The sequence below is a fragment of the Lissotriton vulgaris genome, chromosome 6 (genome assembly GCF_964263255.1).
Source record: "Lissotriton vulgaris chromosome 6, aLisVul1.2, whole genome shotgun sequence".
NCBI lineage: Eukaryota > Metazoa > Chordata > Amphibia > Caudata > Salamandridae > Lissotriton > Lissotriton vulgaris.
The window spans coordinates 1,374,359,458-1,374,431,546 of NC_141694.1; positions in this window are offsets into that span (position 1 = coordinate 1,374,359,458).

A 72,089-nucleotide genomic window follows, 5' to 3' on the forward strand; every position below is an offset into this window, starting at 1 on the left:
CTATGAGGGCCTGTGTAAGTGGCTGAGTGGGTCTGTGAGTGTTAAGAGTATATCTATAAATAGGAGTGTGAGTCTCTAAGTGGGTCTGTGAGTAGGTGTGAGAGTTTCTGAGTGGGTCTGTGTATGGGTATGTGTAGGTTGTTCTGTGAGTGGGTGTGTACAGATCTGGGTGGGTCTGTGAGTAAATGCATGAGTAAATATGCGAGTGTCTCAGTGGGTGTGTGAGTGGGTAGATGAGTATGTAATTGGATAAGCTAGTACCTGAGTGAGTGTCTGAATAGGTCAGTGGGTGGGTATGTGAGGGTCTGAGTAGGAGTGGAAGTGTCTGAGTAGGTCTGTGAGTGGGTATGTGAGTATCTGAGTAGGTCTGTTAGTAGATGTATGAGTGTCTCAGTGAGTCTGTGACTGGGTGTGAAAGAATCAGAGTCGGCCAGTCAATCAGTGTATGAGTGTCTGAGTATGTCTATGAGTGGGTGTGTGACTGCCCCAGTAGATGTAAAAGTGGTGTATAAGTGTCTACTGTGGTCTGTAATTAGGTATATATGTGTGAGTTGGTCTGTGAGTGGATGTGAATGTATCTCACTGGTTGTGTGTGTGTCTGAGTGGATCCGTAAGTGGGTGTGTGAGTATCTGAATATATCTAAAAATAGGGGTGTGAGTATCCGAATGCCTCTGTGAGTAGATGGGTGAGTGTCTGTGTGGATCTGTGAGTGGCTCTGTGAGTGTCTAAGTGGAACAGTTAGAGGATGAGTGAGTATCTGAGTAGGTCTGTGAGTAGGTATGAGAGTATCTGAGTGGGTCTGTGAGTGGATGTGTTAGTGAATGAGTGAGTCTGAGAGTGGGTGTGTGACTACCTGGATGGGTGTGTGTCTTAGTAGTTGTATGAATAGGTAGGTGATTGTCTGAGTAGATCTCTGAGTAGATGTGTGAGTAACTGAGTGGGTCTGTGAGTAGATCTGTGAGCGTCTGAGTAGGTCTGTGACTGGGTGTAAAACTATCTGAGTGGGCCAGTCACTGGATGTGTGAGTGTGTGGTAGGTCTGTGAGTAGGTATGTGATTGTTTGAGTGGGTCTGAGAGTGGGTATGTGATTGTGTGGGTCTGTGAGTGGGTATAAACGTTTCTGAGTGGGTCTGTGAGGGTGTGTGTGAGTGGCCGAGTAGATCTATGAGTGGGTGTATGAGTCTCTAAGTGGGTGTGAGAGTACATGAGTAGATATGTGAGTATCTGAGTGGGTCACTGAGTAGGTATCTGAGTGTCTGAATTGGTGTGTGAGTATTTGAGTGGGTCTGTGAGTAGGTATATAAGTGCCTGTGAGGGTCTGTGAGTGTGTGTGTGTGTATCTGAGTGGGTCTGTGAATGAGTGTGAATATATCTGAGGGGGTCAATCACTGGGTATATGAAAGTCTGAGTACACCTGTGAGGGGATGTGTGTGTGTCTGAGTCAGTCTGTGAGAAGGTACCTGAGTGTCTGAAGTGATCTGTGTGTGGGTGCATGTAAAAAGGTCAGTGAGTGGGTATATGAAAGTCTGGGTGGGTCTGTGAGTAAACATGACAGTGAATGTATAAGTGTCTGAGTGGGTGTTTGAGTGTCAGAGTGGGTATGTGAGTGGGAGTGTGAATATCTGAGTAGGGCTTTGAATGGGTGTGAAAGCAGCTGAATAGATCCATCACTGGATATGTAAGTGTCTGAGTGGATCTGTAAGTGATTGAGAGAGTGTCTGAATGGGTCTGTGAGTAGGTATGTAGCTATCTAAGTGGGTCTATGAGTGGGTGTGTGAGTGCCTGAGTTGGTCCATAAATGAGTGTGAATGTAACTTGAGTATTATGGCATTGGGCCCACTGGGGCAGGATATATGCAAGAAAATAACCAGCTTACATGTGATATTTAGCCCACTACGGCGTGATACCTGAAGTTAATAGCCGAGAAACGTTTTTTAGCATTAGAGATTCACTTGTCAAGTTCCATGAATTTGAGAGAAAGAGAGAAATTTTTTAATAGAATTGCAAACTGAGTGTAATTGCAGCAGGCAGCTGCTGGATAAAGTTTTGTTGAAGGAATGTTTTAAAAAAACATCCGTAAAACGCCAAATGAATATGAATGCTTAAAATTAAGTTTAAAAAAAGCAATAGAAAGAATTAGTGTATATAATTCAACAACATGTATGAAGTACTATGTAATCATTTAATTTTGAAATTTCTCTGTTGTCCGTTTGAGTTACTCACAGTATGATGTAGCAGTGCAAGTCTGCTTTTTATTTTTGTTTTGTTAAAAAAACGTCACATGTTTATTTAAAACCTATCAGCAATGATACACTGTTACTCGTGAGCAAGGGAGGAGAGTTCCCGAAACGCGTCGAGTTTTGTTGCCTTTACACTGAAATAAAGGCTACTTTTCCACAAAGAAGTTGTTTGTGTGTTTCTGGAAGATAAAGACGTCAGAAATTTGAATATATATATATACTGGTGGGCTGCATATTCACAATAAACTGCACTGAATTTGGAAAAACGCGCTTATCTGGTGGCTTTATTCTTCTTTTCCGAGTTGGCTCCTTTGGATTGCTTTTTGAACTCTGGAAACTCGTAGGAAATACTTTGTGCCTGGTGGCCTCCAAGGCACGAATAGAGCCCCTCCTCCTAAAGTGGCGAGAAGCGGCAGGAAGCTGAAGGTTCTGTTATCCGGGACCGGACATCGTACTCCGGTGTGGAGGAAGCCGCGAGAAGCCCCTGCGAGTCTGCACACGCCCGAGTTGATTGAGGAGCCGAGTGTCTAAACGAAACTGGGACACGCCGGCAGCCGAGTCAAGGTAGGGCTGCTTGTGATTATCGCAGTGGGGAGTTCGCGTAGTATCGCTTTCAGGAACTTTCCGTTTGAGAGCGTTACAGTCCTTTCAGTGCGGATTAATTGGCCTAATTCACCATGTCGGCTGCCGTGATAAGGAACAGGGAACAGGCAGCAGAGTCAGTATTTGTCACCCCGGCTGGGGGGGCAACGGCATCAACATCAGCAACTACCAATATGGTCAATACTAACCCTAATGCAAGAGAGCTCTTCCGCAAAATTGAAAAATTATCCAAAAAAGAGATGTCCAAGTGGTGGGAAAATAAATCCCTTTCCATGTACCTGGAGGTGGGACGAGTTCCACGCGGCCTCCGGATCACCCTTGCACCCAGCTACGAAACGCCTGATCCCCGCATGCTGGAAGAATGGGCCAGAACTAACCTGGAATCGTCAGCTAAGCTAATGGCCATTTTAATTAAGTATGCGGAAAGTGACAGAATAAAAATTCAGGCAGAGATAGAAAGTGCTGAAGCCGATGTATTAACACTGGGTGAAGATGAAGCTATAATTAAAAGAATGAGAGAGGAAATGGAAACAAGATTAAACAAAGAGGAGGAAATTATAAAGAAACGTAAGGCTTTTAAGTTTGAGAGGGACAGGCTTGACTATTTAAACGGACATATTTTTACATTTGCACGGAGGTTCGAGAAAAATAAAAACCAACAGAAAACTGCAAATGAAACCCCTTCAACTATGCGAGGAGGTGCTAGTTCGGCTTCATCCATCAGCCTGAGCTCGGCAGAAGGCAGTGATCAGGATCAAAGCAATACTCCATTGGGGTTTACAGCGCTCACGCCAGCCCAGGAAGTAAGCCGCCTGTGCGAGGATCGACGAGACACATTGAGGCCAAGAGTCAAATTTGCACAAGCAAACAACATGCAAATCGGAAACGCCGTGAACGGCGCCGCTGCCACAAAATCAACTGGCTCAAACAAAACCAAACCGAAAAAATGGAACAAAAAACGGGGACAACAATAGGGGCTCCCTCTGTGATCAACTTAACGGATACCCCATTAACTGCAAATGAAACAAAGATACTGAGCCTAGGCCTTTCGTTCTGCCCACCAAGGAATTTTGACTATGTGGGCACTCGGATGGATACCTACCGCTTTGTTAGAAAATTAAAATTAACAAAGCATTTTCGCCTACAGCCTTGTCGGAAGGATGTTGAACCCATCTTGGCAAGCCCCTCCCTCTTAACACCCTCCTTTGAGGAGATTTGGGAACTACAGAATGAAGGACAAGTCCTTGATGATAATGATTTGGTTGGTCCAACCAGGATGACCCCGTTCAAACCCAAATCCACCTTTAACCCTCTCTCGCTTCACGACAACTTGGACATATATCAGGAATTAATTGTGGAAGATCTTAAAAAACTATACACCAAGACAAATAAAAAAAGTCAAGTGATTGCGCGCCAAAATCAACGATACAATATCCTGATCAAAAAACTCAAATCAGATGAAAATTTAATAGTGAAACAAGCGGACAAGGGTGGGAACATTGTCCTATGGAGACGTGAACAATATATTACTGAAGCAGAAAAACAATTGGGAGATAAAGCCTGCTATCGCAGATCTAACATTGTGACTATCAAATTGGCCTGGAAAGACATGAATGAGAAACTTATGGCCTGGCGAAGCAGTGGACTATTATCTATGGATGAATTTAAGTTCCTCAAAACAGATTTCCCAATAATTCCAACATTCTATCTGCTACCAAAAGTCCACAAGGACCCGATTAACCCCCCTGGAAGACCCATAATATCTGCGATTGGCAGTGCAACAGAGAATGTATCACGGTATATAGATTTCTTCTTGCAGGAATGGGTAAAGAGTTTGGACTCGTATATCAGGGATACAACTGATTTTATTTGTAAATTGTCTCAATTGGAATGGCAAAGTGAGTACCTGTTGGTGACATTAGACATTTGCTCCCTGTACACTTCTATTAGACATTCTGATGGGTTGAAAGCTGTACAATTTTATCTAGACAAACGTCCCCTGCAACATGCAAATCACTCTAAAATGCTCATAGGGATGCTGATCACCTGCCTAGAGCAGAACTTCTTCACATTTGATGGTCAGATTTACCAGCAACTAAGGGGTGTGGCCATGGGATCCTGCTTCTCCCCCAGCTTCGCATGTCTACACATGGGGCTGTGGGAGGAGCAGATTCTCATGGGGCAACACAGAAATGTGGCCGAGCAACACATTGTTCTCTATCTGAGATACATTGACGATCTCTTCCTTGTATGGAAGGGATCTCAAGAGAGTGCAATGGCTTTTATTGAGAGTCTAAATGTGAATGATTTAAACCTACAATTTACTTCATCCATTAGTGATGTTTCTGTAAACTTCCTTGATGTTGAGGTGTATGTTGAGCAGGGTAGTATTCAAACTAAACTACATAGAAAAATCACAGCAGGTAACACCGTGCTGCATGCCTCCAGTAACCACCCCTGTCACCTTATCCGCAGCATCCCCTATGGGGAAATGCTGCGCCTCAAAAGAATTTGCAGCACTGAAAAAGAATGCATTCTTGCTCAGACCCTAAGCAAGAAACGATTCCTAGAGAGGGGATATGGAAAAAACATTATTGATGAGGCAATCAAAAAAACTGCGAAACTCACTAGACAGCAGACTCTGGAGCACCATACTATCTCCACCACAGAGCAAGAAGAGACACAATGCAGGGCCATTATCACCTACAGCCAACAACATGCCGAAATCCGCAGAATATTTACAAGAAATTGGAATTTAATACAGGGGGATCCTGTTATAGGCGGGTTGGTAAAGGGGAAACCTGAAATTACCTTTAGAAGATCACCTTCACTAGGCAGTGCCCTGGTCAGTAACACCCTTGAGGTCCCAAAGAAATGGTGGGAGAAAATTACAGGCTTTAAGAAATGTCAAACTTGTAAGGCCTGTAAACATGCAATAAATAAAACTCACTACCAAAGTCCTTTTCAGGAAAAACCAACTGCGATAAAACAAAAACTAGGATGTAAAACGGAATTCGTAGTCTACGTTTTGGTATGTCCATGTGGTCTACAGTATGTTGGCAGCACTCGGCTGCCAGCACACAAACGCATCCTGCAACACCTAAGAGCCATCACGGGGAAAGACCAATCCTATCCTGTTGCAAGACACTTTGAAAGTTTACACAACAGCAATCCAGACCTTTTACAGTATTACCTGATAGACTCAATCCTACCTCTCAAACGAGGGGGAGACAGAGATGGCAAGTTGCGCCTCCTGGAAACGCGCTATATATTAGAACTTAATAGCAAGCAGCCAGGAGGGCTCAACAATAGTGAGGATCTCTATACTTGCTTATGAAACAACATCTAGAGCCCACTATTAGCTGTGAGACATTTATGCACATCGTGAATACTGATTCTTAAACCTGAGAAACCAATATTTTTTCTATTAAGACTTTGTTGATTTTTGTCACTAGCACTTTACATATTATTTTCTATCACAACCCTTTAGGAGGTCTCATATTGTGCATTATTCATACTTCTTATTATGGATGGTCAACTAACATCTTTTCGCTCACTATGGGCAAGATAACAATTTAGAGTATAATGTTTACATTCAGATTTTCCCTGACCTATGTGCAATACAAACGTATTTATAAATCCCATACTGACTTTTAGACAATATAATTTTATTGTTGCAAATGAAATGGTTTTTATAGTAATTTTCCCTTTTTAATATTTTTTAGGAAAAATATTTATGCTATATGTGTATATATATTAACTTCATATTTATGACGTATGTATACGTATTTATGTCTTTTAAGAAAAACGACTTTTTCTAGACACAGATTATACCATGTTTATGTATTTGCGTATTTTTGCACATTAACAAAATTTTCACACTAATATTGAGTGTGAGAAACAGGGATTAATTTGATTGTATATAATTAGGGCACTATGCCCAACATTACCTTGTGTATTGCTACTGTGACTTTAAGAAAGTTTGATTTTGCACTGGTCACATGACCACTCTAACTATATATGTCACCTCCTATTTTCCTTGCATGACATGTGATCAAGCCTCGGCTGAGGCGAAACGCGTCATGACGACTGGTGGGCTGCATATTCACAATAAACTGCACTGAATTTGGAAAAACGCGCTTATCTGGTGGCTTTATTCTTCTTTTCCGAGTTGGCTCCTTTGGATTGCTTTTTGAACTCTGGAAACTCGTAGGAAATATATATATATATATATATATATATATATATATATATATATTCAGTTCCACACTTGTCCAAAAGGCGAAGCGCACTCGATACTGGCTCTTTAGCATACAATCAGCTGGCAAACAAAGTTCTGGCAAGATCCGTTAAATCTAAGGCCCTATTTGAGTTTGAAACGCGTTGGGCCCTAGATTTAACGGATCTTGCCAGAACTTTGTTTGCCAGCTGATTGTATGCTAAAGAGCCAGTATCGAGTGCGCTTCGCCTTTTGGACAAGTGTGGAACTGAATATTGAACGGCGGTCCTGCCGTAGAAGCGCACCCCTGCCTTGAATGTAAGGGCGGTTCCCTGGTCTTACGACGGTGAGGCGATTGGGGAGACACTGTCTCAAGTTATTTGCAAGCAAGAAATGACAATGAACTGAATGCTTATTTGTGGCGATATTTTTTAATATTTGAGTGGCAATGCAAAGGATATTATAACTTTGGACTACTTGTCCCATGGTGCAACTTGATGTATTTTACAACTCACCTGAGGATTATTAAGCCAATAAAAGCAACAACCATCATACCTGCTGTGGATGTTTGTACTGCCGCTTGCCCGTGAACAAGAACTATTTGAGTTTGAAACGCGTTGGGCCTTAGATTTAACAGGTCTTGCCAGAACTTTGTTTGCCAGCTGATTGTATGCTAAAGAGCCAGTATCGAGTGCGCTTCGCCTTTTGGACAAGTGTGGAACTGAATATTGAACGGCGGTCCTGCCGTAGAAGCGCACCCCTGCCTTGAATGTAAGGGCGGTTCCCTGGTCTTACGACGGTGAGGCGATTGGGGAGACACTGTCTCAAGTTATTTGCAAGCAAGGAATGACAATGAACTGAATGCTTATTTGTGGCGATATTTTTTAATATTTGAGTGGCAATGCAAAGGATATTATAACTTTGGACTACTTGTCCCATGGTGCAACTTGATGTATTTTACAACTCACCTGAGGATTATTAAGCCAATAAAAGCAACAACCATCATACCTGCTGTGGATGTTTGTACTGCCGCTTGCCCGTGAACAAGAACTATTTGAGTTTGAAACGCGTTGGTCTTAGATTTAACGGATCTTGCCAGAACTTTGTTTGCCAGCTGATTGTATGCTAAAGAGCCAGTATCGAGTGCGCTTCGCCTTTTGGACAAGTGTGGAACTGAATATTGAACGGCGGTCCGGCCGTAGAAGCGCACCCCTGCCTTGAATATAAGGGCGGTTCCCTGGTCTTACGACGGTGAGGCGATTGGGGAGACACTGTCTCAAGTTATTTGCAAGCAAGGAATGACAATGAACTGAATGCTTATTTGTGGCGATATTTTTTAATATTTGAGTGGCAATGCAAAGGATATTATAACTTTGGACTACTTGTCCCATGGTGCAACTTGATGTATTTTACAACTCACCTGAGGATTATTAAGCCAATAAAAGCAACAACCATCATACCTGCTGTGGATGTTTGTACTGCCGCTTGCCCGTGAACAAGAACTATTTGAGTTTGAAACGCGTTGGGCCTTAGATTTAACGGATCTTGCCAGAACTTTGTTTGCCAGCTGATTGTATGCTAAAGAGCCAGTATCGAGTGCGCTTCGCCTTTTGGACAAGTGTGGAACTGAATATTGAACGGCGGTCCTGCCGTAGAAGCGCACCCCTGCCTTGAATGTAAGGGTGGTTCCCTGGTCTTACGACGGTGAGGCGATTGGGGAGACACTGTCTCAAGTTATTTGCAAGCAAGGAATGACAATGAACTGAATGCTTATTTGTGGCGATATTTTTTAATATTTGAGTGGCAATGCAAAGGATATTATAACTTTGGACTACTTGTCCCATGGTGCAACTTGATGTATTTTACAACTCACCTGAGGATTATTAAGCCAATAAAAGCAACAACCATCATACCTGCTGTGGATGTTTGTACTGCTGCTTGCCCGTGAACAAGAACTATTTGAGTTTGAAACGCGTTGGGCCTTAGATTTAACGGATCTTGCCAGAACTTTGTTTGCCAGCTGATTGTATGCTAAAGAGCCAGTATCGATTGCGCTTCGCCTTTTGGACAAGTGTGGAACTGAATATTGAACGGCGGTCCTGCCGTAGAAGCGCACCCCTGCCTTGAATGTAAGGGCGGTTCCCTGGTCTTACGACGGTGAGGCGATTGGGGAGACACTGTCTCAAGTTATTTGCAAGCAAGGAATGACAATGAACTGAATGCTTATTTGTGGCGATATTTTTTAATATTTGAGTGGCAATGCAAAGGATATTATAACTTTGGACTACTTGTCCCATGGTGCAACTTGATGTATTTTACAACTCACCTGAGGATTATTAAGCCAATAAAAGCAACAACCATCATACCTGCTGTGGATGTTTGTACTGCCGCTTGCCCGTGAACAAGAACTATTTGAGTTTGAAACGCGTTGGGCCTTAGATTTAACGGATCTTGCCAGAACTTTGTTTGCCAGCTGATTGTATGCTAAAGAGCCAGTATCGAGTGCGCTTCGCCTTTTGGACAAGTGTGGAACTGAATATTGAACGGCGGTCCTGCCGTAGAAGCGCACCCCTGCCTTGAATGTAAGAGCGGTTCCCTGGTCTTACGACGGTGAGGCGATTGGGGAGACACTGTCTCAAGTTATTTGCAAGCAAGGAATGACAATGAACTGAATGCTTATTTGTGGCGATATTTTTTAATATTTGAGTGGCAATGCAAAGGATATTATAACTTTGGACTACTTGTCCCATGGTGCAACTTGATGTATTTTGCAACTCACCTGAGGATTATTAAGCCAATAAAAGCAACAACCATCATACCTGCTGTGGATGTTTGTACTGCCGCTTGCCCGTGAACAAGAACTATTTGAGTTTGAAACGCGTTGGGCCTTAGTTTTAACGGATCTTGCCAGAACTTTGTTTGCCAGCTGATTGTATGCTAAAGAGCCAGTATCGAGTGCGCTTCGCCTTTTGGACAAGTGTGGAACTGAATATTGAACGGCGGTCCTGCCGTAGAAGCGCACCCCTGCCTTGAATGTAAGGGCGGTTCCCTGGTCTTACGACGGTGAGGCGATTGGGGAGACACTGTCTCAAGTTATTTGCAAGCAAGGAATGACAATGAACTGAATGCTTATTTGTGGCGATATTTTTTAATATTTGAGTGGCAATGCAAAGGATATTATAACTTTGGACTACTTGTCCCATGGTGCAACTTGATGTATTTTACAACTCACCTGAGGATTATTAAGCCAATAAAAGCAACAACCATCATACCTGCTGTGGATGTTTGTACTGCCGCTTGCCCGTGAACAAGAACTATTTGAGTTTGAAACGCGTTGGGCCTTAGATTTAACAGATCTTGCCAGAACTTTGTTTGCCAGCTGATTGTATGCTAAAGAGCCAGTATCGAGTGCGCTTCGCCTTTTGGACAAGTGTGGAACTGAATATTGAACGGCGGTCCTGCCGTAGAAGCGCACCCCTGCCTTGAATGTAAGAGCGGTTCCCTGGTCTTACGACGGTGAGGCGATTGGGGAGACACTGTCTCAAGTTATTTGCAAGCAAGGAATGACAATGAACTGAATGCTTATTTGTGGCGATATTTTTTAATATTTGAGTGGCAATGCAAAGGATAATATAACTTTGGACTACTTGTCCCATGGTGCAACTTGATGTATTTTACAACTCACCTGAGGATTATTAAGCCAATAAAAGCAACAACCATCATACCTGCTGTGGATGTTTGTACTGCCGCTTGCCCGTGAACAAGAACTATTTGAGTTTGAAACGCTTTGGGCCTTAGATTTAATGGATCTTGCCAGAACTTTGTTTGCCAGCTGATTGTATGCTAAAGAGCCAGTATCGAGTGCGCTTCGCCTTTTGGACAAGTGTGGAACTGAATATATATACAAAATATGCTGAAAACTCATGACAACGGTAATAAGCTGCCAAACGTTAGCTATTTTTCACTTTACACGAGGAGTCTATTTTCTATGTCCATAGTTGTAACACATGGTGGACTCACAATGAAAAAAACAAAAAAACTTGAGTGGGTGCTCTATTTAAAGTGATGACAACTGCATTTCCGTTATGTGATCAAGGGCAGTTCCTGCCCGAAACGCGTCATGCCTGCTGAAAATTGCAAGAATGGATAATAAAAGCACGTTTTAAACTCTCACGAAGTTGCATGGTGGTCCTTCCTGTCTGTGGTCTTAAGCGACGAGCAGAATTGTACCTTGCATATATATATATATATATATATATATATATACATATATATACATATATATATATATATATATATATATATATATATATATATATATATATATATATACATATATATATATATATATATATTTATGTTTATGTTTATGTTTATGTTTACAGATTTATAGAGCGCATGGCTGCCCGTAAGTATATATTTATATATATATATATATAACCTACGTTCCATAGGAAATCCACAACATTCTATTTGGAATAACTTTGGCGTCGGTGGACGAATCTTCGCGAAATTCTTCAAGAAAATGGCCTGCTTGGCTCCGCTCCTTCCCTGAAAGTTTGGGGGTGATTCGTCAAGTGGGGGCTGAGAAAAAAGGGGGTCCCAAAAGGTGTTTTCCCCATGCAATTTTCCATAGGGACCTTTAGCCAGGGCTACAGCCCGAACGGCTGAACGGAATTACACCAAATTTGGCAGAGAGGTAGAGTTTGGTTCGCAGATTGTGCTTTTTGTTAAATGGTGTAAATCCGTTCAATAGTTCCTTAGAAAATTACAAGTAAAATCATAGCGATATCTAGAGACGGAATACAGCACGCGTATGGAAATCCGTACCATTACGTGCACAAGCTGCATGCTGATTGGCTGTCAACTGTGCGTCAACACTCCAAACCAGGAAGTGTTGGCAGCCATCTTGTTGGTCGCTAGAAGAGACTCACAAGAAAACAGTAAAACAAAGTTGAGAAACAAGGAAAGGGGGCAGGGTAGAAACATGCTGACCCTTAGGCTTGCTCAGGGGGTCGTACATGGATCTTTGGGCTCAATTTTTTTTTTTTTTAAATAAAAAATCAGGGGGTATGCTGATGGTATAGGTACGCAGTGGAAAAGGGAAATAAAAAATAGAAGTCCGTTTTATTCATTAGGTCCCGGGGGGCAAAATTCGGGGGCACTTTTTTCATAGTGGGGGGCTTGTAAGGTGCCCGAGCACCGGGGAACCGACCCCTCTGTGGTTTTATTTTGAAGTATGTGGGGGGGTTACCGTCCTCTTCCCCTTAGTCTTGGGGACCGTCACCCCGACAAGGCTTTTTGAAAAATATATATATTTTTTAAAAGTGTGTTTTCAGCTTTCCCTTTCTCTCTCCCCGTACATGTCGCGGGGACCGCCACTTCAGTAATATGTAAAATTACCTACCAGCCCCGGGTACCTGCACTACTGGGGTTTTATACTGTTGGCAGGGGGTCGCGCTGCTTCCCTCCTGGAACCCTTGGAGGCCCTGGGGTCCACCATCTCCCAGGGTCGGTTCTTGCAGTGTCTCGGGGTGCGTACTTCCGGGACACTGCTGTTTGGTATGGTAGGGTGGTATCGTCGGCGCTTTCACTTTACCACAGGAAACCGCTTTCCTATTTGAAAAAGAGAGCAAGTTAATCTGTTCTCTCTTTCAAGAAAGCTGATCGAAAGAGAGAGCAGCATATAAGGTGATATCTCTGGTTAAACAATGCGGGCTCACGAAGGACGCGGGGAGCCGTCTGCGATCGTGGGGGCATTGGGGCTAAAAAAAGCCCTTTTTAAGAACTAACTGTACTGGTCAAAAAAAGAGCTATATTTCTATGATAGTATGTAAAACTATCCGTTTCTTTTTTGTGTACCAGTTGTACTCTTTACGCATTCGCAGCCTCTTTTCCAAGCCCACGTTTTTTTCTTTTTCTTCAAGTTCGCCAAGCAAACGTCTCCTCATTTCAGGTATTACATTTGCCGCTTTCTTTTCCTGCCCATGTGTGTTATCCGCTGCTATACATTTGTAATATATTAATAAACATATTGTATCTATGTTTATTTGAAATGTAGTGTTGAGGCGCCAAACATTGAATACATACTCCGTCCACCGCCATTTTAGTTGTTTTTCTCCATTATTTTTATTATACCTGTTACTTTCCTTTTAATCTCCGCTTATCTTCTCTAAGATTCATGAGATTTCCTGGCACAGACACCACGTGTTTGTCCTTGGCCGCTGATCTTAGGACTTGGTCACACGTATACCTAAAAAATGATTTGAAGGTCGTAAGCCAGAGCCATTACAACGTGTGTTCGTCAACAGAAAGATATTATTAAGATTATGCGTTTATCATGCTTGGTAAATGTTTACTAGTTGTAAAAAGATTCATGGTAAAGGCATGCGTGGTAAAGCCATATGCGTGCTAATGGCTTCGTGGTGACGATCACGCGTGGTTATGACCACATTGTAATGGCTGTTTCCCTCCAGGACACTGCAGGAACCGGGTCTGGGCGTGGTGGAATTCAGGGCACCAGGCGGAGGGCACGCAGCCCCTCTCATACAATATAGAAATAGTTGTGGGGTGATTGTTTCCGTGGTTTGAGGGGGGTCATTGAGGTCCACACTTAATTTTGTAGGGTGGTAGGTTTGCATGGGAAAATGTCAGAAGAGGTTTGTAAATGTGGTACACATTGTTTCGTATTAGTTTGATTTATTTACCAGGTTGTAGTGTACCCAGAGAAAATATAAGTCAGTGCTTTTCAATCTTACTCTTGAACATTTACTATAGTACTTCAACATTATAAATATTATTTTTATTGTGGACCGTCAAAGCCCCTACAAAAAAAAAGAAGTATGCAGTTTTTTTTATTAACTTTTATTAAAAGAATAACTGTAAACAAAACTTAATGATAACTATATTATTAAGAACTAGAAAAATAACTTTAAAAAAAAATATTATAAACAAATTGTGAAGTGGACTCCAAAGGACGTTAGATTGGTAATCTGCAAAATAAAAAAGAATATTAGAGTTTAGAATTATGTACATGTGAGTAAATGAGATGAAGCATTACAAGTCAAGGTAACAATACGATTTTACGTGTGCAGTGTGCCTGGTACATTTTACTTCTGTTATAGTGCCGTGTTCAAGTGGTGTCTTTATGGAAGTGCCTATTGCGTCAGTGACACAAAAGTGGCACAACGGGATTGTAAATACGCCGACTTATTTCTAATGCATTGTAATGAAGGCATTGTATATCTAGGCCTCTGTGCTTACCGTTGTATAAACACTGCGGCCAGTGGAATTCAAAACTTAAAGACTTCTTTGCTTTTACAGAAAGCAGACAGCATTTTCTATAACTTTAAAAGAGAAAGAGAAATGATGTCATGGAGAGTGAGAGAGAGAGAGAGAAAACAACATTAAAATTGTTTCGCAGAGTCTGGAGTTGAGATTTGTTCTTAAAAAATTAGACGTAGATTTACAAGCTGCTTGCGTCCCTTTTTCCCATGTTAAAAGTGACACAAAAGTGGCGTAATAAGCTTGTAGATCTGTTTGTCAGACTGTTGTAACCTATCTGTTGTCACTGCTGGGAGGTAATTATATATTTTACACAGTGAAGCTGGTGTACACTACCCACTCACTCCTTTCATAGATAATTTGTTGTTTCAGAAGCAAAATTCTTTGTCACCTAGTGCCATTAGCGTTATCGAAAGATGGTGCTCTACATGTGGAAGAAGCCTTCACTGTAATCAAGAGAGTTAATCATTTCAATTCAGATATGGTTGTATACAGCAGAGTGGAGATAGCAGCGTCCACATCTTTAAAAAAGAAAGAGAAATGATGTGAGAGAGTAAGAAAGAGAAAGGGAAAAAAGGACATTAAAACGTGAGAGAGACACACACGACAGGGGAGGGGTACGTGAAGCCAGAGGCGCAACCACAGTCAAAACTATCGGGGGTGGGGGGGCTAGAAAAAATTTGTTGTGGGGCTTTAGTTCAAGCAAAAAGAAGAGTGGATCTGCAGGGGCTATAAGCGGGGGGGATTATCAAAGCCTCATTAACAAGCAAAATCTCTTTAAAAGATCTGTGACGTACTCAAGTGCGACTGTGTGTGGGCTCAGGAAGTTCTCATCCTAGCTGAAGCCCCATTACCCCAATGTTTTTTTTGCGCCTGCTGCATACTACATATTCTCTCCTTTGACAGATAACTTGTCAAATGTTTCAGAAATAAGCTTATTTGCTGACCTTGTGCAATTGCCGTTGTCCGTGTTACATAATCCATCCTTAAGCTGTACATCTAAAAGATATTAAAAGAAAGATGTTATGATTGGTAATTTTTGGTATATTAATTTGGAGTTAGATAATATCGCGCTTTTATAGACGTTGATTGTCAGATTTCTACAAACTGTTTGTATTGTGAATATATTCCGGACATTTCAGCGATTATAAAAACGTTACTGCTATTGGGAAAAAAATGGAAACATGTAAATTAATACATTATGTAGAAGTGCGGTCGTGTAAAATACTAAGTCGCATTTTTGTATTTAGTCAGCTACAACCCTTTGACTCCTTCCGATGCATACTCAAACCTCAATGCTCACCTTTTCGTGGAAAAGACTAACCCTGGGCAAAGTACTACGCTACGCTCGTGCAGTTTGCGAAGTTTGCGCAACTTCGCACTACGCGAGCTGCACGTAGCACAGTGTGAACACACGTAGTGCTGCGTAGCGTAGTGCAGCGGTCATTTTTTGCTTGTACGCGGTCCTCAACGTCATGTTCGCGACCGCGAGCAAGCAAAATGACATCCCAGCAAGATTCTCAATGCGGGGAGTTCAGGTTTCTCATTGCAAGTGGTTGTGCATGCTTGCGACCGCTCGCAATGAGAAACTACAAGTTCGCATTGAGAAAGCCGCCGCTCGAGTAAAAATCTACTTGAGCAGCAGAAAACGACAGCTCGCACTGTGCAAGATGCCGTTTTCAATGATTGCACAGTGCCGGATGCTTGACCGCACTGTGCAATCATTGAAAATGCATCTTGCACAATGCGAACATGCTACTACGCAACTCACGTAGTGCTACGTGAAGTTTGCGTAGTGCGAAGTGCACTTCGCGTAGCGCTACTTTGCAAAATATGCCCACCCTTAGAAAAGACACCTTCTTCATGAGGTAGTTCCGATCTCCAACAAAGAAGTCTCATATATGGTGCAGAGTCTTGATCTCTATGGCTAACAACATATTTGTGCTCCCATCATCATCATCGCAGGTTCTTCACCCGCTCAGTGCTTCGGGCACCACTAACTCAGTGATCAAAGAGGCCACGCATGTGGTAGTGGGCCCCTTGTTTGGTGCTTTGGGAATAACTATAAAATGGCGCACAACACATGCTCTCATCTTTTTTTATACATAGGGTCACAGGTGTAGTGACGGATACGCTGAATGGGTGTGGTGTGGGTGTATACCAGTCATGAGATCCGACAACTAGACTTGCAACTAAGAAATCACTGCAATAGAAATTTGAGCTTTATAGTGTTTTTGTGTTTTCCTGGTAGGGTAAGAGTGGCTTTCTTTTTTGTATGTGACGTTACAATACAGTCACCATGTATGTAGCCTATTTTGTGATGCATTTTAATTTATAATGCGTTTCAAAAACTAGTTGTGGTAGCGTGCATTTAAATTAAACTTTGAAGTCTGCTTACGAGTTTGTTGAGTGTGGAAGTATTTTTTTTCTATTTTCTATTCTATTATAATTGTGCTGACTTTTCTCCATTAGCGTGCAATACTATAATATTTTATAAAATGTATAAGTGTTGAAATCATCTTTGAACGTAGAATGTAAGCATGTAAGCTGCTGTTTTTGACGAAAAGCAATACCGGTTCCCGCAGGAAGAGGGGAGCCGGCTGGGACCGAGGAGGCCTTGGGGTCTTCCCACGGTCCCGAACGTTACACTTGAGCACCGGGGGATGGGGTTCATTGAGGATTATTAAAAATTTGTGTTAAAGGCTATTTTTTATATGGTTGATTTATGGTACGCGTACCAAGCACGTATGGACGACGGTCCGAAGATTGGAAGTCGTCCAATAAGCATACTGAAGGAAGAAAAAGAAGAATATTTTTCAGATATTTATGAAGTGTATGTGTTTAGATGTTGGGTGGCTCTTAAAAGAGCCCTTGTGTTGATTGGGAGATTTTAGTACCTACAAGTAAGCACCAATGCAGAGTCTAAAGTTCAAGAGGAATACTCTGTTTTCCTCATTTGTAAAATGTACACTGTCTCTCCTATAGATGCCATCCATATTGAAACGTAGATTGTTGTGGTAGATGGACCCCATTCTATAGTCTCGGAAAAAGGCAGAAAAAGATTTATTCACATGTTTCCTAGCTTTTTCAATCTGTGGACAATAGTGGTCGGACCACTTCCATTTCTGCCTTTGGCATACATTAGAATATACAAAGCCAGTTTTGGGGAACAGTGTCATTAGTTGTTGAAATGTGTCCTTCATAAGCATTTCCAGACCTACCCCTGTCAAAGTGCCTAGGTCATTGCCACCACAGTGCACAATTATGAGGTCAGGGTGTTGGAGATGTAAAAAGGACATTAATCCTCTCTGTCCAATCCATTCAATGTCTACATTTGGTAAACATAGGTCTTTGTGAATTCTTTTCTGTTGTGCATACCTTTGGCTACAGAAAATATAGCTGTGTTCCACATTCCACACTGTAAACATCTTGAAGAGAGATCTGGATGCACTCTGAAGATCTCTGTAAATGAAATGGCAGTTTGAAAAGTAAGATTTTTCTAAAATGGTGGACAACATGCAGTGTTTGTTCAACAATAGTCTACACTAAGCTAGGATGCATGTTTCTGTTTTTTAAAAGCCTGATTTTTATTGGTTAAGAAAAACTGATAGAAAAGAATGTTACATAAGATAAGCTGGTATAGTCTCAAGTCAAGCACACTTGTTGTTTTAATTTGCAACAATGTATGATGAACTTTTCACCTGTGTGCTGAGTTAGATGTTTTCTGAAGTGTTTCTATGGTAACTGGCAAATTGTGGAATGGGGGAAGGGTTGAAAGTTTTGTCAGTTGGAAAGGGTGCCAAAGTTCAAGCAATATAAAAGTGTGTTTCATTTTGATTTAATATGGGAATACATGTGATTTTTTATTTATTTGTATATGTGTGTAGATTGAGTGTGTAGATTGACAGGAAAAGTTTGTTATTTGCTATAGGACTTCCTGTCCCCCTAGGACTGCTTAGGGAAGTTTACAATGATCTGCAAGGTCACAGTCTTTGATGGGCTTTGTTGAGACTTTGATGGCCGTGGGGACCACCACCTAACAGGACCGGCTCTTGTAGTGTTATGGGGTGCCTATCCCTGGGACACTGCTGTTTGCTATGGTAGGGCGAGAGTTCTCTTTCAAGTAGAAAAGCAGATTGTTTTTCGTCTGAGAGAGCAGCATGTAAGCTGGTCTCTCTGACAAAAAGGAATGCTGGCTCCTAAAGGACGTAGGGAGTTGGCTGGGACTGTGGGAGTTTTGGGGCTGAACGTTATATTTGAGCACCGGGGGATGCGGTCCCCGGGGAAAACAATTAGTGATAGATGCTACTTTTTTTTTTCCGTATATTTAGTGTATGTGTACTGTGCGAATTCTGAAAGTCGTTTCACATAAGCGTACGTAAGCAAGAAAAAATCAATAAAAAATATTTTTTTTTCAGATATCTATCTAGTTTATGTGTTTATATGTTGGTTGCTTGTAATGAGACCTTTTCTCTTTATTGGTATTTCTAAGTAAGTGCTTATGCATAGTCTAAAATTTTTGAGGAGCAGTGTTTTATACAGTGCTGAACTTTTGAACTCTGTTGACAGTTGACTTTTGCATGATCTGTTGGGGGTAGGGTAAAAAGTTATGTCAGTTGGTAAGGTTTGCAATGTTAAAGCAGTAGAAATGTGTGTTTTGTTTTGAATTAATGTGTGAAGGATGGTAATGGGTTTTTTATATGTATGTATGTGTAAAATGAGAGGGAAAATAATCCATTTCATGGTTTTGATGGAAACACTGAACTAGAGAGATTCTGTATAAGAGCATCTACTGTGTGAGTGGTAATCTTCTTAATCTGGAAATCAACTTGAAAGGTGAGTTGATAAATTGTATTGGAATGTGTCTGGTGCATCTTTGTACATTAAGGAATTATGAGGCATATTATCAAGATAGGTGATAACATTTTTGCCGCTTTATTGGCAGAAAACTGTCGCTAAAGCAGCAATAATGGACTTGATAATATGCTCTATGGAATTCCAATCGAAGACCATGTTAGATGTCCTTCACATCTAACATGGGCTTCGATTGGTATTCCATAGAGCATATTCTCAAGGCCATTATTGCCGCTTTAGCAGCAGTTTTCTGCAGATAAAGCGGTGATAATTTTATCGCCTGTCTTGATAATATGCCCCTATATTCGTCCCTTGTTAAACATTTTATAGTCGTAAATGCGTTTTGCTATAATGCATGCTGTTATGTTTTTTTGTTTAACCCCTCCTGTGCTCATGACGAGGTCAGCTCGCCATGAGCCACGGCGCTCATGTAGAGCTGAATTCGTCATGACCACTCTCGTTAAATGCAACGCTCGCATGAGGGCTGATTCCCCTGCTGTGCTGAGTGTTCCATTGGAACAGGCGTGGGAGCACCGGAGCGCCGTGGCTCATGACGAGCTGACCTCGTCGGAAGCACGGGGGCGCTGTGCACGCCCCACCCCCCAGCACAGCGGGGGGAAACAGCCCCGCAGTGAAGGGGTTAATATCACATGTGTACATTAAGGAATTATGGGCGATATTATCAAGAAAGGGCGATAGATTATCTCCGCTTTTATCGGCAGGAAACTGCTGCTAAAGCGGCGATAATGGGTTTGATAATATGCCCTTGTGAATCCTGATGGAAGCCCAGGTTATGGTGTTAAAACACTGTTGTTTGCTAGTATTTGGTTTTTGTTCTTATAGTTGCGGGTCTTTTCACATATTCCTTCTTTTTTCTTTAGAGTCTTTCGCTGTCTTATTATAGTGCCCCCTCTGTCTTCATAGTTTTGTTTTTTCTTTTTATACTCTTTCTTCTCATATTTCCATCTTTCTCTTCATAGTCTCCCTTACCTATTGATACTTTCCAGTTTATTCATACTTCCTTTATACTCTTATATTGCAGTGTCTGTTTATACTCCCCTTGTTTCATACTTCTTCCTCTCTTGTTGTAAGCACTTTCATTTTCATAGTCTCACATTTCTCATCATAATCCTCCCTCTGTTCTTAGAAGTAATATTATAGAATATTTCATATATTTATTTTTGTAATGTTATATATATATATATTTATAATAGTTTCTATTTATCAATCCTGAAAAAACTGTATCATGCCTACCAAATGTCAAAAGAAGAAACAACGAAAGAAAGGTGTTTATTTGAAGAGAAGTCATCCACAAGATTTACATGAAGAACCATGTGTTAAGAAAAAGAAAAAAAAGTCCTGGTAAAAGAAGGAACACATTTCTGAGGAAAATATTAAAGACTAAGAGTAGTGTGCACAAAGGAAAGAATGGTATTAGTGTGTCTTCAACGAAAAAGAAAAAGAATAAAGAGAACAATCATGGAAAGTCAACTGCAGAAAAAATAGTGTATAGTAAATGGAGGAAAAACCAATTTATGGAAATTAGGAAAAAAATGTTTTTTAATAGAGTTCTGTTAAATTTAATTAAAGAAATTAAGGGATGTAAAAAAACAGTTTTTTATAAGAAAAAGAAAGGTATAGAAAATGTAGTTGAGAAAGCTTTCGAATTGAAAACAAAATAGTTTATTTTAGTAATCAATAGAATTCGATCACTAGATAAACCAATCCATTTAATGAAGGCCAAAAGTAAGTGGAGAAGAGTAATTAACATAAGTCATTTTTGTGAGGTTTTTTTGGGTGAAAGGAAACATAGTTCAAGTTCTGAGCCTTTTTTTATTGTAGAAAGTTATCTTCAGAGTAATGATTTGTTGCATGCAGTTTACACTAGTGGTCGTGCTTATGAGGTTAGAAATGGTTGTCCTATTGAGAAAGAGAAAATTGTTCCTAGAAATGCAGAAGAGGTGTTAGCTGATGAAGTTTTAGGGAGACGTCCTAAAGCTCCAGTGTACACTTGGAATTGTAGTAGTATTTGTAGTGTATGGCAAGAATCTATTGATTTTTTACGCAATTTCTTACGTAACTATACTAAGAAAAGTGTGAATCAAAAGATCAAGATGTTGCAAGGACTAGACCCTTGCAGAGTAAGAGAAAATACTGGTTTGCAAGGTCATTCTCTGGCTTGTGTTTCTCAAAAAGTATGTCAAAGTGTTTTTCACCATTTCAGGATGTTAGCAGTACATCATTCTGAAATGAGGAAATTAGTCAGAATATTGTATCATGCAAAAAGTCAGCTCTACTGTTAAAAAAGTTGAACAGTGCTCTTTTGCATGGATCTGTATCAAATGTAAAGAAAGTTTGTGATGACATTGAGGTTAGTTATTTTGGTCCTGAGGAAGACAGTGCAGAAATTGAGATATTAATAGAAAGAAATGTAGAAGAGAATGTACAACATTGTAGTACAGATAATTTTGAGCAAGAAATTACAAAGTTTAAGGTGATTTCAGGTGAAAGGCCAAATAATTGTTGTGTCTGTTGTCGACGAACTCATTATAAAAATCAGACCAGGAGTGTTGATTTGTATTTAAAGAGTGAAAAGGAAAATAATAATGAGTGGAAGGATTTTGAAACTTATTTGTTGGTAGAGAATTGTTTCAATTTGGGTTCTGATCGGCGTATATGTAAATATTGTTATAACAAATTAGACGAGAACAAAATGCCTGCTAGGGCTGTACATAATAATCTTGAGTTGGTAAATATTCCTTCTGAACTGATGGATTTATACCTATGAGTCTATTCTTATTCAATGTGTGCATCCATTTCAGGCTATTGTTCGTATGGAAAAACCACAGAATGCAGAACAATGTCATACATTCACCCCAGTACATAGATCTGGGCCTAAATCCATCATTTTTTTGCACTCCACACCACCCCAGTTCAGACATGGCCATAAGCAAATCAGCCTTGACCCTGTGCCTCATGGGAACAGTCCAGCCCGAACTGCCAAGCCATGTCTTTCCTGGACCGGAATCAAGCATCCTAGGACCGGTTTCTGGCTAACAGCCGTCTTCAGCCAGGATAGCTTGACTCCAGTGGGGTGGAGAGCATGGGACTCATGTCTGAGCATACCCATCCCAATCGGGGTGACAAATACAAAAACAACAGTTGATGGACAGAATGCAGAACAATGTCATACATTCACCCCAGTACAGAGATCTGGACCTAAATCCATAGTTTATTTTGCACTCCACACCACCCCAGTTCAGACAAGGCCATAAGCAAATCAGCCTTGACCCTGTGCCTCATGTGAACAGTCCAGCCCTTTCCTGAACCGGAATCAAGCATCCTAGGACCGGTTTCTGGCTATCAGCCGTCTTCAGCCAGTATAGCTTGACTCCAGTGGTGTGGAGAGCATGGGACTCAGGTCTGAGCATACCCATCCCACTCGAGGTGACAAATGCAAAAACCACAGTTGATGGACAGAATGCAGAACAATGTCATACATTCACCCCAGTACAGAGATCTGGGGCTAAATCCATTGTTTTTTTGCACTCCACACCACCCCAGTTCAGACATGGCCATAAGCAAAATCAGCCTTGAACCTGTGCCTCATGGGAACAGTCCAGCCCAAACTGCCAAGCCAAGTCTTTCCTGGACTAGAATCAAACATCCTAGAACCGGTTTCTGGCTATCAGCCGTCTTCAGCTAGGATAGCTTGACTCCAGTGGTGTGGAGAACATGGGACTCGAGTCTGAGCATAACCATCCCACTCGGGGTACAAATGCAAAAACCGCAGTTGATGGACAGAATGCAGAACAATGTCAAACATTCACCCCAGTACAGAGATATGGGCCTAAATCCATTGTTTTTTTGCACTCCAAACCACCCCAGTTCAGACATGGCCATAAGCAAATCAACCTTTACCCTGTGCTTCATGGGAACAGTCCAGCCCGAACTGCTAAGCCATGTCTTTCCTGGACCGGAATCAAGCATCCTAGGACCGGTTTATGGCTATCAGCCATCTTTAGCCAGGATAGCTTGACTTCAGTGGTGTGGAGAGCATGGGACTTACGTCTGAACATACCCATCCCACTCGGGGTGACAAATTCAAAAACCACAGTTGATGGGCAGAATGCAGAACAATGTCATACATTGACCCCAGTACAGAGATCTGGGCCTAAATCCATTGTTTTTTTGCACTGCAAAATGTTTCGGCAAAGCAATTTATGGATAAAGTACTACAGAAAGATAATGTTTTGGAATCTCAGCTAATTATTGGCGTGTCAGCATGGTACTAATGAGTACTGGTACCATCGTCATGGACAACTCAAATGTATGCTAAGGAACCAAGGGCCAGATGTAGGAGAGGAAATACCAGACGGTAACGGCCGAATTCGGTTGTTACCGACCGGTATTTAGGAATCGGCATGTAGGGGCCAGTATTTTACAGAATCGGTAAATTTACTGATTCTGTAAATTTACCGATTCTGTAAAATACCGAATTGGTAATTTTACTGATTCGGTAATTCCACATGTAGGTGGCACTCCTGAGAGTGCCACAGGCCCTTTAGAGTCGGTATTTTACCACCCAATCCTATTGGGTGGTAAAATACCGAATGCAGGTGTGCATGCACATCTGTGCATGCACACCTGTGCCATGTGGCACACAGACATGCCCTGAGGGCATGTCTGTGTGTCACATGGCACACATGCCCATATTTGGGGTGCTAGAGGGTGTCAAAGTGACGACACCCCCTGCACCCTTGCAGGATTCGGTATTTACCGATTTGGTAAATACCGAATCGGTATTGCCCATAGATTCCTATGGGCTTCAAGGCCCATAGGAATCCATGGGCAATACCGATTCGGTATTTACCGAATCGGTAAATACCGAATGTTACCGATTCAGTAATTGAAATTGAAATTTTACCTACATCTCCCACCTTCTATTTTACCGATTCATAAATACCGAATCGGTAAAATTCGGTATTTATGAATCGGTAAAATAGAATTACCTACATCTGGCCCTTAGGAACTCCTATATGGTTCCTTACTCTAAGCTGTGCTGAATATGCTTGGGATGATTTACTTCAATTTCTTTGAGAGGCAAATCGAAATATTCTAAATATTGAATATAAGACACCTGGAGAATTGTGCTCTTTGGATCCAGTTAATGTATGCAGGTATTTCAATCATAGATTTGAAGCTATGATGTCTTTTATCACCAATAAAAAAAATCCTCCTCTTGGAGAGGTTTTGGACTTCTTTTGGAGAAAGGAGTATCAAGCAAGAGGTGCTGCTCACAAACACATGCTAATATGGATCAAAGATGCTCCCAAATTTGGTACAAACTAGGCATGAGCGGATTTTGCGGATTGGCAATCCGCGAATTTGCGGATTTGCGAATTTGCGGATTGCGAAAATCCGCAAAATCCGCAAATCCGCGCGGATTTTTTTTTTTATGTTCGCACGGGTTTCTGCAAGTTCACGAGGGGTTTGTACAATTTCGCAAATTGCGAAATTGTACAAAACGCATGCGAACTTGCAGAAACCCGTGCGAACACAATGTGCCCAGTAGGGTATGTGCCTCTTGTGTGAATAAAAGGTCAGAGAAAGATCAGTTCAGCAGATGAAGTGAAAGAAGCTCCTGGTCACAGGAACAGCACGGGTATTGCGCTCGTGAAAGTCAAGGATGCAAAGCATATCCAGCATCACAGCTGATTTTTCACAGTAGATTTGGGAAGAAGGCACACCTGTCCAGCCTCGACGACGCTCACGTTTTTGGGCTAATGAATGAGTCACTGAATTTGAGCATCAACTAGTTCGAGCGACCATGTGTGTGTTACTATGCAATCGCCCCGAAGGGCGCAGGGGTCCCTTGAGTGAGCACTTAGATAAAATAAAGCAGCACCTGCTTCGTTTTATCTAGTGGTTCCTGTGCAAGCTAACTTTTTAACTATTTTACAACGGCGCTGGCAGCTTGCTGGCGCCATTGTAAAATAGTTGCATGAGTGGGGGTTCAACTTTTGAACCCGTTACGTTCGCGGATTTTTTTTGCGGATTTTGCGGGAAATCCGCAAAATTCGCGGATTGCGGATTTCCCAAAAATCCGCAAAATACGCGAGCGTAACGGATTTCCCGCTCACACCTAGTACAGACTCAGATGATACTGTGTTGTCTTTTATTGAAGAATATGCTACATGTGATATACCCAAAAGTACACAAGATAAGGACTTAGGACAACAAGTCTTACGATTCCAAAGCCATTGTTGTGGGAAATACTGTCATTGAAAGTACAAATTCTACACCAAATATCGTTTTGCATTTCCATGTCCAGTAATATCGAAAGGAAGAGTGAACACTTTTATGTCATCCTTGTGACATACTATCACAAGAAAGTCTCCAAAAAATGCCTACAACTTAAGAAGAAATGAAGAGTCAAAATACATAAATGACTATCACCCATTCATTTTGTCCATGTGGAATGCTAACATGGATATTCAATATGTTGCAGACAATTCCATTGCTGTTGCTCGATATGTGACATCGTACATAACAAAATCAGAAAAGACGGAATTGAAGGACATGTGGGAAGAGATTTCCCACGAGAAGAGTCTAAGTAAGAAATCATATACTTACAGTTTGAGGTTGTTATCTCATCGAGAAATGTAGGTCTTGCTGCAGCACATAACGGAGTTTTTAAATCTGTACAAGAAATTGAATATTTAGCTGCAAAAGAGCCAGAAAGTACAGATATTGTGAAAACAAATATGTTGGATACATATTATCCAAATAGAAGTCATCATCTTGAGAACATTTGCCTCTATGAAGTGCTGCAAAACTATATTTTTAAACGGAATATTACAGAAAATATCAATAATGGTACATATGCCGTGATTGGTTCCGAAGGATGTCTGGTGAAACAAAGAAAAGGACATTTGATTAATCACCATAAACTGAGTTGCGACACACCTGATAAAAGGGAATTTTACTATTTAGCTCTTTTGCAACTTTTCAAGCCATGGCATTCAGAATTGGAATTATTTGGAGATTTCGAGAGCTATGAAGATTCTTTCAATGCAACTAAACATACTATACAAAGTGCTGTTTTTGCTATTTATGTGAAAATGTTGAATGATGAAATTGAGCAAGAAGCTACAATTGCAGCTGAGATTGCTAGAGACAGTTCTCAAGAGAGTCAAACTTCTGCTCCGTTGAGTCAGGACCCACTAGGAGAACCAATTGTTCAAAATGAAGCAGCAACTGCTATGAAAGAGGTGGAAACAGCAATGTATCAAGGTCAAGAAGATGCTAGAAACTTAGGAAATTTGGAAGAACAACTAAATCTTGAGCAGAAAGAAATATATGAGCAAGTAAGAGAACAAATTGACCATGGGTTGCTTCATGAGAAGAAAGAGTGCTCTTGATCATCATTTGAACCTATCCAAATGTATGTGAGTGGACAAGCTGGAACAGGCAAAAGCTTTTTAATTAAAGTAATCAGAAGTTTTCTACACAAAACAACTGAGTTGCATTTGTCTTGTGTTGTCACTGCTCCAACTGGATTAGCAGCCCACAATATTAAAGGAATTACTTTACATCGTTTATTAATGCTACCTGTAGACCATGAAAACAAATTAGAATACCACAAGCTATCTGGAGAAGCTTGTTGTGAAGTTTCAAGAGTTTTGAGGAAAATGAAACTTCTTATTATTGATGAGGTAAGCATGCTATCAAACTTAATGTTTGCTTTTGTGCATTTAAGAATGTAGCAAATTCTTAAAACAGAGTATGATGTATTATTTGGAGGAAAGCTCGTCATAGTTTTTGGAGATCTTCTACATCTTACTCCTGTAAAAGGACAACCAGTGTTTAAAACACTGCTGCATGAAGATACTAGAAAGTCTTTGGGGAGTATTGGAAATGCAAACATTTGGTCATATTTTGAGTATAAGGAACTTATTAGAAATATGCAACAAGCAAATTATGTTGATTATGGAACTATTCTTCAAGATATAAGAACTGGAAAAATGACTGCACATAGCAAAAAAGCATGGGCAAATTTTGCGAATTCGCGATCCGCGAATTTGCGGTTTTGCGAATTCGCGATCCGCAAAATTTGCGTATTTGTGTGAATTTGCGGATTATTGTTTTTTGCGTGTTAGCGGGGTTTTTTGCGTGTTCGCGGGGATTTTTGCGTCTTTGCGTGCCGCTTGCATAGCGAAGTTACCCATGCAGTCATTTATGGGAGAGGGAGCGAGAGATAGATAGATAGATAGATAGATAGATAGATAGATAGATAGATAGATAGATAGATAGATAGATAGATAGATAGATAGATAGATAGATAGATAGATAGATAGAGAGGGAAAGAGAGAGGGAGAGAGAGAACGAGAGAAAGAAAGAGAGGCCGGATCTCTGAAGGGCCAGATTCCTGAGTTGTCCCTACAGAACATACAGCTTTTTATTTTTAGCAAAATGCATATGAAAATTGTGCTGTAAAGGTCTCTTTTAGTTTAACCCCTCCCGACAACTCAAAATGGGTGTATTTGCCATCCTCTCCCTTCTTCCTGTTTTTATATCTGTAAGTGCTTCCTGATGAGTTTTAATTCCTTGGACAGGTGCCTCGTTGCCTACTTGTAACTATTCTCTGACCCTGCTTAAAGGGTCAGAGCAGGGTCAGAGAATAGTTGCAAGTAGGCAACGAGGCGCCAGGAAGCAATTAGCAGCAGGTGTCCAAGTTGAAGTTAATTTGTTTGTAACCCTTTTGTAAAAGGTTACAAAGAAATTAGGTTCAACTTTTGCACCTGCTGCTGTAACCCTTGCTTGGCTGAAAATTCGTCCCCGCTGATTCGCGAGATTCGCAGATCGCGAAATCGCGGAAAATCCGCAAATTCGCCCGCGAAACGGATTTTACGCCCACCCTTAATGGCAAACAAGCTTTACAGAGACGATTACTTTCCAATTTGTTTCCAAATGAAAATATTGTACCAGAGAAAATATACATGACAATTGCAAAAAATAAATCTGTAACCTGCTTAATGCCAACACTACGCGAATGTTCTAAATTTAATGAAGAAATGTTGAAGTTGGAAAATGAAGACATTTTAAAATTGGAAGCTATTGATAAAATAGAACATGAAGGAATCACTATTATTTTGAGTGAAAAGTTGAAGAGGAAATTGAATTCTTTAGAGAAATCGATAAGTAAAACTGCTGGTTTAGAAAATAATTTGTATGCTTGTGTAAACTGCAGGGTAATTTTACGACGTAATTTGAATGTGGAAAAAGGTTTAGTAAATGGAGCAATGGGTAAAGTTGTTGATTTTGCTAATTACATAAATAGAGATGGTGTTGAATTTTTGAAAATCAAATTTGATCAAATTGAAGAAGTACAACAATTTAGTCGTTGTTCAGCTCGGTTTTTGCTTGTAAAAGATTTGTATGTTCGCAGAAAACAATTTCCTGTTTCTTTGGCGTATGCTGTGACCATTCATAAATCTCAAGGTTTAAGTGTAGATAGTGCTTTAGTGAATATTGGAAGTACTGTGTTTAAAGAGGGTATGGCATATGTTGCTTTGTCTCGAGTCAGAACTTTATCTGGATTGTACTTGATTGATTTTGATGAGACAAAGGTTAGCGCAGATGTAAATTGTGTGAAAGAGTATAATAGGTTAAGAAGAGAATATGCGCCTAATTTAGGTCAATATCCAGTATTTGAAAAGCGTGTGGTAGGTAGAAAAAGAAGATTTGAGAATATCTGTAGTGAAAATGTAGAGAAAGAAAAAAACAAGATGAAGTTGCGCCTGCAAACAAAAAGAAAAAGGACAGTGTTGAAGAGAATGTTGGCTATCGGTTTGAAAATAGTTGAGGTGTCAACTGCTATGCTAATGTAGTTGTTAATGTTGTTTTTGTTCTTGAAAGTTTGCAACAGCAAATTGTTGAAATCGGGACAAAAGATTCTGTTCATTCTTGTAGTCTGTTTATGAGAAATGTAGTAGTGATAAAAGTAAAATACAAAGTGTTTCTGATATTCAAAATGTTTTGGACATATGTACTGGTTCTGGTCAATTTACGCCAAATATTCAGCAAGATTGTCAGGATTTTTTAATGTTTATGCTTGCAGTACTGGAAGATGAAGGTATAGATATTGAAAACCTTTTTGAACTTTTTTATAAATGGCAACATGACTGTGAAAATTGTTTACATGTAGCACTAACATAGACACTGAAAAAATCATATATTTGACTTTACCTGACTGTGAATCAGTGTCTTTTAACAATATAATTAGAGGGGCAAGTCAAAACATGGAGTGTAGCAAATGTAAATCAGAAATGTCATCAACATTATTTATACAAAGATATGGACAGTATGTAATTTTAATGCTGCAACGTTGTAGAGGTGATGGAAAAAAATTGGAAACTTTAATTAAAAAATTTGTAGCTGGTCAAGTTTCAATATCAGGAAGAACTTTTGTAGCTGTTGCAATTGTTTTACATGATGGACATTCTACAACATCTGGAAATTACACTGTTTATTTAAGATGTCTGAAAGGTTGGATACATTGTAATGATAGTCAATTAGTTTTTAAGCAATGTTTGCCTAAAGAGTTACCAAATTCTTACCTAATATTTTTAAAGCCAAATTTTTAAGATCAAAATTAGGCCTTTTGGGATTATTGTTGTTAAGGTAGATTAGTCTGGTGTTGTAGAGTATTTTGTAAGTGAGGTTGAGGAGCTTGAAGGAGATCGCCTTGTTGATATTGAGGCAGTGTAGTTGTATCAGGTGGTGGGTGATGTGTCTGCAGCAGGGGACATTGATGATCACTCAGGTGGAGGTGTTCTGGATTTGCTGTAGTTGTTGCAGGTGTTTGGCTTAAATCGCTGTATAGAGTGTTTTGTCACAGTGTAGTCTGCTTCTGATGAGGGCCTGTGTCACTGTTCTTCTTCTTTTGGTTAGGATCCACTTGTAAATGTTGCGGAGTAGGTGGAGTGTGTTATAGCAGTACAAAGAGATGGTGTAGACTTGCTTACACATGGAGAGGGGGAAGTGGAGGATGAATCCTAGGTTGTGGACATGGTTGGTTTTAACGTAGCAGCCTGCTCTACCCCTGTCATCTTCCCCGTCTCCTGGTCCTACTCCATTATAATCCCCGTATTTAAAAAGGGACAAAGGGGGGACCCAAGATGTTACAGGTCAATTTCTTTAATTGATTCCTCAATTAAAATATTGGGGAAAGTGATTTTTGCCTGGATAACAGCCTGGGCCACTGAAACTGACATCTTAACCCCTTCGCTGCTAGGCCTTTTTCCCTCCTGTGCTAAGCCCTTTTTTGGCGATTTGGGGTAGTGCGCGCTTAGGCCCTTGTAACTTTTTGACCACATAAGGTATCCACGCCAAATTTGCGTCCTTTTCTTCCAACATCATGTGGACTCTAAAGGCGCCCAGGGTTTGTGGATTCCCTTGGAGGGGTCCCAGAAATTAACCAAAATATAGTGAAATGTTTGTTTTTTTCAGAAAAATGGGAAAAACGGGCTGCAAATGAAAGCCGCTGGGTTTTTCCCTAAAAAAGTTATCAAAAAAGGGTTTGTGGGACTGAAATCTCAATTTTTTCAGCTTTTAGGGAATGACAGTCTTTTGTCAGAGAACCGACATTTTTCACACAGTTTTGGCATTTTTCTGGGACATAGCCTATTTTTGCTATTTTTGGAGCTTTCCACCTTCTTCCAGTTAATGGTGGAAATGAGTTTGAAAGCAATAATGAATCCTGGAAAGCTGTACATTTTCGTAAAGTAGACAAAATTCTAAATTTAGAAAGGGGTCATTTGTCTAAATCCATGAAGGTTTCTTTATAGAAACTAACAGTGAAATATTGGAATAATTGAACTTTTGTTGAAAAAAACAGCCTTTTGTCTCAATGTTTTCACCTATAACTTTTTTTAATTTTGACAGCTCTTGGAAAGCAAAATACCGTTACATTAGTTAGACCTTCCTGGTTGTGGGGATATATAGGACTTGTAGTTTCACCAAGAACCCAACGAACCCAGATCCAAAAACTGAGCAGCAACTTGCAATGGTATTTTTTTATTTACTGGGTATAGAGCACTTTGTCTTGGAAAATGTATACATGGAAAAATCTGTATGAAAGACACCTATGTATTTCTGAATTGGGTACAAATTATAGAGTTCAGAAAAAGTATATAATTGCACATTTTCAAACTTGGGAATACTCATACTAGCATGAGAATTATTGGTAATTTTTCAAAAATATTTTTTTTTTACACAATGTCTTTCATTGAAAGGGAGAAATGCATGAAAGCTCATTTGGTAATAACAGTTGATTTACAAATCTGAATTACCCCAAGTCTCCCGATAAAAATGGTACCTCACTTGTGTGGGTCGGCCTTGTGCCTGCGACAGGAAACGGTGCAAAATGCAACGCGGTCACACCTAAATTTTGCAGTTACAAATTGACCCTTTTTTGGCAAAGTGCCTACTGTAGTTTTTGCACCCTAGCTCTGCCGGCACCTAGGGAAACCTAGTAAACCTATACATTTTTGAAAAGTAGACACCCAGGGAAATTCAGGATGGGGTGACTCAACTGCCTACCCCCAGGTTTTGTTACCCAGAATCCCTTGCAAAGCTAAGAATTTGACAAAAAAAACACATTTTCCTCACATTTCTGTGGAGGAAAGTTCTGGAATTTGCGTGGATCAACAAATTTCCACCCACCCAGTGTTCCTCCAGGTCTCCTGAAAAAAATGGTACCTCACTTGCGTGGGTAGGCATAGTGGCTGCGACAAGAAACAGCGCAAAACGCAACGTGGTCGCACCTCAATTTCCCAGTGAAATCTTGCGCTCTTAGGACAAAGAGACTACCTTTTGTTTTTGAGCCCTAGCTCTGCCAGCACCTAGGGAAACCTAGCAAACCTATACATTTTTGAAAAGTAGACAGCCAGGGAAATTCAGGATGGGGTGCCTCGACTGCCTACCACCAGGTTTTGTTACCCAGATTCCCTTGCAAATCTAAGAATTTGACAAAAAAAAACACATTTTCCTCACATGTCTGTGGAGGAAAGTTCTGGAATCTGCGTGGATGAACAAATTTCCACCCATCCAGTGTTCCCCTAGGTCTCCCGAAAAAAATTGGTACCTCACTTGCGTGGGTAGGCATAGTGGCTGCGACATGAAACAGCGCAAAATGCAACGTGGTCGCACCTGAATTTCCCAGTGAAATCTTGCACTCTTTGGACAAAGAGACTACCTTTTGTTTTTGAGCCCTAGCTCTGCAAGCACCTTAGGAAACCTAGCAAACCTATACATTTTTGAAAAGTAGACACCCAGGGAAATTCAGAATGGGGTGACTCCTCTGCCTACCCTCAGGTTTTGTGACCCAGAATCCCTTGCAAAGCTAAGATTTTGACAAAAAAACCACATTTTCCTCACATTTCTGTGGAGTAAAGTTCTGGAATCTGCGTGGATCAACAAATTTCTACCCACCCAGCGTTCCCCCAGGTCTCCCAAAAAAAATGGTACCTCACTTGCGTGGGTAGGCATAGTGGCTGCGACATGAAACAGCGCAAAACGCAACATGGTCGCACCTCAATTTCCCAGTGAAATTTTGCACTTTTTGGACAAAGAGACTGCCTTTTGTTTTTGCGCCCTAGCTCTGCCAGCACCTAGGGAAACCTAGCAAACCTATACATTTTTGAAAACTAGACACCCAGGGAAATTTAGGATGGGGTGACTCCTCTGCCTACCCTCAGGTTTTGTTACCCAGAATCCCTTGCAAATCTAAGATTTTGATTCAAAAAAACACATTTTCCTCACATTTCTGTGGTGGAAAGTTCTGGAATCTGCATGGATCAACAAATTTCCACCCACCCAGCGTTCCCCCAGGTGTCCCCAAAAAATGGTAACTCACTTGCGTGGGTAGGCATAGTAGCTGCGACATGAAACAGCGCAAAACGCAACGTGGTCGCACCTCAATTTCCCAGTGAAATTTTGCGCTTTTTGGACAAAGAGACTACCTTTTGTTTTTGCGCCCTAGCTCTGCCAGCACCTACGGAAACCTAGCAAACCTATACATTTTTGAAAACTAGACACCCTGGGGAATTCAGGATGGGGTGACTCCTTTGCCTACCCCCAGGGTTTGATACCCAGAATCCCTTGCAAAGCTAAGATTCTGACAAAAAAAAACACAATTTCCTGACATTTCTGTGGTGGAAAGTTCTGGAATCTGCGTGGTTTAACAAATTTCCACCTACCCAACGTTCCCCCAGGTCTCCCAAAAACAATGGTACCTCACTTGCATGGGTAGGCATAGTGGCTGCGACATGAAGCAGCGCAAAACGCAACATGGTTGCACCTCAATTTCCCAATGAAATCTTGCATTTTTTGGTCAAAAAGACTAACTTTTGTTTTTGCGCCCTAGCTCTGCCAGCACCTAGGGAAACCTAGCAAACCTATACAGTTTTGAAAACTAGACACGCTGGGGAATTCAGGATGGGGTGACTCCTCTGCCTACCCCCAAGTTTTGTAACCCAGAATCCCTTGCAAAGCTAATATTTTGACAAAAAAAAACATTTTCCTGACATTTCTGTGGTGGAAAGTTCTGGAATCTGCGTGGATCAACGAATTTCCACCCACTCAGCGTTCCCCCAGGTCTCCCGAAAAAAATGGTACCTCACTTGCGTGGGTAGGCATAGTGGCTGCGACATGAAACAGCGCAAAACGCAACGTGGTCGCACCTCAATTTCCCAGTGAAATTTTGCGCTTTTTGGACAAAGAGACTACCTTTTGTTTTTGCGCCCTAGCTCTGCCAGCACCTAGGGAAACCTAGCAAACCTATACATTTTTGAAAACTAAACACCCTGGGGAATTCAGGATGGGGTGACTCCTCTGCCTACCCCCAGGTTTTGTTACCCAGAATCCCTTGCAAAGCTAAGATTTTGACAAAAAAAACACATTTTCCTCACATTTCTGTGGTGGAAAGTTCTGGAATATGCGTGGATCAACAAATTTCCACCCACCCAGAATCCCTTGCAAACATCAATTTTTGCTGAAAAAATCTGTTTTTTCACACTTTTGGTATTGACATTCAATACAACCAGCTTTTGCAAGAGGGGTTACATGAGTTTTTGGCCCCGTGCTAGACGGCCATCTAGGGAAACCTACCAAACCCACACATTTCTGAAAAGTAAACACCCAGGGGCTTCCAAGGAGGTATGGCTTGCGTGGGTCCTCCAACGATCCTTTACCCAGAATCTCTTGCAAACATCAATTTTTGCTGAAAAAATCAGTTTTTTCACACTTTTTTTGTGTAGGAAAGCGTGGCGTCACTGGGCTCACACAAATTTCCTCCCACCCAGCGTTCCCCCAGGTCTCCCGATAAAAATGGTACCTCACTTGCGTGGGTAGGCATAGTGGCTGCAACAGGAAACGGTCCAAATCGTACGGTGGAGAAATTACAATAACCAATAGCAACATTAACTTCTTTTTGCGGGGGGGGACTGAGTTTTTGGACCGGGGCTCAGCGGGCATCTTTGGAAACTACCAAACCCAAACAGTTCTGAAAACTAGACACCCGGGGGAGTCCAGGGAGGTATGGCATGTGTGGGTCCCCCAATGTTTTCCTACCCAGAAATCCCTGCAAACCATAAATTTAGGTTAAAAAAACAGTTTTCCATACATTTTTGCGTGGGATCTCCGTGTCGGCACAAATGTCCTACCACCCAGCGTTCCCCTTGTTCTCCAGAGTAAAATGATACCTCACTTGTGTGGGTGGGCCCAAGGCCTGTGACTAAGTCAGGGGGGCTTAACTTGTAAAACTTAAATACTACTTTTTCAAAATTCATTTTCGGACTATTCTGCTTTGGGCCACCCACACAAGTGAGGTATCCTTTTACTCGGGAGAACAAGGTGAACGCTGGGTGGTAGGGCATTTTTGCCGGCACCGAGATCCCACGCAAAAAAGTTTCGAAAAGTGATATTTTTACCTAATAACAGGTTTGCAAAGAGTTCTGGGTAGGAAAACATTGGGGGACCTATGCATGCCATACCTCCCTGGACTCCCTCGGGTGTCTACTTTTCAGAACTGTTTCGGTTTGGTACTTTCCAAAGAATACCACCGAGCCCCGGGCCAAAAACTCAGGTGCCCCCCACCCCAAATCAAGGTTGTTTTGCAATTGGGTGTTGTAAATTCACCACCGTACGATTTGAACCGTTTCCTGTTGCAGCCACTATGCCTACCCACGCAAGTGAGGTACCAGTTTTATCGGGAGACCTGGGGGAACGCTGGGTGGGAGGAAATTTGTGTGAGCCCAGTGACGCCACGCTTTCCCACACAAAAAAAGTGTGAAAAAACTGATTTTTTCAGCAAAAATTGATGTTTGCAAGGAATTCTGGGTAAAGGAACGTTGGAGGATCCACGCAAGCCATACCTCCTTGGAAGCCCCCGGGTGTCTACTTTTCAGAAATGTGTGGGTTTGGTAGGTTTCCCTAGATGGCTGTCTAGCACGGGGCCCAAAACTCAGGTAACCCCTCTTGCAAAAGCTGGTTGTATTGAATGTCAACACCTCCAGCTTTTGCAAGAGGGGTTACCTGGGTTTTTGGCCCCGTGCTAGACGGCCATCTAGGGAAACCTACCAAACCCACATATTTCTGAAAAGTAGACACCCAGGGGCTTCCAAGGAGGTATGGCTTGCATGGATCCTCCAACGTTCCTTTACCCAGAATCCCTTGCAAACATCAATTTTTGCTGAAAAAATCAGTTTTTTCACACTTTTTTTGTGTGGGAAAGCGTGGCGTCACTGGGCTCACACAAATTTCCTCCCACCCAGCGTTCCCCCAGGTCTCCCGATAAAAATGGTACCTCATTTGCGTGGGTAGGCATAGTGGCTGCAACAGGAAACGGTCCAAATCGTACGGTGGAGAATTAAGTTTTTAATTTGAGAGCGTGTGATTCAAGGAAATTGTGACAGACAATTTCAAGTTTGCTGGAGATTCTGGATAAAAATCAACAATAGAATTCACCAGAAAGACATGACCATATACTTCCATGGTTTAACAATAATAACTAAATTTAGTAAGTTATTTATAGCTATAATGTACACCGTAACAGAGTTACTCAAAAGTCAAACGTTCAAGGCACGGCTAACTATTCCTCAAAGACACACACATACAGGTTCGATTTGGCACGAGGGCGAGTGATGGTTCAGTACATAAAATTTTATTAACAAGATATTTCAAAAAATGAAATGCTCTGTCAATAAATAAATGCATAAAAACCAAACCAGTGACTCGCAACTCGTGAGCTGTAAAGCCACGACAAGGCACCAACCGTTTTACAGGCCATTCACGCACCTTTCATACCTGATACAAACCAGACCATTGACACCATCTGGAAAGAACAGCAACACATTACAACAATCACAATAAGGGACAAGGTACACCCTACTTCAGAAAGAGATAAAAGACAAACATTACTGCACAGCCATCTAATCCGCAAGCACACACACATTCTGGTTGGATTTGGCACGAGGGTGAGTGATGATTCAGTACATACAATTGTATTCGCAAGTAATTTCACAAAAATGAAATATACTGCGTATAATTGAAAGTATGATAAACTGAACCACTGACTCACAGCTCGTGAGCTGTAAAGCCACGTCAAGGCACCAACCTCTTTACAGGCCATTCATACACCTTTCGTACGTGTGACACATACAAAACATTCACACCGCCAGCCGCGGACCCATCACATTTCAACACTCACACCAGCAGACAGTGCCATTCAAGGGCCCATCACTTTCACACGCCCACATTTCTGACATTGCAACAACACAAAATGATGGACTGCGTGGAGTGTAACTCACCTAGCAGTGTGTGTAGTGACCAACAAAAAGTAACTACTCACACACCGCCAGCCGAGCGCCAGTCCACCGACACCACCATCCAAGCACCAGACCATGCACACCACTAGCCAAACACCACTCAGCGCACACCGACAGCCAAGTACCACTCCACACACACCACCAGCCAAGCAACACTCCACGCACACTGCAAGCCAAGCGGCACTCCACACACAACGCCAGCCAAGCACCACTCCGTGCACAGACAGCCAAGTACCACTCCACACACACCGCCAGCCAAGCGCCACTCCACGTGCACCACCATCCAAGCACCGTACCATGCACACCGCCAGCCAAACACCACTCAGCGCACACCGACAGCCAAGTACCACTCCACACACACCACCAGCCAAGCACCACTCCACGCACACCGCAAGCCAAGTGCCACTCCACAAACACCGCCAGGCAAGCACCACTCCTTGCACAGACAGCCAAGTAGCACTCCACACACACCACCAGCCAAGCGTCACTCCAAACACACCACCAGCCAAGTGCAACTCCACACACACCGCCAGCCAAGCACCACTTCGTGCACAGACAGCAAAGTATCACTCCACGCACACCACCAGCCAAGCGCCACTCCACACACACCACCAGCCAGGCGCCACTCCACGCACACCACCAGCCAAGGACAAATCCAAACACAACACCAGGCAAGCGCAAGAGCATGCACACGGCCAACAAAACACCAGACCACGCACACCGCCAGCCAAGCACCAGTCCACAGACACCGCCAGACAAGCACCAGTCCACAGACACCGGCAGCCAAGCGCCAAACCATGCACACCGTGAGACAATGGACACTACACGCAAACCAACATCATACTTTAGTTTTTTTTTTAAATAAAACAAAAACAAAAACAAATTGCAAATTGATAAAAATCTACTAACTCAACAACTAAACTAAAAAGACTACACAAATGCAAACTTTGAAACTGAACAATAAGACCAACCAGTTCACTTTACCACTCATTGATACTCCCAAAAATTCTTTTGCGTGTGGTACAATCTAAAACAAGCAGGTACACACAGCCCGGGGTTTGAAGGGCAGTCAGGGCAGTACATACAAACCTCCTTCCGCAAACCTCTTCGCCAACAGACTCTACATCTCCGACTGGGAAAGTCTTTTGAGGTTGTAGGAGGAATTGTATCAGGAAAGGGGCGATCTTTCAATCTGACAATATCCTCCACCACTCCAACTCTAGGAACACTTGCCTGTTCCACTAAAACAAGGCTGCCTATTACAGACTCCTGAAACTTTTCAAAAGTCATCTTTGACTGGGGACAAGATTTCTGGAACACAACAAAAGCATTAAAGGTTGCCAAGTGGAAAAGATGGATAGCCAACTTCTTGTACCAAATGTAAGCCTTACGAAGAGCAGCATACGGTTCCAACCTCTGATCTACTCTGTCAACACCACCCATGTACTTATTGTAGTGCATTATGCACACAGGTTTGCGCACTTCTGCAACCTGACCCCAAACAGTCACTGGTTCAGTGCTTGTAGTGCTTGTATTGTAGTCAACATGTAGACATCTCTCCTGTCTGAAAACCTAACAGCTAGAAGCTCCTCACAATGCAATGCACTACACTGTCCCCGAGCAAGCTTCTGACAAACAATTTCTTTTGGGAAACCTTTACGGTTTGAGCGGATTGTGCCACAAGCAACAGTGTCCACTTTGCCCAATTCCCTGAACAACCGCACACCAGTGTAGAAGTTATCGACATACAAATGATGGCCTTTGTTAAAAAATCCACGACCAAGTTCCCACACAATTTTCTCAGTCACTCCAAAAGTCGACGGACAACCAGGGGGGTTAATCCTGGATTCCTTACCAGTGTACACCCTGAAATTAGAGACATATCCAGTCTCACTGTCACACAGCATATACAGTTTGATTCCATAGCGTGCCCTCTTACTAGGAATGTATTGCCGAAATACCAAGCGGCCTTTGAACAACAGCAAAGACTCGTCCACTGCAATTTCTTTCCCAGGATAAAAGATCTCAGTAAATCGATCAACGAAATGATCAATGACAGGCCGAAACTTGAAAAGACGGTCACAATCAGGGTGATCTCGTGGCAAAGCAAGACTATTGTCAACAAAATGCATCATCCGAAGCAGAAGCAAATACCTATCACGACTCATAACTGCCGGAAATATAGCTGTTGCCATCAAGGGACTAGTAGACCAATATGAAGCCATTGATGGTTTCCTAAGCAAGCCCATCAAAAAAGTTAAACCCAAAAACTTTTTTATCTCCTCCAAATTTGTGGGAGTCCACCGGGTAGCTCTAGCGTGGGGCTTAAGGCTGGCACTGTTCACCCTCAAAAAATTTTCAGCATACAAATTAGTCTGCACTACAATCTCTGCCAAAAACACATCATCCATAAACAACTTGAAAAAATCAATAGGCAGAAAGTTTTCAGTGTTCACCCTACACCCTGGAACACCAGTAAATTCAGGCAATGCCGGCTGCACCATGCCTGGTGCAACCCAGAGGTCAGAACTTTCAACGTCAAGTCTTGCAGCCGCAGGCTGCCGCCCAGCTGCCTCTCGTCTTACTGCACCAACTGGAAGTCTAGCAGCCCCAGGCTGCAGCCCAGATGTCTCTTGCCGCACTATTGGCACAGGAATGTCCTCCGCAGCCACAGGCACAACAATGTCCCCCGCAACCACAGGCCCAGCAATGTCCTCCGCAACCACAGGCACATTATCCACACCAAAAGTAGCTTCATCAGCACTCAGAGTGTCTTCATCATCAGATGAAGCCATGTGTAGAGAAAACTCACTACCTGAATCTTCACCTCCCACCTCTGGATCAGAATCAGAGTCAGACTCTGGACCATGGTCAGAGGAAGAATCAAAAAGCAATCCAACAACTTGCTGAGCAGTAATCCTGCTGCTAGCCATTATCCTTACAAATAAAGGAGTCTGCACAAACAACTCAACAACCCCAACACTACGCAAAGTAAGATAAAAATATGTAAGCCTTTTTAAAAAAAAACTAATTTAGAAAATATATACAATTCACTTACAAGACGCAACTACACTCACCAGCACCTACTCTGCAAAGACACAGCAAAGAGGCAACGATATCCCACTAGAAAGAAGAAGAAAAAAAACTTACATATACAGAAGGACACATCAAAAACAAATGCAAAACATGTTTTACAATCACAACAAACAGAAACCAAACATACTCGTATTACTACACACTTTACAAAAAAATACAATTACAGTACAATTGAACAAAAAAGAGGTCTCTCACCAAACACATACAACTACAGAAACAGCAGAACAACAGAACCACCAGTAACGGAACCGCACACTGCAACACTCTAAAGAAAAAAAAACAATACACATTAGAAGAAACAAAAACAACACACATTACAACAGGCTATGTCACAGGCTATGTCACAAATGGGGTGTCTGTCCCCAAGGGGGGAAAGATTATAAATCATTATAAACGTGGGCCCCCTGAAAGCAACCCTACGGAGGGCAGAGAGGCCAAATAAAGACACAGCAGAACATACTTTTGAAAACAAATGGGCCCAAGGAAGCAACCCTAGGCCAAGGGGTCGCTCCCTAAAAAAAAAAAAAACCTGGAGTCTAGTGGGCTTTTCTATCCCCCCTGGGTCCAGAAACGGTAAAAAAAAACAGTAGATCTGCCCCCAGGGGGGGCAGAACAGTCTACAATATTAATAATGCCCCCTGGAAGCGACCCTTGCCCAAGGGGTCATTTCCTTTATAAATATAATCCAATCCCTGGTGTCTAGTGGGCTTTCCTGCCCCCCCTGGGTCCAGATGCGGCCCAAAAAATGGACGATCTGCCTCCAGGGGGGGCAGAAAAGTCTAAAAAAAATTAGGGCCACTAGGAAGCGATCCTTCCCCAAGGGGTCGCTTCCTTTTCAAAAACAAACAAATCCCTGGTGACTAGTGGGCTTTTCTGCCCCCCCTGGGTGCAGATCGGCCAAAAAGACGGCCGATCTGCCCCAGGGGGGGAGAAAAGTCAGAAAAATTATTTATCCCCCTAAGGAAGCGACCCTTGCCCAAGGGGTCGCTTCCTTTATAAATATACATTATTCCCTGGTATCTAGTGGGCTTTTCTGACCCCCCTGGGTCCAGATGCGGCCCACAAATGGCCGATCTGCCCCCAGGGGGAACAGAAAAGTCTAAAAAATTATTATAGCCCACTAGGAAGCGACCCTTCCCCAAGGGGTCGCTTCCTTCACCAATGTAAACACATTCCTGGTGTCTAGTGGGCTTTTCTGCCCCCCCTGGGTGCAGATCGGCCAAAAAAACGGCCGATCTGCCCCAGGGGGGCAGAAAAGTCTGAAAATAGTTATAGCCCCCAAAGGAAGCGACCCTTGCCCAAGGGGTCGCTTCCTGCACAAATATATTGGCACAAAAACAATCCCTGGTGTCTAGTGGGGCATTCCTGGTGCACGATTGCGACGCTGTGCGCGATCGTGCACCAGGAAAGAACCGGAATTGGGACATCAGGGGAGAGGAAACACAGTTTCCTCCCCCCGATGCCTCAAGGCACTGAAAACCGCCCCCCCCGCCCCACCGGAGCACCAAAGACTCACCTGCTTGCTGGACGCGCTGGAAACAAATGGCTCCCAGCACGTCCAGCGTTTCCTGATGACGTCGGCGCACGCTGTGTGCGCTGACGTCACCAGGAAGCGTGGGGGGGCCAGGGGGTGGCAGCGGAAGGTCTTCCACTGCCACCCCTGCAAAAACAACGAAGATCCCTGCACAAGGGGGGGAGCGCCAGCGCTCCCCCCCAGGGCTGTACTGATGACGGAACGGTTCCGTCATCAGCACAGCCCAACCGATGCTGATGACGGAACCGCTACGTCATCAGCATCGAAGGAGTTAAGTAACGCACAATACGGCTTTAGAGCCGGGAGAGGCACCGAAGACCAGTGCCTAAATTTTCATCTTATAATTAACAAATATACGGTTGAGGCTAAGGGTTCAATTTTTCTGGCTTTTATGGACTTATCCACAGCCTTTGACCTGGTCAACAGGTCAAAGCTGTGGATTATGCTCCTGGAGCTTGGACTTGACCAGGCTCTGGTGAACTTTTTGGCTGAATTACACAGAGACCTGACTGCATCTATAAGGATGACGCAGGAGGGGAGATGTACGGCTGGGTTTAAATCCGGTAGGGGGGTGAGCCAAGGGTGCATTTTGGCCCCAATGTTATTTACAATATATATAACCTCCCTGGAAAATGTTTTGGTAACTGCAACAGCAGATATTCTGCGTATGGGAGGAACGCCCATCCCTGTACTCCTATAGGTGGATGACACTGTGTTATTGGCAAGAACCCCCATCGGCCTACAACGTCTTCCTAACTCTTTTGGGGACTTTATGAAAAAACTGGCCCTAGTTATTAACATTGAGAAATTGCATGTTATGTCACTAGGGAAAAGGAGGAATAGCTTCAAAACCTCCTTTTGTAATGACTCATTAATATCTAGAGTAAAAGTCTTCACGTACTTGGGGGTCGTGTTTGATGATATAGGCTCATGGGTCCCCCAAGTTTTGAATAAAGTAGCAGCCGTGAGAAGATCTTTGGCTGTTATTTTGGGGTTTGTTAAGAGACTGGGAGGCAAACCAGGAGAGGCAATACTGTCCATCTACAAAGCCAAAACTATGGCCATTGTAAGGTATGGGGCAGCAATATGGGGCTATAAAGATACAGCTCTTATCCAGAGAGAAGAAAACAAATTCCTGCGAGCACTTTTAGGTCTCCCCCAATCTACTGCTACATATGCAGTACACCTGGAGCTTGGGATGGGATTCATCTCTGATATATTAAACATGGCCCCCATCCTACTATGGATCAGAACCTGGCTGAACCCCAATCTCACACTGAACCATAAAATCATCAGGGACGGTATGTTACTTGATAAAGTGATGGAAATACAATGGCTGTCCTTTATTAAATCTACATCTAATTATTTGGGACGACCAGAGATTTACACTAACCAGAAGGTCTAACCAAAGCTGACATCAGCTGGGTAAAAACAAACTTTTTAAGGTCCAGAGAACTGGATCGTGAAGTCACAGAAACAAGTAAACCAACTGTGAGGGCTCATTATATGTTGATATTGTCTATATCCATTCAACCGTACTTGACAATTGTCACTAAACCTTTCCATCGATGGCTGATAACTAAATTTCATTTTAATCAGTCGCATTTGTTATTGGGAATTTTTAGCGGGTGGTGAAAACCAGAGGACGCTGCTCCTTGCAAATGTGATGACCATTCATATCAGGACACGATGCCCTTTGTGTTTTTTTGCCCATTTTATATGGGAGGCAGGAAAAAGTTTAACATCCCAATATTAAAAGACAGGGGGTTCTTGCAGGTAAAACCTGCATTACTCTACCTCCAATTAATGGTATCCCATGCCGTCATGTTTGGGGTAGCAAACTTCCTGGTTGCATCCATCCGCAACAAGAAGAACAGAATATTGGGGCAAACATCCTCGGATTATGTATTATCTTAAATTGTAATTGACACCACCAATTAATTGAGAACGCACATGAAGTAAATTCTGTTTTTAAATCTGCACTGACTTGCCGACCACCATGTGCAATTTGTAAGCTTCTGCGAACATTTAATGATTTGACACCACTGTGTATTTTGTACATATGAAATGTACATCTTCTGTAATGTATTTTTTATTCTTTTTGTATTAATTAATTCTGATCTCATCAAGTGTTTGTATAGCATACTTTTATGATTTTAAAATAATCAAATAAAGTGGTTTTGATTTGATTTGAATATGGTTGGTAGGTGTTGGTACTGTCCACAGTGTTGCTAGCAGGAGTCGTCCAAGGCTGAGGGGCTGGGTGTGAGGATGAGTACCTTCATTTTGTTTGAGTTCATGTTTAGAGAGCTGCTCTTTATGTAGTTGGTGACGTCCTTCATTGTGTCGTGTAGGTTGCTTTTGGTGGTATGTCGCTTTTTGGTGAGGGAGAGGATGAGCTGGGTATTGTTGGCGTAGGAAATATTGTTAAATTGTGATGGTGGGCTACTTGTGTGAGGGTGGCCATTTAGATGTTGAATAGCGTCTGGTTGAGGGATGAAGACTGGCGGACGGAGGAAGTGATTTCGGTGGTTTTGGATCAGAAGGCTGGGAGGCAGATGCTCAGGATTACTATTGGACAGTTTGCAAAGTAAGAATTTGACGCATACTATTTGGCCGTGCGGAAAAGTATGTGAAAGCAATAACGAGTTTTTGTTGTATATTTTGTCAGCATATATTTGTAAGTAACATTATTTACAGTGTATGGAAATTAACCATAATGCTTTGTTATTTTAGGAATGTTTGAGATGTGTCATATTTATGTAAGAAATTGCTCTTAGAAAAAAACATTTAAGATATGTTTTATAATCTATTTCTTAGATTGTTATTGAGAATGTTGAATGGACTTTTTTAAGATGATCTTATTGATTGTCTTTTTTATGCTCATGATGAGTAGTGTTGAAGTCACTGTTTCTAGTGAAATTCAATATATTCTGAGAACAGCAAAAAAGGCAAATGTAATAGTTTACAAATTATTTTGTATTGTAAAAGATATATTGTAACTGTATTTTTATGTGTCTTCCACAGATGGTAATTTTATAATATATACTTTTTTTAATATTTATTATGCTTAAGGTAAGTTGAACTGTTGAAAATGGTCGATGGAATGTGCTTCAACAGAGCTGAGGAAATAAAACAAGGATTGGAGAACATTAGTGTTTAACGATGGTTTGTATTTTTTAAAGACATTTCAAAAAATGATATAGGGAGTGTACCTGTCAGAACCCATAATTAATCAGTGGATACGAAAATGGCTTATCTAAACCCTAGCTGGCGCAGGAGAGATGAAGAATCCGCAAGGACATAGACTTGAAGTGCTTTAGTGCAACAGAAGACTTCAAATATGGCCGTGTCAAGGAAAGATGCGGTGGCAGTCTAGTCATTTACCACACACCTGTGTGGAATCCTTGGTGAGGCGCGTGCTCCCTAACGAGTGCGCACTTTACCTACGACGTTCTGGAGTTCAGACCTGTTTTGAATTGCTTCAGAGATATTCCTGAAGAGAAAGCACAAAGGTTACAGATAAACACTAGAGGAGAGGCTAAAACGAAAGACGAAGGAGTAGGTAATTAGTAGCGTTAGACTAAATTATAGATAAGGAATGGAGATAGAGTGGGGTAGGTTAATAAATAATTGTTCTTTGTTATTTCCGTTATGTATGCATGTCAATGATACAAAGATGGTTTGTATCTTTTATATAGATTAGAAAATCTTAAAAGATAAATATACTGAGTGTTCCAGTATTCTTTGCATTTCACTTCAACACATGTACTAGTTTGAACCAGGTAAGGTGAAGAGAGATATGATACTTTTTTTGCTACTGTATTTTATAATAACAGCCTGTTTTTTTTCAGATAGTGATAAGGAGTGACTGGTTTGGTAATTTAAGAAATTTTAAAACTGTACGTTCATATAAATAATTATAATTATATAATGTTATAAAGCTGTTGAGAATGGTATTTATATATTATTTATTAAAGGGCAAATTAGTTGATAAAGCTAGTTTTGTGTTCTGTATTAGGAAAAAAGATAAAATAAAGTGTTTATGTTTTCGTAGAAGGAGGTCAGCATAACAAATTTGCAATGGAAAATCCAGAAAACAATATGGAATACGATTTCGAAAATACTAACACTTTGGTAGAAGAGATGAACATAGCTATTATGAGCAACGTTATTGAAGTGGAAGAAATGAATGTTGGAGATATCAGGTGTGATTTTCTTGATTAAACCTTGGATGATGCTTTTGTGGAAGCATTAGATCAGATTGAGATTCATCTGTTGACTTTTGAAAATGATATCCAGGAAAATGAAATTCCTGATGAAATTATTATGGAAGCTGCATTAACTTGTGAAATGTTACAAAAATAAATGTATTATTATATAAAAATAATTGGTTTGAGACACTCAGCTTCCAGAATTGTAATCATTTAGCTACTACCCAAGTGGTCATGGTGCAAAGTGGGCCTTAGGGTATGGACTGTTTCAAACTCTTATAGACAACATACATATTTTTTTATGCACCAGCAAACTTGTCTTTTATAAGTTCTATTTCCTAGTGTGCATCATTAGACTTTCACCAAACACTCTCACACTATTGGTTCTACGTTCTAGTCAGTCATTCAGCAGTATGTGCTTATGTATATACTGTTCTAAAAGTGAAGCTGCTATACATTCAGCCAGACACTCTCACTTTCACTCTGTTGGCAGTTTCACATCCACCATACACTACTAATGTATTCATGTATTCATTTATGAACTACACTTTCATTTTGACTAACTTTCAAAGACTAATTTAGAAATATAGTTCTTTCTTTGACCAGTAAAGGTAGGTCTGACATGCTCACATGGCTTTTCATACACGAACAGTGCATTTACTGTGCGTTTATGTTGCGAGTACGTACGACGTACAGTTGCATTTTTCATAATTGCTTTCAAAAGTAATATTCGGTTATTACAAGTAAAAAAAGTATTTTCATGATTATCCCAGATACTGTCTTTCTTTAGTATGTATATTAAATACATAAATATATGTTTTTAAAAATTAGAAACTTCTGCGCCGTAGGTGGACGGGCCGTCATGCATGACGTCACACGGGAGCGTCGATGCGACGCGTAACGTCAAAACGTATTCTTAATGTATGCATTGGTACGCGCAATAGATGAGTACTTGTACAAGGTATCTGCGATCACCGTACGCATACAGTACGATTATCCAAAAAGGAAATATATAGAATTACATTTTCATACATTTGGAGAAAACAAATGTATAAAAAAATTATTTTAGACTTTTGTTTTGTTAACATTTTACATTAAGAATATGAAATATAACTTGAAAAATAAAATAACTATAAATAATTATAATAAAAAATTTGGAAATTAATATAGAAAGACAGAAATATAACAATGAATACCTTTAAAAATTATCATTTATAAAACCTTTGAAATTCACTGAAAAAACCATAGGTTTCACACTCGTTATATTTAGGAATTAGCATTTAAAAAAACATTGAAATTCACTGAAAATAGCATAGGTTTCTGCCGCGTTATAGTTAGTAATTAGCATTTAAAAAACCTTAGAAATTCACTGAAAAAACCATAGGTTTCACATATGGCTGAGATACCCGCCACCCCCTCTCAACACAATACCCGGAAGGAGGGAAACCGGAAACAGTTCTTGAAGTTTTTGGAAGTGGGAGGGAGTGACCCTCCCGGCCGTATTTATTAAAAAACAAATTAAAACATTAAACGTTTCATGTTATGTACAATTTCATTACCACATTGCGATGTTTGGCTAACCTTAACATATTCTCTAATACAGAGGTTCTCCTAGCCGAACTAGCATCCTACAAAACATTCTCTAAAATGACTGAAATTGTACATCCTAACGTTTAAGGGCCAACGGCAAGGTCATAACCGGTGTCAAGATCCCTAACCAGACTTACCCCTCCCACTTGGGAGGGGCGACAGCACAGAGGCTTACCTCAAGTGCAACTACTAACAATTTCCCTTGACTTGACGGGGGCACTTAAGAACTCGACGCCATTTAAAGGTCGTTCGAAAACTCGTGTGAGGTATCTAGAAGGTATCGTGGACCTCCCCCCACCCCACACAACTTACAGCATCTGCCGTCGCAGATGTCACTGGCCCCGGGAAATTCACCAGGAGGGGGCTGTAACCCCTCCTACAAAGGAAGGGGCCTTGACCGTCTTTCCTTTACTTCCGGCGACCCATCCTTAGACGGGACCGCCTCCCCATTGAGGGGCCAATGGCCACCTCTCCCGAGCGCTCCCATCCGTGTTGGGTGACGCCCACTCATAGGGATCTACCAATTAGTGCTCACCGATCATGACCTTACCGCCTACCAAAAATAAATACGACAATGCTACTCAAACATACAAAACATTGGTCGCTACGACCGAAAGGCATGCTTAAAATTTTCAACACTATATCGAATCATTTTATTGAAAAAACCTTCACAACATACACTATCCTTCGTTATGGTTAATCCTAAACATGATACCATCACAACCTGTAAACGAAAACAGCAAAACATAATCGTAGATCCTCTTTATTACAAAAAACAACTTGCTGTCCTCAGGGGCTGGTGGGTGGGTCAAAATTGGCTCTTCGTTCTGTCCCGAGCTCACGTGTAGCGAGGAGGTGCAGCTTCGGAGCACAAGAACAAGAGGACGTCTTCTGGTCTTGGATCCCTTTTATCCGTCTTCAGGGCGGGCGTAAACCCGCCCCTGCCTGTCCCGAGGGCGTGGCTGGCTGCGTCGGTGTCTAGGCCAGCCCACTCTAGGGCGGGAAAAGGCGCGCCCCGGCTACGCCACTACGGGCATACCAGCCGAGACGCGCCTCCCGCCAAAAAATGGCTTCCCGGGGGGATCGGGGTACTCCGCCATACGTTCGGGGGGACCGAGTGGTCGCCCCTTTCCATATGGCTGAGATACCCGCCACCCCCTCTCAACACAATACCCGGAAGGAGGGAAACCGGAAACAGTTCTTGAAGTTTTTGGAAGTGGGAGGGAGTGACCCTCCCGGCCGTATTTATTAAAAAACAAATTAAAACATTAAACGTTTCATGTTATGTACAATTTCATTACCACATTGCGATGTTTGGCTAACCTTAACATATTCTCTAATACAGAGGTTCTCCTAGCCGAACTAGCATCCTACAAAACATTCTCTAAAATGACTGAAATTGTACATCCTAACGTTTAAGGGCCAACGGCAAGGTCATAACCGGTGTCAAGATCCCTAACCAGACTTACCCCTCCCACTTGGGAGGGGCGACAGCACAGAGGCTTACCTCAAGTGCAACTACTAACAATTTCCCTTGACTTGACGGGGGCACTTAAGAACTCGACGCCATTTAAAGGTCGTTCGAAAACTCGTGTGAGGTATCTAGAAGGTATCGTGGACCTCCCCACACCCCACACAACTTACAGCATCTGCCGTCGCAGATGTCACTGGCCCCGGGAAATTCACCAGGAGGGGGCTGTAACCCCTCCTACAAAGGAAGGGGCCTTGACCGCCTTTCCTTTACTTCCGGCGACCCATCCTTAGACGGGACCGCCTCCCCATTGAGGGGCCAATGGCCACCTCTCCCGAGCGCTCCCATCCGTGTTGGGTGACGCCCACTCATAGGGATCTACCAATTAGTGCTCACCGATCATGACCTTACCGCCACAGGTCCGGATAGTTGACCGGCTATCCGGACCCCCCACAAAACTCCTACCTAAAGGTCATGTTTCAACGATTTTAACCAAGCCAAGAAGTCTCCTATGAGTAACTCATTCCCCACCCGTGACAAATGCACACCATCCCCCAAAAACATACTGTCATCGTTAATACAACTATGCGAGATAGAATGCAGTGTCTTGGAACGGAACAACCTACTCACTTTGTTATTAAGTTTTCTAACGGAATGATTCAAAGCAGGAATCGAGACAGCCCCCCGCCACACTTTACGTGGGATCATATGAGACCACGCGATTATGCACCCCGGAACTCTCCTTGCTAACCAACTTACCGTGGAAAGCACTGCCTCTAGGAGAAGTCGTCTACCGATGGTGACCAAATCATTGCCCCCTAAATGTACTATGACTACAGACGGCGGTGACCTCGTCCGCCCTAGCAAACCCTCAAAGAATGTTTGAAACTGGTCAATACAGAGACCGCCCCTTCCGTAGAAGGACACTCTGTACCCGTATTCCCCAAGTACGTGACTCATGTCACCTGCTTTGAATACGTCTGCGGCACGCCTCACGTATGAGTGGCCCACGACCCACACCTCCTGTCTCACAGCCGGTGACGTCTGACCGCTGGCCTGGTGTTGGGTCGACTGGATAGTCCGCCTCGCCTCGTAGGCTTGCGCAACTGAAAACCAAACAAAAGACAAGAAGCGTGAGTACATCATTACAGCTTCACAACATGTGCAATCGCACATATCTCTTATAACAATTGGAGGACCACCGCCCCACTCGTTTCACTTGTTCAACATTAAGACCCCTGGCTGCAGCTTCGGTGGCAGCCCCAATTCGAAAGGAATGGGTCCCGAATTCGCCCGGGTCCAAGCCTGCTGCGGTAATGGACATTGCAAGCACCCGCTGAAACTGAAAATTCGTCAGTGGGGTGGCGTCTGCGTGTCTCAACAATGTCCCCCCCCATGATGCCACCCTTCGTGCTAGATAATCCTCTAAACACCGTACCGGACACATGGAGGACCCGGGGATCCTTCGAATGATCGTGCAGTCTCCCATCCCATCTTGGTCGGTCTTGGACCTGGCAAAGGAGACAATCATCTTTTCACCCCTTATCTGAACGTGTTCCCGGCACAAACCCCCCACCACATCCTGTTTGTTCCTTGCAACCAGCTCACTTATCCTCATTGCCCCGTGAAATGCCAGCGAAAATGCAGCCCGGAACAAACACGCCTCGAAAGGAGACGAGCATGTGGTAGGGAGTGTGGCCATCAACTGGGACAACCTATCCAGACCTATCGGTCGTCTCTCATCTACTCTGCGACCCTCCAGGCGTTGCCACCCACGCAGCGCCTTCTGTACTACAAAAGACGCCGTCGGGTCCTGGATGTTATGGGCCCTGGCAACAAAGGAAATGGCGGCACGATGCCTTTGGGCCGTAGCCACCGACTTCCCGGCCCTTCGTAAGAACATCAGAAAATGTACTACCCACTCCTCCTGACCCCAAAGTCCCCCTCTCTCAGCCCCTAAAAAGGCTAAATAGGCCCGAAACGCCCCTTCATATGCCTTCCTCGTCCTGGGTGCTAGACTCTCTCCCACGAGGTGACGAAGTTCGGGGCACCGAGAGACCAGAGAGCTTCGGGGAAGGGTGCCGGCTCTGGGTCCGCTGAGGGAAGGAAACCCGAGAAAGCCTGCATGTGAAAACGAGACAGTGCATCAGCAGCCTGATTCATCACCCCTGGGACATGTTTTGCTCTGAATATCACGTTCAGCTGCATACACAGTAAGACAATTTCTTTGAGCAGCCTCAAAATTAATTTACAACGGGCCGCCTGACTATTGATGCATCCTACAACGGTCATATTGTCAGACCAGAACACGACAGAATGATCTTTGAACCCTTCGGGCCAGGTTCTCAGGGCCACCAGAATGGGAAACAGTTCAAGGAAAGCAATATTACTCGTCAGCCCCTCCTCATGCCACCATGGGGGCCACCTTTGTGCCGACCATTTCGTGCCGAAGATGGCGCCAAAACCTATGCTTCCCGCTGAATCTGTCCATAGCCCAAGCTCTTCAGAGGACACGGCTGGCTTGTTCCAGACGACTCGACCATTGAAGTCCGCCAAAAATGCTAACCAAATACGCATGTCCTGGCGGACCTCAGCCGATAACCTCGTGCGATGATGACCCTCCCTTAGGCCAACCATCGCTTGGGCAATTGAACGGGAAAAAGGGCGAGCCATTGGGATCACCCTCAAGGCAAAGTTCAACTTCCCCACCAATTGCTGCAACTGATGCAGTGTAACCTTAGATGCATTTAAACATACTTGCAGGGCTGCCCTGAATTTCGACACCTTGCTAGCTTGGTAGACGGAAACAGCCCTCACTAGAGTCCAACTCGATCCCCAAAAACTCGAGGCAAGTCGTGGGACCCACAGTTTTACCTGGTGCCAATGGCACGCCAAATTGACCCATCAATACACAGAATTCAGCCAAGGCCTGGGCACATTCGGGATTTCCGGCGGGTCCAAGAAACAGAAAATCATCAAGGTAATGCATCACATTTCGGAAACCCGTTTTCTTCGTGAACACCCATTGCAAAAAGGTGCTAAACTTTTCAAAATATGCACACGATATAGAGCATCCCATGGGCATACATCTATCCATGTAATATGATCCCTGAAACATGAATCCCAGAAAACGCTGGTCTTCAGGGTGTACCGGGAGCAACCGGAAAGCTGACTCGATATCTGATTTTGCCATCAGCGTCCCGGGCCCCAGGCGATTCAAAATGGCTACTGCCTCATCGAATGATGCATACCGCACCGAACATACTTCTGGATCAATTGCATCGTTTACCGAAATACCCCGTGGGGCTGACAGATTATGGATTAGTCGAAACTCACCTGGGTCCTTCTTGGGGACCACCCCTAACGGAGAACAGACAAAATACGGTACCGGGGGTACAATAAACGGCCCGGCGACCCTTCCCTTGCTAACCTCTTTCTGGATTTTTTCCTGTACTACAGATGTATGATGCAAAACGGAAAGTTGATTTCTGCACGTCCCGGTACCCTGAAAGTCCCCCACCGGGATGCGGAAACCATATGAAAAACCGTTCCGCAGCACCCCAGCGGAGATACGATCTGGGTACTCGCTGAGCCAAGGAGTCATCGCCAAAGTATCAATCGGGGTCGGTAAAGGCGCCCCTCGGCCTATATTAGGCTTGTTTGGCGCCTCCCTTACCCCCATTCTCACTCGTTTTGGCTCGACACAAGGACTCAGGATGGGACGACCCGCAGTTGCTGCATTCGTGTTTGAATTTACACGATCCCGGAGGCCTGGTACATTTTCCCTTGTTGAAATTGAAGCAGAAACCCCTTTTCCCCGTGTTGCCGGCAGGTCTCGGGTAATCGTCGGTGCTCGTACCTGACCGAAAGGGCGTCCCCACATTTTGGCGGGAGTAATCAACAACATTGCTCCCTACTAACGGCATTTTCAACATTCCTGACTCTTTCATTTTGTCCCATGTCACAGAATCGTAACAATCCCACGTTAAACCTTTGTTATGTTCCTTTTCTTTCCTAAACAAGTTGTCGTAACAGAACCAATGGTTACCCTGATACGCTGTCGAGTAACTCATAATTCGTGACTGATAAATGGGAAACTCAGGAAGCAACTCGGGCCTACGTTCCCCCAAAATCGATGTAAAAATACCCCACGCATTGCCCCAGTTGCCAATATTCTCATTTACCTTAAAGGCGGCCATTTTTGCGCGCCAAACACTCGGATGCATTAGGTCCTTCTGACTCTTAACATGCTCCACCTCATAATGATCAACAAGCAAGGAGAAAATATTCACATACTCCCCCGCCCAGATCTTTTCCTTTATTGCTAAAGGCACATGTTGTCCCAATCTCTCTCTACGAGAGGGTGCTGACTCGTCCCTTGCAATCGGCAATGGCCGCTTACCTGAACCGGACGCTGCTTCTGCCGCTTGCGGCTTGTCTATTCCCGCCAACGGCGCGGTCACTTTAGCTGCATCTCTCTTCTCACGCAGCCCTTTTATCAGCGCCTGTGCCTCGGCAGCCGTGGCGCCCTCACTACTATCCCCCAACCATGCTGCTAGCTGTGCTGCCAGCTCGGGGGGCATGTCTTCATTAGATGTCGGGGTGACGACAACGGGGATTGGATTCCCCTCCATCGGTACTGGGGTCGGCGCCTCGAGCGGGGCAGAGGGAACCGGGACGTCTCCACCGGCTGGAAGCCTTCTCGGCCTCTTAGGTCTCCCTCCAGCCGGCGCAGGGCCCGAACCCTCCCCCCCGTCTCGCTCCGCCAACCGTTTCTTTATGTCGGACATCTCTTTGAAAAGGGCCCGCACCATCTGGTCGGTCGTCATTCTCTTTGCGCCTTTCTTGGGCATCTCTCCGACGAAGTATCTAGAAGACAAAGAAAAAGATCAAAACGCTCAAAATTGGCTCTTCGTTCTGTCCCGAGCTCACGTGTAGCGAGGAGGTGCAGCTTCGGAGCACAAGAACAAGAGGACGTCTTCTGGTCTTGGATCCCTTTTATCCGTCTTCAGGGCGGGCGTAAACCCGCCCCTGCCTGTCCCGAGGGCGTGGCTGGCTGCGTCGGTGTCTAGGCCAGCCCACTCTAGGGCGGGAAAAGGCGCGCCCCGGCTACGCCACTACGGGCATACCAGCCGAGATGCGCCTCCCGCCAAAAAATGGCTTCCCGGGGGGATCGGGGTACTCCGCCATACGTTCGGGGGGACCGAGTGGTCGCCCCTTTCCACATGTTATAGTAGCTAGACATTTCACTCATACAAAACCTTTGAAATTCCCCGTTATAGTTAGTTCAGCTAACTATAACTCGTGCTCCCGCAATGCACTGCTGATTATGTCACATATTACATCACTCATGACATGGTCAGTGACATCACTCATGACATCACTGATGACATCTCAAATTACATCACTGATGACATCAATCATGGCATCATCCTTGTGAAAGAGTGGCAGACCTCCTCTAAGCGTAATATAACCCTTGATACACACATTCAAAATAGAAACTAAAATTTTCAGAAAAATGGAGATACCAATACAAGTTAGAACAACCTATTCAGTAATTCCAAAATCTACATACACATCCACTCATTCACCAATAGTTCTATATAATTACTCATACATGCACTCACTTATCACATGTACTCATACACCTATATATCCTGTTACACACCTACACTTATAAATAAACTATCAAATATACATTTACTTTCATATACAGCTCTACACACACCACTACACTTATTTCTACAGAAACGTATACCTACTTGCTCTCTTAAACAATCTGTTATAGCAACACATACTTATTTATACAGGAACTCTTCCAATCTGTCACTGTCATATATCCTTACTTATATACATCAATACTGACATATACTAGTTTAAAACATATGTAGTTACTCATAAAGACACTATTGAGACAGTCATTCACTCACTAACACACCCATACACACACTCATCCAGCCATACAGTCCTGCACACATGCTGTCTTCAAAACACATACAAACAGTTAGTCACTCATTCATGCATCTATACGCTAAGTAATATCCCCTACCGAACCATACACTCATACCAATACTCAAAAAACAAACTAATAATCCATATACACACTCATGTAGCTACTCACCAACCCATGCAGCCACTTATACACAAAGTGAGACACTGATACAGATATTTGAATATGTAAACATTACTCGCTAATACATCTATTCACTAAGATATACTTAATAAGTCAGTTGTACAATCAATTTTACAAAAAACCATCCATTTAGACACTTATTTACCCATTCATTCTTCCATCGACCTTTAGATATACATATATAAAACATATTTAAACTTCAGAAAAAACACACATTCACTGAATGATGTTATCAGTGATGTCATTTGAGATGACATCAGTTATGTCATGAGTGATGTCACTGACCATGTCATGACTGATGTAATATGTGACGTCATCAGCAGTGCATTGCGGGCTCGCGAGTTATAGTTAGTTGAACTAACTATAACAGGGAAATTTCAATGGTTTTGTATTAGTGAAATTTCCAGCTAACTATAACATGTGTGAAACCTATGTTTTTTTCAATGAATATATATATATATATTCATTGAAAAAACCATAGGTTTACGAGGTGCAAAAAAAGGGGGTGGCCCCAGAACACCTCTCTTCAACGCAGCTCCCTGGTGCATAATGGAGGTACCTGGTGGGCTAGTTGGCCGCCAGGGGACCTCAGGATTCAAGTGGACTTAATCCCCCAACTTAAAACACGCCACAGGCGCGTTTGCACAGTGGTGAAGGTAAGGGGCAGGGCCTAAGGTGATATGTGTGCAAACACACCCTGTGGCGTGTTTTAAGTTGGGAAATTAATACCTCTTCAATCCAGAGATTCCCTAGGGGTTAACTAGCCCACCAGGTACCTCCAGTAAGCGCCACGGAGCTGTGTTGCAGTGTGTGGTAAATATTTGATTTACCGTCCTAATTTCTATGCAGGTAAGTACTTGATCAATAATAACTCAATCGGAAAGAAAGAGGCAGAGTCCATGGTGTTAGAGTTCTTAGGGGTTTTATTCCTTAAAAAGGAATGGTCAAAACCGGATATCTTGTTCCTGCCACCACTGGGGTGCAGGAAGGGATAGAGCAATATTTTATTGACAATACATAGCTTATATACTTAAGTTACATTATAGAAACCAATACAGTAGGCGTAACAGCTGAGAGAAACGAGATAAAACACACACGTGGTAGTGATACGTAATTAGAAGGCGGGAACTAGGCGTGAACATAGAGGTGTGTGCTAGAAACGTCACAGGTAGGTGTCACAAGTGGGTGGCACGAAGCAGAATCTTGTAATGTCAGCAGAAATCTGAGGCCTGGATGCGCGCGCAGCTGCATGACGTGTGATTGACGTGAAACTGGAGGGTGCAGGGGACTTGACATTTACACTGGCGGAAAGAGACAGAAGTCTGGCATGTCAGATCAACTCGTACCTCTATCATATCTGATATCTGATGTTTGGGAACCATATTATCTAAACGGAAAAGGTCTCTGGGGCAGAAGCTATTCTATACTGACTGTGAGTGCGTGTATAAGCGCCTAAGTGTCTGCATGAGAATGCGAGGGGCATGGGCCTACCATGGTAACAGAGGCTATGAATTACTTGCACGGAGACAGTGAGGCCGGGCCCTTTGCTCTGCAGCTGGGGGGATGTTTACTTAAACTAGTAGGCAGGAATGCATTTTCGAGGAGCGGAACAGATAATTCGAAGGTTGAATACAGTCTTGGCAGGCAGCAGGCTGAGCTAAGCGCCGTGAGCCGCACAGGGAGTAAGGCAGAGGTCACGGGTACAGAGACAGCCTGGGCTGAGGCTTTCGGAGTCAGAAAGCAGGAAAAAAGCTCGATGGCAGAATTCAGGGCCTACTTTGCCAGAGCTGAAAAACGTGTAAAGTACACCACAAAAAGACGTTGGCATAGCATACTTAGAAACTGAATATTCAACCCATTCAGGGTGGGTCTGAAAGAGGACATGTTAACGTTGGACGCAAATGTATTTGCGTCTTCATAGCTGGCACAGGAGGGAAGTTACATGCACTTTAAGCTGGTACATGGAGACGGTGGGGTACCCGTTAGGGAACATTACTTGACCATAAAATGTATATTTCCTCATTCCCTCCTTGTTCCCTACGGACCCTTCATGATATATCGATCCTCATGAATCGATCAGTCTGTTCTTGTAACATCATTTGTTCTTCTTTCTTCCTTTCACGTTTTGAGAGAAAACTGGAATGTTCAATGCACGATGTGGCACACAGTCCACAAATCGCTGGCCCACACTGTAGGCACAGGCAGCAACTGAATACTATGACAAGGGCAATGCCTAGGAAGGATAGGATCTTCCATCCCCAAGCGGTTAACGTTGTCCAGAACCAACCGGACCAAGTCCAGGTGCCTGGATTCTGATGTATCTGATTTGCAATTTTATGAAGACGTGTAATTGCTTGGTATACCGTTGGCGCGTTTTCTGGAATGAAAACACAGCAACTTGACCCGATGACCTTACAAGCTCCGCCTCTATCTACCAAGATGACGTCAATAACAAGACGATTCTGAAGAACAACAACCCGCATGGCGGACTGCTCCTCTGTTAAGTTACCTAGGGCGGAGGCAGTTTCATTCACTACTGCTTCAAGTGTTCTGGTTAATCTGCGTATTAGTTTACTATTTTGGACGGGACCTGTAAAGAAAAAGAATCCTTTATTGAAATCTGTGTATTGCTCCCATGCCGTTTCAGTGTAGTCGACAATCGGGAGATCTCTTCGGAGTCTATTCTTTACTAGATTTGTATTTCTGTGATAATCAGGAGGAGCTAGAAAAACAGGGGGCAGAAGGAATGCAATGTAACAGGTACCATCCCAATCTGGAGGCAAGCGTATGTATGCGGTATGGCCACAAACAAAGTAGGAATGACGAGTAGCTCTAAAGGAAGATTTGCCTTGGTCACTGAATTCGACCACAGTAGTACATTTGCTATGACCTAAGTGTACTGAACCCTTCTTACTGACACATAAATCACCAGTGACTGGTAATACTGACATAGCAGGGAGAACTGGTGCAGCTTCGGATTCAACAGTAAGAATCATAAGGTTAATTGTATAATTACCTAATCCATATACTTCATTTTCTAGATCAGTTCCTATTCTAGTGGGGAGTCCCTTCTTGTCAGGGTAACAGGCATTAAGCAGAACTAAGTTCAAGTTTCCCCAAACCCAGCTCCCTTTGAAAACAGCGACATCAGGATCTACGGAATTAATTATTCTAAACCATGCACCACAGGAGCCATTGTGAGTGAACGGGTACGGAAAGAGGGGCAGAACTCCCTTGTATTTCTGGTAGGGAGGGAGTCGGCCACATATCCAGCAGTTTGTAGCATTGTTAGTCTGATGGGAGTGATGTAACATACTAATGAATGTGTTGTTGCGCAGCGCGAGTCTGTAAGAAAGTTCGTGGGGAGGTAATTCACTAAAAGAATGTTCAGCAGAAACATTGTAAGCAGATTGTTCACGCTTGAAAATAGGGTAGTATATGGGAAGCAATATACTAGCAACAATAATCAGAAGGCTTAGAAAAAACATAATCAATAATGTAACTATACAGTGACTACGGAGTGATTTGCAATATGTACGTTTCTTGAGTTGTCTCTCTCTCTCTCTATCTCGATCTAGGGGATACATGTCAGAAACTATTTAACCGATTCACCTAGGGGAGGACTTAAACAATTAAACTGTCTGACTTGCTAGATCGAAGTTTCAATCTGTACTCCTCTTGGGGAGTTTTCTCTTGTTTCGGAACTTTAAAGTCACTAGGTTCGATGCAGTCTTTGGAAGGGGTGGACGAGTCTTTTTCTGGCATCAGTTCGTTACACTTTTTTATATGGCTCGTATGGATCCACCCCTTTCGGCCTTCCACTTTGATAGCGGTCCGTGTTGTAAGAAGGACGGTCTTCGGCTCTTTCCAGCGGGGCTCCAGCGGACTTTTCCTGTCGAAGTTCCTAATTAGGACCGTGTCACCGGGACGGACATCATGCGGCTTTACATCAGTGTTGTCAGGGAAGGCTGCGGCAACCTGTGAACGACATGATTGGAGTGCAGACATCAAGGAGGCAAGGTAATCTGTCAGCATATTACAGTCAACATCGGTAATTTTCTTAGGTATGGGCGTCCCCCACATATTCGGTGGTCTGCCAAAGACCACTTCATACGGTGATAGTCCTGATCTCGAGTGGGCAACCATTCTCATATAGAACAATGCAACTGGCAGGGCGACTATCCAGTCGACCCCTTTCTCTTTACAAACTTTAGCAAGGCGGGTCTTTAGTCTCTGGTTATGCCTCTCTACAAGGCCAGCAGCTTCGGGATGTCGGACACAATGGAATCTCCACTGATATCCTAGCAGCAAGGAAACCTGTTTCATGAGTTCGGATGAGAATGGCTGTCCGTTATCTGAGTACACGACATGAGGCAAGCCGTATCGTGGGAAGAATTCTCGAACCAGCTGCCTGGCAGTGGTCGCAGCAGTGTAATCTGGGACTGGATATGCTTCGGTCCAACGGGAAAGTGCACAAACAATTACGAGGACATATTTGAATCCTCGACAACGGTCCATCTGGATATAATCCATCTGGAGGACTTCAAAAGGGTGATCGGGAGGATGAAATCCACCTTGCTCTACAGGGACGCTTTCACCTGGATTGAACTGACAACAGATCATGCAAGTACGCACTTTCTGTTTTGCTGCTGCTCGTAAGTGTTTGTTATACCAGAGATTCTGTAAACTGTCTAACATCGCTTTTTCTCCTAGATGTGCTGGACTATGTGCTGTATTGATTATGACTTGAACCATAGAGTCGGGGAGAAAACATGTAGATTTTCCCTTCGTCATCCAACCTTGATCTGTCTGGATCCCTCCTAGTTCAGTCCATTTCTTTATTTCATCTGTAGTAGCATGTGTCTGAATATCAATTACATCTAGGGCGGGATCCCTGACTGTCATACAATGTGTCGGTACTATTGTCTTTGTCACGTCAGTTGTCTGAGTGTGAGTCAATGCTGTATGTTTTGCTGTCTGGTCTGCCAGGTCGTTACCCTGGGAAACAGAATCTGTAACTTTAGTATGTGCTTTACACTTCATGACGGATATGCCTGAAGGCAGATGTATTGCTTCTAATAGTGCTTGAATGAGGGGACCGTGTTGAATCTTGGCACCGTGAGAGGTCAAGAAACCTCGTTCTTGCCATAACATTCCGAAGTCGTGTACAACTCCGAACGCATAACGGGAATCAGTGTATATGTTAACATTTCTGTTCTTGGCTAGTATACAGGCTCGGGTCAGAGCAATAAGCTCTGCCGCTTGAGCGGACAGTGTGTCAATACGATATGTTTCTTTAACTTCAGTTTCAGTGGTCACTGCATATGCAGCCACTAATTCTCCTGTACTTGTTCTCATACATGAACCATCCACATAAAGTGTCAGGTCTGGATTTGTCAATGGAACATCGGTTAAGTCTCGTCGGGGCTTTGTTACTGCATTAATGATCTCTATACAATCATGCGGAGCTGGATCTGTCATAATTGAAGGTAACAATGTTGCGGGGTTTAGAATGCTGCAGCGTCTGATTTCTATGTGTGGCTGGAAAAGCGTTAATTCATAACCTGTCAGTCGTGCTATAGTCAAGTGTTGAGTCTGAGTTCTGTTTAAAAGGACCTCTACAGAATGTGGAACTTGTACTGTTAATTGATGTCCTAAAACAATTGAGTCGCTCTGTCTGATTGCTAGTGCTGTTGCTGCTACTGACTTTTAAGCACGCAGGGAGTGCCTGGGCTACTGAATCCAATGTACTTGAAAAATAAGCGCAAGGCTTATGTGAACCTGCTTGGTCTTGAGTGAGGACAGACAACGCTGTACCATCACGTTCTGTAACAAAAAGTGTAAAAGGTTTGCTGTAACATGGTGCCGCTAAAACTGGTGCTTGGCATAAAGCTTTCTTTAATTCCTCAAAGGCTTGTGTGTGTTCCTGAGTCCAAGGAAGGGCAGTCGAAGTCGCTGCCTCCTGTGTTGTCAACTGAATGAGTGGTTTAGCTAGAAATGCATACTGAGGAATCCATTGTCTGCAGTACGAGGTGAGGCCTATAAAGGCCCGCACTTCCTTTTGTGTCTGGGGTTGTGGCATATTTACAATTAACTGGATGCGATCAGGAGTGAGCTGTCTCCCCACTTTGGACAGCAAGTGACCCAAGTACACAACTTGCTGAACACAGAATTGTAGCTTCGAAGGAGACACCTTGTGTCCCTTTTCGGCCAGAAAATGTAAAACTGTCAGTGATGCTTGTTCACATTCGGGCTCACTTCGTGCGGTGATCAGCAGATCATCGACGTATTGCAGTAAAGCGATGTTAACTGGCATTTGAATACAATCTAGTTGTCTTTACAGTGCTTGACTATAGATGCTGGGGCTTTCTGTGAATCCTTGAGGTGCGCGTGAAAATTTGAAACTTCGTCCATTTAAACTGAATCCGAAAAGGTATTGGCTCTCTGGGTCGATAGGCACACTGAAGAAGGCGTTCTTGAGGTCAATTACAGTAAAGAACGTTGCTTCAGAATCAATAGCAGTCAATAGGGATGAGATGTCGGGAACCACAGGGTACTGTGGTACAATGCATTTATTCAGTTCTCGTAAATCAATCACCAGCCGATATGCTGGCGGTGCATTGGGATCAGTACGTTTAAGAATCGGAATGATAGGGGAATTACAGATATTGGAGTCGGTCTCTACGACCACTCCTTGGGCAATGAGCTCTTCAATGATTTCCAGTAAAGCCACTACAGCATCGGGTGGTAACTTGTATTGTCTGATTCGGGGTAAAACAACACCTGGTTTCAGTGTAACACGGTATGGTGTAATGTGCATGCAGCCTACATCGGTTGGGCCTTGTGCCCACAGGTGATCCGGTACATTCTTCAATCTGACATCAAACTCTCGTAATACATAGTGACCCTTGAAATCTCGCAAAAACAGTCTAACTCCCTCCGGAGAACAACATATCACTGCTCCTAGAGCCTTCAATGTTTTGATACCTAACAGATTTTCTGGACATGATTTTGTAAGTAACAAGTCTGTAACACGTGATAATGGACCCACAGCCAGGGGGACTGGTTCTGATACCTCATTTACAATAGGCTGTCCTGAAAAACCAAGGGAAACATTCTGTGAGCCTGAGAGGGGTGCCCCTGGGACTTCGTCATGGCTGATTGTTGTGCGGCTTGCCCCTGTGTCAATTAAAAACTTTATGTCTTTTCCCAATACTTGACTGTGTACATAAGGACCCTCTTGATCTACAGGAATCTCAATAAGAGGCAAGCCAAACTCCCTCTCTAGGCTGTTTCATGTGTATCGTGGATAATCGGGGTAAGCAGATTGGGCATACTGGTACATCTGTTGTGAAACTTGCTGAGTCGCGGCAATGGGCTGTGGCTGTGGTACCGCTACCGTCTGTGCTGTATGTGATGAAGCATGCCTAGGCTGTGTATTCTGCATAGGGTGTATATTCTGTGAAGTCTGTTGCTGGACCTGGTCTTGTCTAGGTGGACGCGGCCTTTCTTTAGTTTTACCTGTTGATATATTATGTTTCAAGACTGGGCATTCATGTACGTAGTGACCTGGCTGCTTGCAATAGTTGCATGTCCCTTTAACGGGAGCTGCTGCATTCTGGGTCTGGGTCGTACCCTTTCTCTGGCCGTCGGCTGGAACCGACTGGGCCACTAACATTTTCATTTTCGTGTCTTTCATACGTTTCTGTTCATGATCCTGTTCTTCTCTAATTCTGTTCTGATGGTATTGTAGCATTTGTAACATCTGGGATGGCGTATTTGCTTGCCATGTACTCTCAACTTTGTATACACGACTTTTAACTGCAGCCAGGGAATTCTCAACTAACTTTGATACAAAAAGGTGCGGGTACGATTCGCTACTTGGTTTAAGGCCGCTATTAATAAGGAAACATTTCTCGAATCTTGAATAGAAGTCACTAGTATCTTCATCGTGTTTCTGTTTACAGGCTGAGATAGCGTCCCAGTCTTCCTTTCTAGTTGTCAGTAATCTTGGCAGAACCTGTACTATCAAACCTGGTAATGCTTTAGTTTTCTCCCCAAGGCCTAGCCCTGGGGTGCGAAGTTTTTCCTCGTCTTCTATTTCTGCCCATGCAATCTTTTTGTCTCCTACCTCCCATTCTCGTTCCTTAAGTTTCTCGTAGATGCCGGTGGGCAGCAGTACCTTTAACATTTTCATGATATCTTCATATGTGTAATCTCCCATCAGTAACATGTCTTTAAGTTCTCTGTGAAAAACTGCAGGGTCTTTATCATGACAGGGTACTAGTTTCTTCATTTCCAATAGTTCTAACTTGGTCAGGGGTGTGTGTACATACACACGTTTCAAGGCATTATCGGTACCCATAACTGGATGTACTTCTCGTAAAGGGTTCTGACTTTCAATGCCATGCAGACGCTCCATATGGTACATTTTTCTTTCTGGGGGCGGAGCGGGAACATATTCGGAGCTTAAGAAAGTGTTGTATCTGTGCCGTTGTTCTAGAATTATTTGTATTAACTTGGTACTTAGACCTCTCCATCTGTCCATGAGTAGTGCTTCTAATGTATCGTGTAAGGGACCTGGATCAGAATGTTGGTTTCTGTATAACGTGAGGAGGTGCTGAATCATGTATACACCTGCTAATTTCTGCTCGTCTGGGGATAGGTTCAGGAATGTCTGCGCTACTGTGTCATCATTGTATATGTTCGGATTGTCAGCCCATAGTACTGCTGACCGGGCTAGTTCTTGTTCATCCATAGAATTTAGTACATGGTACCCCATTCGTTCTCGAAGCCTTTTATCAGTCTCTTGGAACTGATGTTCAGGAGAATTCGGTTTTGATATGCCAGAGAGAAAAACTCTCTTGCTTTCTGGACGAATGCCTTTCCTAAGGTAAGTTCCCTTACCTACATACGCTATCGTATCTGTGGTCTTTTCTGGTTCTTCAGGTTCTTCATCCTCCTCCTCGGAAGCTTTTTCTTTCTCTTTTTCGTGTATTTCTATCACTGCTTTTCTTATTTTCCTGTACATATTGGCTATGCAACCCCCTTTATCATGTTTTCCTTCGGATATATTTTGACCCCACTTGTTGGGTCCCTCTAATTCATCCTGTTCTGTCTCAGGCCTGTCTCGTTCTCTTATTAAACAATTTATGAAAAAACGTAGTATATATGCTTGAGTGTCAACTTTCTGATGTGCCATGGCCTCCTTAATACTGTCAGGGTCTTCCCCAGTCTGGACAAAATGATATATTCTATCTAGGTGCTCTTTCATTCCTGAGAATAGTATTAGGTAATCTGTAGCTTGTCGTAAGCGTAGCGATGCTATCAACATTCTATCGTCTTTGCCGGGTACTGGATCATATCTGCAAACTGAAAGTGGTCCTTTGAGTTTGTCGAAACGGGGTGATTGGGGCGTAAGGTGGTTCTGCATGTCCCTAAGGTGTAATCTGTGTGTTGCTGGCGGGGTCTGGTGACCCCCGGTCGCCCCTCCTGAGGCAGAGGCTTGGGCATTATCCCTCTGTGGAGTCTGTATGTGTACTTGAACTTGTCTTTTAGTAGGATCAGGTAGAAGCGGATTTGGTATACTAATTTTAGGTGCGGGAAGTGGTGGAGGTGGAGGAACGATGGGCTGTCGAACGGGGAAACCTGGTTGCGGTAATGGCGGGATATGGTCTGGAGGCGGGTTGCCATCTCCGTCACCGTCAGTAGGCGGGACGTGGGCCTGTGGATTGGTGTAAGCGGGTGCTACATCGTTTAGATAGGAATTCAGAAATATGTCTTTAGTAGTCTTGTGAGTTACTTTAGTTGGGACCAATGGTGGTGGCAGATTTTTCGGTATTTCTGAAGTGGCTTCAGGCGAACCCTCGGCCACAAGATACATGCCATTTACGAGATTGTTTCGTGCACGGTCTACTTGTTCTGATTTTACTCGGATCCCTTCAGTAACTAATTCGTTTTCTCGGACTTTATCCGGTGCTTCTCTAAGTCTGTCTTCTCTACGGAGTGCTTTTTCAGCACGTTTATGTGATTCCTTACGCCAAAATTCTATGGCGTCTTTCTGAGATTGTCTGGCTTTCTTTTTCCATAGTGCTTCTTCTACCTTCATGATGCACTCGGCATCCCATGTTCCGGTAACAGGCCATCTGTGTCTCTCGTCTAGATGCTTAATATAATCGGCCCATAAATCTAGATACAATATGGCATCTAAGCCATGTTTCTGATACATGAAATTTCCAGGAGTGTCCCTAGGGGGAATAGGAATTTCTTCCTCTAGTATCCCTTTCCTAGTTCCTATCTGCTTTAACTTATTGAAAAACGGCATCTTGTTTACTTAGTACTGAATGCTCAATCCTTGCTACTTAATTCTGAACACAACTAGTTACACAAGAACACCATAATGCACAAAAAAAAAACAGTCACTCATACCACGACATTAATCGCATGAAAGACATTTGAGACATATATGACTACCCCCCTATACTGGATGTACTGCTAAACAGTACAGATACACTGTCTAAAACAGTGCAGACCGAATTTGTGTACCCAAACCCGTCTAGATACGTCCCAGCAATGGTACTCACCGGGAAGCACGGAAACAGAATGCCTCGGAAAACTCGACTGGACCGGACCGGACTCGACTCGACTCGACACGTGGATACTTCGGAAACTGGTGGGCCTCTTGACACCTCGGACCTTGCTTCTTTCGGCTAGGCTCTGGTCGGGATCCTCCGCACTCCTCACCGCCTCGTCTGGGTGCTGATCGCAGTCTTCGTCACCTCCGTGGGCCAGAGGGAGATACAGGAAATCCTGCCAGTACGCGTAGTTCCGTCTAACTGATGGCAGGGGACAGAGTTTGCAACGCACCAACCGGCGCGTGGGGTGGGGGAGGGGTCCCTATTCGGGCGCCAGAATAATGTGGTAAATATTTGATTTACCGTCCTAATTTCTATGCAGGTAAGTACTTAATCAATAATAACTCAATCGGAAAGAAAGAGGCAGAGTCCGTGGTGTTAGAGTTCTTAGGGGTTTTATTCCTTAAAAAGGAATGGTCAAGACCGGATATCTTGTTCCTGCCACCACTGGGGTGCAGGAAGGGATAGAGCAATATTTTATTGACAATACATAGCTTATATACTTAAGTTACATTATAGAAACCAATACAGTAGGCGTAACAGCTGAGAGAAACGAGATAAAACACACACGTGGTAGTGATACGTAATTAGAAGGCGTGAACTAGGCGTGAACATAGAGGTGTGTGCTAGAAACGTCACAGGTAGGTGTCACAAGTGGGTGGCACGAAGCAGAATCTTGTAATGTCAGCAGAAATCTGAGGCCTGGATGCGCGCGCAGCTGTATGACGTGTGATTGACGTGAAACTGGAGGGTGCAGGGGACTTGACATTTACACTGGCGGAAAGAGACAGAAGTCTGGCATATCAGATCAACTCGTACCTCTATCATATCTGATATCTGATGTTTGGGAACCATATTATCTAAACGGAAAAGGTCTCTGGGGCAGAAGCTATTCTATACTGACTGTGAGTGCGTGTATAAGCGCCTAAGTGTCTGCATGAGAATGCGAGGGGCATGGGCCTACCATGGTAACAGAGGCTATGAATTACTTGCACGGAGACAGTGAGGCCGGGCCCTTTGCTCTGCAGCTGGGGGGATGTTTACTTAAACTAGTAGGCAGGAATGCATTTTCGAGGAGCGGAACAGATAATTCGAAGGTTGAATACAGTCTTGGCAGGCAGCAGGCTGAGCTAAGCGTCGTGAGCCGCACAGGGAGTAAGGCAGAGGTCACGGGTACAGAGACAGCCTGGGCTGAGGCTTTCGGAGTCAGAAAGCAGGAAAAAAGCTCGATGGCAGAATTCAGGGCCTACTTTGCCAGAGCTGAAAAACGTGTAAAGTACACCACAAAAAGACGTTGGCATAGCATACTTAGAAACTGAATATTCAACCCATTCAGGGTGGGTCTGAAAGAGGACATGTTAACGTTGGACGCAAATGTATTTGCGTCTTCATAGCTGGCACAGGAGGGAAGTTACATGCACTTTAAGCTGGTACATGGAGACGGTGGGGTACCCGTTAGGGAACATTACTTGACCATAAAATTTATATTTCCTCAAGTGTGTCGTAAAAAGGGGCATGGCCTCTGAATACCTCTCTGAAACACAGCTCCCTGGCGCATACTGGAGGTACCTGGTGGGCTAAGTGGCCCCCAAGGGATAGCTGCATTGAAGAGGAATTAATTCCCCAACTTAAAACGCGCCACATGGCGAATTTGCACACATGTCCTCGCAGGCCCCGTCCCCTTCCTTCACCATTGTACAAATATTCCTCTAAAATCAGTCGAACTACGAATTCCGATTTACTCACCTGTTATCAGGAGAGAACTCAGTGCTGCATCTTTTAGCCCAGCACTGACCTTAAAAAGTAATTCTGAGCCTACTTACCAGTAACTTGTATTTCCTTCCATAGGAATCCATTGTGTGGTTTTCACCAGAAAAGTTTCTAAGTGTAGATTTTTGAAAAGTACAAACATTCCAATAAAATCAGCAGAACTACGAATTCCGATTTACTCACATTATCAGGAGTGACCTCAGTCCTGCTTCTTTGAGCCCAGTAGTGATCCTGAAAAGTAATTCTAACCGTAATCACCACTAACTTGTTTCCTTCTAAAGGAATCCATTGTGTGGTTTTCACCAGAAAAGTTTTTGTCTATTTTCGCAAACTAAAAATATTCCTTAAAAATTGCCTGTATGACTTAAACGTATTCTTTTGACTGTTTACAGGAGATGCACCCGCACTGGATCCAGAATCCACCACTGAGTAAGAAAATGTAACGTTAACACTACTTTCCTGATAAGTGAATTTCCTCCCACAGGATAACATTGGTGATTCTATGTGAAAAAGTTTCTAAGTGTCAACTTTAAAAATACAACAATATTCCTTGAAAATCACTACTGTAACCAAAACTCTTTTACTCAACTGTTTACAGGAGATATCCCAGGACTGAATCTAGGATCTAGACTTGTGGTTAGAAAAGTAATCCAAAAAGTAACTAATTGCATGTAACTAGAAATTCCCACTGAGCTCAATGTTGCATTGTGTCTGAAATTGTGTTGCACATTACAACTGTAACTACTGTACTTAAAAGTCTATTGCCTATTTGCAAAGTATTTAAACTAAAGTAATTCATTCTGAGAAAGTATATTTTGTAATGTAATGTATAATGTATTTATAATGTAATTTAAAAAATAAAATATCTTAAAATAAATAGTTTAAAAAAATTTAGTTAATCAGTATAAAAAAAATATAACTAATTAATACATTTAAAAATTGTCATTTACAAAATCTTTGATATTCACTGAAAGAACCATAGGTTTCAGACATGTTATAGTTAGGAATTAGCATTTAAAAAACCTTTGAAATTCACTGAAAAAACCATAGGTTTCAGACATGTTATAGTTAGGAATTAACATTTAAAAAACCTTAGAAAGTCACTAAAAAAACATAGGTTTTAGGGGTGTTCTAGTTAGTTGGACATTTCACTTGTACAAAACCATTGAAATTCCCACATTATAGTTAGTTGTACTAACTATAACTCGCACGCCCGCAATCTACTGCTGATGATGTCACATATTACATCATTCATGACATGGTCAGTGACATCACTGATGACATCTCAAATGACATCACTGATGACATCACTGTTGACATCATCCACGTGACAATCTGATACATCTCAACATACACTAGTATAACCTTTCAACACTCATTATAAAAATGAAGTACCAAATTTGAAACCATTGACACCAACACAAGTTTCTAAAAACCCACTCAGTGATTCCTACATCTACACACACATCTAAACACTTACCTATAGATTCACTCATACATGCTAACAAAGATCATTAGAACACTATTAAATACACTTATACACCTACATCAACATTACACACCAGCACACATCCTATTCACTTATGCAGTCATTCTGCTCACTTATGCAAACAGTTGATCATACTTATATTTACTAAGCTACACACTTACACAAACACCACTATGTATTGATATAGATAGGAACTCATACTTAGGGCCAGATGTAGGTCGGTCGGTAATGGCCGAAAATCGGTATTTTCGGCCGTTACCGACCGGTATACAAGATTTGGCATGTAGGGGGCATTATTTTACCGAATCGGTAATATTACCAAATCGGTAATTTGACAGATTTGGTAAAATAAAAAAATCGGTAAATTTACCGATTCGGAGCCACCCATATGTAGGTGGGACTCTTCAGAGTCCCAGGAGCCTTAACGAATCGGAATTTTACCATCAAATCCAATTTGATGGTAAAATACCGATTCCGGTGTGCATGCACATGTGTGCATGCACACCTATGCCATGTGACAGGCAGACCTGCCCTTAGGGCAGGTATGCCTGCCACATGGCACCCGTGCCTGTTTTGGGGGTGCCAGAGGGTGTCAAAGTGACACCCCCTGCTCCCTTGAGAAAATCGGTATTTACCGATTCGGTAAATACCGAATCGGTAATGCCCATTCATTCCAATGGGCTTCAAAGCCCATAGGAATGAATGGGCATTACCGATTCGGTAAATACCGAATTCATCCGATTCGGTATTCCAGCACATCTGTAATACCTACATGTCGGACCCATTGATTTACCGATTTTAAATTTGGTAAAATTCGGTAATTTAAAATCGGTAAATCTTTCCTACCTACATCTAGCCCTTAGTATGTTATAAAATCACTATTACAAGTATACAGTTATCCATACGTCACTCATACAATCACTGAGTCTTATGTATAGGTATTTATATACTACAACTGTCACATACACTGCTTTTTATATTTCTAGTTTCTTGGACATGTATCATTGAGAAATATATGTACTCATCACTACACCCATTAAGAGATTCATTCACCCAAACAAGTTTCCACATACAGTCTTAACTTTATATACCTACTAAATCAACTATTTACACATCTTTAGACAGTCACACACCTCCCACCCAACCACACACATTCATTCACTATCCCATAAAAATACTCACTTAACTAATTAATAACTAATATCGACTGTCACACAGCTAGTAACCAACTTATGTAGTAGTTTACACAACAAGAGATAGAGTGATACAGGTATTCACAAAGTGTAATCACTATCTCATATATTTAGTGAGACACTTTAAATTTATCACTTTGACAGTCAATCACATTGCTACTAAATCCTCCATTCAGACACGTATACATGCACTCAGTCTTCAAGGCAGATTGCCATATATATATATATATATACTTATTTAAATATCGAATCAAATCCCATTGACTGGATGATGTCATCAGTGATGTCATCAGCGATGTCATCAATGATGTCACTGACCATGTCATGAATGATGTAATATGTGACATCATCAGCAGTGGATTGCGGGTGTGCGAGTTATAGTTAGTACAACTAAGTATAACGGGGGAATTTCAATGGTTTTGTACGAGTGAAATGTCCAACTAACTATAACACCCCTAAATTCTATGTTTATATGTAAATATATATGGCCTTTTAAAAAACTGCCCACAAAATTCTTTGCTAATTTCACCTTTCCAGCATATATCCGGCATTGATGAAGGCACCACGCCGAAACCGGTCTGCCAGGAGCTGAGAGAGAGGACATTGTGAACATTAACAGTGCTGTATGGTGACATTAAAATTACCGAAATGCAACTCCTGCATGTGTCAGACCCGTTTTTCTTTAAAAGCGGGATTGGAGGTATTTAAGTGGTGGTAGGTCGGCCCCGCTTTACTGACACGCCTCTTGGTCTGGTTCTCCGCATTTTGACGACAACCTTGTGGATTTTGTGCACGGACTGCACAAATGCGGTGTCCCCCAGCCTGGATTTTGGTGTAGGCATTTGGGGAAAGAGCAACAGTTGGGCTGTTGAGGAGTCACATTTGGGCGATGGAATTCGCCATGATTCACACATCATAAAAGGAACGGGACGCGCAGAGGGTTGACGGCGTCAGGGCACAATTGTATGTATGAGCGGGTCACTGTACCTGGCTCACGAATTTGGCATCTGCTGTCCCTTTAAGTGTGGTCGGCGCACTGGAGTCACCTTGGACTGTGAGAGGGTAAGAATGCTATCTTTTGGAGTTTTCCTAGTTCTCTCTCAGTGACCACATCGACCGTCCAATGAAATGACTCACCTGGCCTTTGTAAAAACTGCCCACGAAAGTCTTTGCAAATTTCACCTTTCCAGCATATATCCGGCATTGATGAAGGCACCACGCCGAAACCGGTCTGCCAGGAGCTGAGAGAGAGGACATCGTGAACATTAACAGTGCTGTATTGAGACATTAAAATTACCGAAATGCAACTCCAGCATGTGTCAGACCCGTTTTTCTTTAAAAGCGGGATTGGAGGTATTTAAGTGGTGGCAGGTCGGCCCCTCTTTACTGGCACGCCTCTTGGTCTGGTGCTCCGCATTTTGCCAACAACCTTGTGGATTTTGTGCACGGATTGCACAACTGTGGCGGCCCCCCAGCCTGGATTTTGGTGCAGGCATTTGGGGAAAGAGCAACAGTTGGGCTGTTGAGGAGTTGCATTTGGGCAATGGAATTCGCCATGATTCACACATCATAAAAGGAACGGGACGCGCAGAGGGCTGACTACGTCAGGGCACAATTGTATATATGAGCGGGTCACTTTACCTGGCTCACAAATCTGGCGTCTGATGTCCCTTTAAGTGTGGTCGGTGCACTGGGGTCACCTTGGACTGTGAGAGGGGAAGAATTCCTATCTTTTGGAATTTTCCTAGTCCTCTCTCAGTAACGGCATCGACGGTCCAATGAAATGACTCACATGGCCTTTTAAAAAACTGCCCAAGAAAGTCTTTTAAAATTTCACCTTTCCAGCATATATCTAGCATTGATGAAGGCACCA